The 71526-nt window shown below is 43.6% G+C and overlaps 4 protein-coding genes and 3 pseudogenes across 6 annotated transcripts; 6 read left to right on the top strand and 1 right to left on the bottom strand.

Moving 5' to 3' along the window:
• The first annotated feature begins 14528 nt into the window (after nucleotides 1-14528).
• LOC125525537 (T-complex protein 1 subunit delta-like) lies at nucleotides 14529-18365 on the top strand (annotated as a pseudogene). Its single transcript, XR_015610996.1, has 2 exons — nucleotides 14529-15777; nucleotides 17802-18365. The product of XR_015610996.1 is annotated as a T-complex protein 1 subunit delta-like (transcript).
• A 1858-nt stretch (nucleotides 18366-20223) lies between these two features.
• On the top strand, nucleotides 20224-22345 carry LOC125525538 (polygalacturonase-like). The gene is made up of 6 exons (XM_087535748.1): nucleotides 20224-20412; nucleotides 20500-20631; nucleotides 20721-20891; nucleotides 21047-21067; nucleotides 21168-21683; nucleotides 21770-22345. Exons 1-6 carry the CDS (start codon nucleotides 20224-20226, stop codon nucleotides 22001-22003), a joined length of 1263 nt encoding a protein of 420 aa, XP_087391874.1. The 3' UTR covers nucleotides 22004-22345.
• A 201-nt stretch (nucleotides 22346-22546) lies between these two features.
• Nucleotides 22547-32417, bottom strand: GCR1 (G-protein-coupled receptor 1). Of its 2 annotated transcripts, XM_048690541.2 has the most exons (9): nucleotides 32096-32416; nucleotides 31051-31082; nucleotides 30564-30733; nucleotides 29887-29981; nucleotides 24302-24403; nucleotides 24101-24157; nucleotides 23729-23872; nucleotides 23192-23262; nucleotides 22547-23074 (listed from the first exon to the last, which is right to left on the bottom strand). In XM_048690541.2, the coding sequence occupies exons 1-9, from the start codon at nucleotides 32285-32287 to the stop codon at nucleotides 22921-22923; spliced, it is 1017 nt and encodes a 338-aa protein (XP_048546498.2). In that variant the 5' UTR covers nucleotides 32288-32416; the 3' UTR covers nucleotides 22547-22920. The 2 variants fall into 2 exon arrangements, with proteins under 2 accessions (XP_048546498.2, XP_087391875.1); XM_087535749.1 differs by lacking the exon at nucleotides 24302-24403 and having other exon boundaries at nucleotides 32096-32417.
• Nucleotides 32418-33967: 1550 nt separating this feature from the next.
• Nucleotides 33968-34807, top strand: LOC125520566 (uncharacterized). The gene has a single exon (XM_048685521.2). The coding sequence runs from the start codon at nucleotides 34061-34063 to the stop codon at nucleotides 34442-34444; it is 384 nt and encodes a 127-aa protein (XP_048541478.1). The 5' UTR covers nucleotides 33968-34060; the 3' UTR covers nucleotides 34445-34807.
• Nucleotides 34808-35680: 873 nt separating this feature from the next.
• LOC125520565 (phosphopantothenoylcysteine decarboxylase) lies at nucleotides 35681-39091 on the top strand. The gene is made up of 3 exons (XM_048685520.2): nucleotides 35681-35899; nucleotides 38044-38395; nucleotides 38512-39091. Exons 2-3 carry the CDS (start codon nucleotides 38066-38068, stop codon nucleotides 38827-38829), a joined length of 648 nt encoding a protein of 215 aa, XP_048541477.1. The 5' UTR covers nucleotides 35681-35899; nucleotides 38044-38065; the 3' UTR covers nucleotides 38830-39091.
• A 10770-nt stretch (nucleotides 39092-49861) lies between these two features.
• LOC147958587 (protein FAR1-RELATED SEQUENCE 5-like) lies at nucleotides 49862-50979 on the top strand (annotated as a pseudogene).
• Nucleotides 50980-56083: 5104 nt separating this feature from the next.
• On the top strand, nucleotides 56084-63160 carry LOC147958586 (uncharacterized; annotated as a pseudogene).
• Nucleotides 63161-71526: the final 8366 nt, after the last annotated feature.

Genomic DNA, 71526 nt, shown 5'->3' with positions numbered 1-71526 from the left:
AACAACATTCTTAGTGCAATCTATGGTAGCATTGACAGTATTTAAGAAGGGTCTACCAAATATAATGGGACAAAAGCTATCTTGCGGAGAAGTAAGAACAAGAAAATCAGCAGGATATTTAGTTTTCCCACACAAGACTTCAACATCTCTAACAATTCCAATTGGTGAAATAGTATCTCTATTGGCAAGTTTAATAGTAACATCAATATCTTCTAACTCAACAGGTGCAATATCATGCATAATTTCTTTGTATAAGTCATGAGGTATAAAACTAGCACTAGCACCCATATCACATAAGCCATGATAACAATGATCTCCTATTTTAATAGAAATAACAGGCACGCCTACCACGGGTCTATGTTTATCTTTATCACAAGGCTTAGCAATTCTAGCAGTTTCACCATCGAACTGAATAACATGCCCATCAATATTATCAGACAAGAGATCTTTAACAATAGCAATATTAGGTTCTACTTTAACTTGCTCAGGAGGTGTATAAGTTCTAATATTGCTTTTACGAACAACAGTTGAAGCTTTAGCATGATCCTTTATTCTAACAGGGAAAGGTGGTTTCTCAATATAAGAAGTAGGAACAATAGGATCATTATAAGTGACAGTCTTTTCTTCAACTTTAATAGGTGCAGCTACTTTTACTTCTATGGGAGGGTGATATTTCAACCACTTCTCCTTAGGGAGATCAACATAAGTAGCGAAAGATTCACAGAAAGAAGCTACTATCTCAGAGTCAAGTCCATATTTAGTGCTAAACTTACGAAAAATATCGGTATCCATAAAAGATTTAACACAATCAAACTTAGGTGTCATACCTGACTCCTTACCTTCGTCGAGGTCCCAATCTTCAGAGTTGCGTTTAATTCTATCCAATAAATTCCATCTGAATTCAATAGTCGTCATCATAAAAGAGCCAGCACAAGAAGTATCAAGCATGGTTTGATTATTATGAGAAAGCCAAGCATAAAAACTTTGCATAATTATTTCTCTCGGGAGCTCATGATTGGGGCATGAATATAACATTGATTTAAGCCTCCCCCAAGCTTGAGCGATGCTTTCTCCTTCGCGAGGCCAGAAATTATATATATAATTGCGATCACGATGAACAAGATGCATAGGGTAATACTTTCGATGAAATTCCAGCTTCAATCTTTTATAGGTTGAGGAGCAACTCTTTGCTCTACTGGACGGGGTGAAGATACCCCGAACAAGCCCCTCAGAGAATTACTTTTCATAGTAACAAGTGACAGTAAATTTCAGCACACTATATAAATTTTTCCTTACCAAATTCCACCTACCAAAGGCGCTACACTCCCCGGCAACAGCGCCAGAAAAGAGTCTTGATGACCCACAAGTGTAGGGGATCTATCGTAGTCCTTTCGTTAAGTAAGAGTGTTGAACCCAACGAGGAGCAGAAGGAAATGATAAGCGGTTTTCAGCAAGGTATTCTCTACAAGTACTGAAATAAGTGGTAATAGATAGTTTTGTGATAAGATAGGTTGTAACGAGCAACAAGTAACAAAAGTAAATAAAGTGCAGCAAGGTGGCCCAATCCTTTTGTAGCAAAGGACAAGCCGGAACAAACTCTTATAATAGGAAAAGCGCTCCCGACGACACATGGGAATATCGTCAAGCTAGTTTTCATCACGTTCATATAATCCGCGTTCGATACTTTGATAATTTGATATGTGGGTGGACCGGTGCTTGGGTGTTGTTCTTACTTGAACAAGCATCCCACTTATTATTAACCTCTATTGCAAGCATCCGCAACTACAACAAAAGTATTAAGGTAAACCTAACCATAGCATGAAACATATGGATCCAATTCAGCCCCTTACGAAGCAACGCGTAAACTAGGGTTTAAGCTTCTGTCACTCTAGCAACCCATCATCTACTTATTACTTCCCAATGCCTTCCTCTAGGCCCAAATAATGGTGAAGTGTTATGTAGTCGACGTTCACATAACACCACTAGAGTCTAGACAACATACATCTTATCAAAATATCAAATGAATACCAAATTTACATGACTACTCATAGCAAGACTTCTCCCTTGTCCTCAGGAACGAACATAATTACTCACAAAGCATATTCATGTTCATAATCAGAGGGGTAATAATATGCATATAGGATCTGAACATATAATCTTCCACCAATTAAACCAACTAGCATCAACTACAAGGAGTAATCAACACTACTAGCAACCTACTAGCACCAATCCCGGACTTTGAGACAAGAATTGGATACAAGAGATGAACTAGGGTTTGGAGATGAGACGATGCTGGTGAAGATGTTGATGGAGATTGCCCTCTCCCGATGAGAGGAGCGCTGGTGATGACGATGGTGATGATTTCCCCCTCCGGGAGGGAAGTTTCCCCGGCAGAACAACTCTGTCGGAGCTCTAGATTGGATCCTCCAAGGTTCCGCCTCGTGGCGGCGGAGTCTCGTCCCGAAAAGTTCCTCTCTATTTTTTCTCATCGATAGACCTCATATAGGAGAAGATGGGCGTCAGAGAGCCACCAGGGGGGCCACGAGGTAGGGGGCGCGCCCTAGGGGGGCGCGCCCCCCACCCTCGTGAGCAGGGTGTGGGCCCCTGGCCTTCATCTTTGGCGTGGATTTTTCTTTATTTCTTTTAAGACGTTCCGTGGAGTTTCAGGACTTTTGGAGTTGCGCAGGATAGGTCTCTAATATTTGCTCCTTTTCCAGACCAGAATTCCAGCTGCCGGCATTCTCCCTCCTTATGTAAACCTTATAAAATAAGAGAGAATAGCCATAAGTATTGTGATATAAAGTGAAATAACAGTCCATAATGCAATAAATATTGATATAAAAGCATGATGCAAAATGGACGTATCAATAGTCTTCATATATTTGTTAAAAAAATCTCCGTGAAGTTTCAGCTTGTTTGGAGTTGTGCAGAATAGATGGCCTGACATAGCTTTTCCAGGTCCAGATTTCCAGCTGGCGGAATTCTCTCTCTTTGTGTGTACCTTGCATATTATGAGAGAAAAGGCATTAGAATTACTCCAAAAAGTATTATTATGGATGAAAACATCATAAATAACAGTAGGAAAACATGATGCAAAATGGATGTATCACTTCTGCACCAGCACATGTGCGGATCAGTTTGGAGCATTCCAGAAAGCTGGTGGAGTCGCTTTGGCGCCTGTCCGTACATAGCGAATCCACGAATTATCAACCGTTGGATTTTTTGAGCTGGGTATTGATAAACGGTGGATGTTTAGCTTCTGGAACAAATCTATGGCTTGTAACTGCTTCAGGGTCTTGCCGGATAGCTAATTCAAGTTTAAAAATTTGTGTACTATAGTAGTGGAGATATATGATGGGTCGTCCACCGTATACGCAGTACAGGGAATAGCTTCACATAAACCGGCACACACACACCCCTCCCCCTCTCCGTCCGAGCTTGGCCCATTTAATTTTTTCTTTCTTTTCCTAACCTTCAAAAAGTGGGTGCATGAGGTAGGATTCAAACTCCCACCCTCTTGGTTTACTTTCACCCGCTATAACCAACTGGGACAACTCACTTGTTGTGCCTACTTTCTTTTATTCTTCTTGTTGGCATTTTCTCAATATGGTTTTTTTTTCTTTTTAGGTTTTGTTTGGACTTTTTTCTTTGATTTTATTTGTTTTTTATTTTTCTTTATTTCTTCTTCTTTTTCTCTTTTCTTTTTCATCTATATCTATCTATCTATCTATCTATACCTATACTAATTATAGACTCCCAAGAAATTACCATGTTAATTAAATTTTACGAGCCGTTAATTTGGTGGGGTCGAATTATTACGGTGTAGATTGACTCATGAAATCCTCCATAAAAAAACGCAGCCATCACCACACAGCCTTTCTTCATGCAGCAGATCAACCCATATAATCATTGCTTAGTTTAAAAAAAAGAATTACATCTCCACGCAGCCAAACAAAATAAGTTAGTTACATCTCCATGCAGTCTTTCTTCATGGGCATGGACTCCTCAACCCTCCTCTATAGCTCCACGCAGCCATTCTTCTTGGACTCCTCAGCCCTCCCCTTGCTATATTTTCCCCATGATTTATAGCCACCCCTTTTGACCTAGCGCCATGCAGTTAGATGGCATCAACTCAAAGCTGAAAAGACACTGTGTTGTCCCATCAGCGCCGTCGTCATCAACCGTCAAAGTTGATGTTGTTGACGACCACTTGCCTTTCCCCCAAAGGAGATATGATGGTTTCTCATGTATCGTTCTGCTCAGTTTTCTTTATATGCGGTTTTTAATTATCCAATCAGCATAGCCTCTGTATTAGGTTTGATACAAGATGCAGTTATCTCTGTTGCATTGTTTATGATCATCTTACAGTTTTTGTCAAAAATTGATCGAAGGTCCACAATTTTCACTGCTAATACATGGGTTGTTGTCACAGTCCTTCCCCGTACAAGCCAAGGACACTCATCAAAATTGTTTTTCTCATCTGGATCAAGTTATTTTTCTCACAATATATTGTCCTGAATTGGTTTTCTTATTGGTTTATACGTGATTCGCCATAACTTTGGATCCGAGTTCAATTTGTTTTCTATCGTGTCCTATCATTGTGTTGTTCACTCCAAGGATTAATTCCCGAATATACTCACCTGCAATCTTAGATGCCATATATCATGTATCCGGTTACAGTTTTTTACATCTTTGGACAGCAGAATAAATTAGTCCCATTATTAATGAACTGGCGAACACTTGATGCAAAGGAGCATGTCATCTATTAGTTTTTCACTGATCGAACTACCACTGTATAGGTCATTATGTTCACATAACAAAGGAATTGGAAGTTGAGCATGCTCTCATGTGCTCTTTGTTTCTGAATCTCCTAGACTGAGCAGAGGCAGGCACGTGGAGATGGTCATGAACCAACACGTTATGGATTCTGATGTCAACGGTCGAGAGTATTTTAGAAAACGTTTTATCGTGCAAAAGGTGTGCTCAAGTTTAGATGCAGAGAGGTCTGCACCACTGTATTCATAACCATCCGTACATTATGGTGGAGTTGAGGAAAGGAGCATTACCAGGGATATGATTTTAGCAGCATCTATAGATAAATGACTGCTACAAAGGGCAGAAGATGCATGCAGTCACCAGCAACAACTTTTGGAGTATGCGCTACTGTGACCCAATACCAATCTCTCCAGCTTCAGGTAAGCTATTCACTCAGCCACTCAGCTATTTATGTCAGATCTAGAAGTATTTTCTATAGCACACCATGTGCTAGTTTGATCTGATAAGGTTGAAATACTATGAAGCTCATGGCAATCAATGGACTGATTTTGGGGAGTATAGTTTATGTAATTACTGTGACAGTATGAAACATATATTGCTATATAATCAAGATTTAATGTACACTATTCAGTATACCTGATATGACTATGATAGAGAGAACATAATATACTGTATTGTATTTGTAATTTTGTATACATCTATCTAGCTATCTATCTATATGTATCTATCTATAGCTATACTAATTATATAGACTCCCAAAAAATTACACATTAATCAGAAAATAAGAGCCGTTCTAATCCATGTAAACCTTGGCTGAAATCTTGACCAAGAAAAATTCGGCCAGAAAAAACTTCTTGAACGGCCCACAAATAACAAACTATCTTTTTTAGAAGACTCACAGTTTTCACGACTGTAGAAGAAATAGAAGCTGAGTGAGATATTCCCAATCAACAACCGTGAAGATAAGTTAGAAAAAAACATGAAAGGATATACAAAATTACTTAAAAGGAGAAGAAGCCAAAAGAGATAAGGGTCGTAGTCCTTTCACGTACAAGCCAAGGACACCCCAAAACTATCTACCTTCTCCACGTCTCTTTCTCTCTCCTTTAAGAAAACAACCTGAAGCAACAACGGGGCATGTAATCTCCATGGTCTCTCCTTAGCCCCAGGAACAATTCATGTCGCTCTCAAATTGTGCAAGCAAGTTCGGGCGTCGATCCGATGTGCTCAAGGAGTGTGTTGCATCACAATTGTTTTGTTAAGGTTTGTTTTCTCATCTAGATGAGGTTCGTTTTCTCACAATCTTTTTGTTCTGAATTTATTTCTTCCCTTGAATCCACCACGACTTTGGATCGGGTTCAATTTGTTTTCTATACTATCATGTGATAGTGTTCTGCTTTCCAAGGATTAAATCCTGAATATTTTCACCTACAACATATGGATATCTAATCGAGATCATCAGGTCAGATCTGGTGAGCTTGTAAATTAAACCTGGTGTCTAGACAAGCAACATCACAAGAAGGAGCATCCTTTCAGTTGTCAACATCGAGCTGGTCAAGCTACTCCAAATTCAATTTTTGCACCGACAAAATATGTCCAGTAACTTTTATGGGAGCATTAACATCATCAATGGCCTGCCCCAGCCTCCAGTTATGGCTGATGCTGTTGTTTGGTTTTATTCATTGCTGGTCTGCTACAATCTCCTGGCCAGGGAAGTTCCTTGCCAAGTTGTCATGTCCTTACTGTTGTTGGTTAGAGAACTAATTTCTCATGAACTTTTCTTCCAACCCTTTTTTAGTCAGAAAGTTGGATTCTAAAATACTTGAGCGTTGATGTGTCTGTTTGTAAATCAATATCATTTTTCTGGGAAATTGGTTTGTAAAAGCAATGGCATGTGATTACTATAAAGCATTGAGTGTTGTTGCTGATGCGGTTTCCTAAGTACGGGTCTTGATTTTCTGTGAATCGCATGTGACAACAACTTTTTTTTTCTGACAACTACAGGTTAAATAGAGCATGACCAGCTGCATCGACTGCTCTTCCAATTCTTCCGCATCAGCCGCTGCTCATCTTGGCGTCCACACCAAGCCCCATATAGATGGTAGGATATCTTCTGTACATAATAGTTCTTTTGTAACCTGATTGTAATATCATTAACGATGTATCTGTGTAGTCCATATATATGTGAATATGAGACGGGCGAGGTGTGCAATTAGCAGCCCGTTCTTTCTGAGCTATACGAGTTTTTCTTGGTTATCCTATTTCGGCGGTTTCATATTGACAGAAGCTTATGAAACTACACATCATATGCCTATGTAATAAGGATGTGTTTCACTGTTTCCTGTTTTGGCTGATTGAGGTTAATAAGCAACAATATATTGTAAATAAAAATATTGAGCTTTTCCCAATTTGTGGCGCCTAAGTTTTATTTCTGCAGTTTCATATTACAAAACGTTATGAAACTACATAGCATAGAATTCCTGCACAAAAAAAGATACCGTGCTTTTGATAAATAATAAGATGTCTGCAAATGGTTTCGCATCTTGCAGTGATGCTATGAGAAATTTGGAATATATGATAAATTTTTACTAACAACATCAATGATAAATATATGGTTGTTTTTGTAAGTTGCATTGCTTAAAGATTTTTCAAAAGCAATACCTGAATCTGGCTTTTGTATAGTTCTTTTTGTTTTACCTTTTTTATGGATTAACTTAGCACATGTACTGTAATTATTTTAGTTCTGAAGGGGACTATAGGAGGAAAGGTAATACGAGATGATCATCGCACTTCTCCAAATCTGCTCTATCCATGTTCTACCACTTTGTTGTCTCTCTCTTTTCTTTCATACTACTATTTGTATGAGGTTTGTACGTTCAGATTATCTATAGTATGTTACGAGATTTTTTGTTGATCGGAATGCTTACTACCTGGCCCTGTACTACGTAATGCATGCAGAAAATATCCAGATTGATCTGAATTGTATATTTTTAAATTAAACCAAATATAATGCATGTGACAAACCATTTTCAGTATTCATTTTTCACTCTCCCCGAGGCACATGCTCTAAAATATCATTTTTTTATATTCTTACGGTGAGAGAGACATAGGTCAAACTCTCAAAGAATTTGTTGAGGAAGATGACTCCTCTACATAGTCTATATATGTGCACTATGAACCCTTTGGTTATTTACACCGGCGTGAGTATATGATGCAGAGAATAAAGTGCTTTCCATTTGACCTATTGGTCAGTAGCGTACACGTTGCACTAGAAAATCATAATTTATAAAAGGTTCATTCTTAGGATCTGATGTCATCAGTTGCTGTAAGTTCGGTAAGCCAAGATATTTCAGTATCATAATTACCCGTCTATAATTTAAGGTATTTACAATCTAGAAAGTAGTTTGAAAATAAAAACTATATCAACAAATAGATCCATCGTGAAGTCCTTTGAAAAAAGTTGTTCAATTGAATTGGTACACTCCATCTCATAGTTAAGCATCCTTTCTGCAAATTAACGAATATTGATTTTAGCTAATTTCAAATTCATTTCTCTATATTGTAGTAGAATTTCTAATATTTATTGCTATAAACGGATTAAATGCCCAAAAAATCCAATTCTTATGGTAAAATATAGTAGAAAGACTAGCTCGTGCATCGCACGGGTTGACGACTAGTTTTCTTAAATTTGTGAAAATTTTCTTAAATTCATGAAATCTTTTCAAATTCATGAAATCTTTTCAAATCCATGAACTTATTTTTTGAACGCGTGAACTTTTTTTATCAAATTAATGAATGTTATTCAATCTTATAAAATTTTATCAAAATCATGAACTTTTTTATCAAATTCATGAACTTTTTAAATCGATGAACTTTTTCCAATTTTGCAAACTTTTATCAAATTCATGCATTTTTTCTTCAAATTCATGAACATTTTTCTCAAATCATGAACTTTTTCCCAATTTCGCGAACCTTTTTCCATATTCATGTACTTTTTTCAAATTGATAAACTTTTCTTAAAGTTGTGAACTTTTCTTTAATCTATGGATATTTTTTTGAATTTTTAAAACCGCCGATCATATAACCAGATTGCTCTATTATATAGGCAAGCTTCCTGCCTCCTTTTGTGTAACCACGAACCACACAGTGTGCTGCCTATAGATACGTACATGCAGGCTGCCATAAAAAGCTGAAAACAAGTTTAAGCCTTGCGTGCAAGTGATCAGCTTGGCCCGTGGAATAGACGTCTCCGCTGCACGCGCGCTGGTCGCTACATGTGGCAGAAATTTTCCAACACCAACACAAAAAATCAAAAAAATGTTTTTCTCGGTTTCAATATCGGTGTTTTTTGCCCGCCCCTATCTCCAAGGAGGAAAAAAAGTTTTCAAAATTGAGAAACATTCATCGATTTGAAAAAAGTTCATGAATTTGACAAAAAAAAGTTTGTGAAACTAAAAAAAGTTCATCGTTTTGAAAACATGTTCTTCAATTTGAAAAAAAAAATCACGGATTAAATAGTCTATACACATGAGACAGGGTCGGTCCATTGTCGCTTGTGGAAATAGGGAAAAATAAAAAACAATTTCAAGTGTCTGTTTAAATTATGATTTTAAATATATATTTTTCCTATCATGCGAATGTCCATCTGCTGGCAACAAGTTGAGATCATTTCATGAATGTCCAAAAAAGCACCATGTTCAATGGAGGGTGTTCAGATAGGTCAGAAGTCTTCATGTGAGAGCATGATGTTTCCCGACATCCTTGAAATGCCCTTAATTTTTGCATGACCTTGTATGAGCAATTCAAGGCACCATACCAAGTTATTTTGGTTTTCGACTAATTTTACATTTTTCAGAGTTTTCTTGGTTAAAAAAAGGCCGATAAATGGTCGGCCGCGTAGCAAATTGCATAAGTTGTCGGAAATCATTCAAACCCGGTATGAATGACTACCATTAGCATACCCACCTGCTTGAAAAATTTGGGATCATTTTAAGAATGTCCAAAACTAGGCCATGTTCAATGGAGGGTGTTCAGGTAGATGAGAGGGGTCTATTTGAGAGCTCGTTTTTCCGGCATCCGTCAAATGACCCAATTTTTTTCATGAGCTTATATGACCAATTAAAGGCACCGTGTCAATTTGTTTTGGCTTTGGACAAATTTGGCATTTTTTTTATTTTTCTTGCCGATAAATGGCCGGATGTGCCGCAACTTGCATACAGTGTCAAGAATCATTCAGGCCTGGCATGGATGCCTACCATGGGTATGCCCACCTGTCTACAAAAGTTGTGGTCATTTAAAGGTTGTCCAAAACTAGACAATGTTCAATGGAGGGTGTCTAGGTAGACCACAAGACTCCGTCTGAGAACATGTTGCTTCTCGCCATCCTTGAAATGACCCTAAAAAATTTCATGGCCTTGCATGACCAATTCAAGGCACTATGCTAAATTGTTTTGGTTTTGACAATTTTTGCATTTTTGGAGTTTTCTTGAGCAAAAAGGTCGATAAATGGCCCGACATGTCGTAAGTTGCATATGGTGTTGAAAATCGTTCAAACCCAGCATGGATGCCTACCATGTGCATGCCCACGTGCCTGCAAAAGTTAGGTTCATTTCAAAGATGTCCTAAATTAGACCATGTTCAACGAAGGGTGTCCAGAAGGCTTCGTCTGAGAGCACGCTGTTTCTCGACATCCTTGAAATAAACCCAATTTTTTCATGGCCTTGTATGACCAATTCAAGGCACCATGCAAAGTTTTTTAAATTTTCAACAAGTTTTACATTTTCTGGAGTTTTCTTAGTAAAAAAAGGCAGATAAATGGTCAAACATGTCGCAACTTGCATAAGTTGTCGAAAGTCGTTCAAACCAGTCACGGATGCCTGTCATTTGCATGCCCACCTGCTTGCAAAAGTTAGATTCATTTAGAGGATGTAAAAAAAGAGATCATGTTCAACGAAGAGTGCTCGGGTCCGTTTGAAAGCATGTTCTTTTTTGGCATCCCGTCAAATGACCCTAATTTTTGTAATAACTTTTATGACCAATTCAATGGATTATGCCAAGTTGTTTGAATTTTTTACAAGTTTTGTATTTTCTAAAGGTTTTTCGGTGAAAAGGGTAATTAAATGGCCGGACGTGTCGCAATATGCAAACGGTGTCAAAAATCATCAAACCTGGCATGGATGCCTCATATGTCCGTGCCAGGCTGCTGCAAGAAGTTGGGTCATTTATCAATAGTCCAAAAAATTACCAGCTGAGGGGAGTGTGCTAGACTAGGCTAGGCGGATGCATTCATGAGCATATAGTTTTTTTTCTAATTTTAATGCAATGGTTATTTACAATTCCGTCATTGTCAATCAACACGTACATTTTCTTATATTGTAACCATTTCATGAAATTTGCCAACAATTTTGGAATTTCAAATTGTGTATGAAAAATTTATAAACCTGAACACTTTTTCCAAAATTGTTAACAAATCTCAACAATTTATGAACCACACATGTTTTTCTAAATTTATCAACTTTTTTAAATAGAAATATTTCTTAAATTTGTGAACAAAAAGTTCGAAAATGGGAACATATTTTGAAATTTCAAATCATTTTCTTAAATTTTAAACAATATTTTAAAACAAGAACATTTTTTGGTATTTCAAACAATATTTCAATTTTTTAAACAGGTTTCAAAAAGAATAATAAAGTTCAAAAAGAGATAAGTGAATAACCAAAAAAGATGAAATTGTCGCTGTTTCGCATAGGCATTGCACGCAGCGAGTCAAATGGGCCAGCCCATTTTACGAATAGCTAACTTCTAGAATGTTTCTGAGCCGGTTTTTTTTTTGTTGCTCAAAAAAAAAGGTTACTGTTTTTTATTTGTATTTTCTATTTTTTTAAATACGTTTCCAAAATTCAAAATAATTGTTTGTGGCTTTAAAATATTTTTTGGAATTTATAAAATTGTTCCTATTTTTAAAATTTTGTTCACAAATAAAAAAATTATGTATATAAACTAAAAAAATTTCCTGTTTTTAAAAATTTGTTCGCAAGTTTAAAAAATGTTCATGATTTTTTTTAAAAAAAATATTTTTTTGAAAATTCAGAATTTTTTAATTTATTCAACTTCTTAAAAATGTTCCAAAATTTAAATATTTTTTTCAAGTTTGTTCTTTCTTTTTCTAAAAATGTTCACGTTTAAAAATATTCAATTTAAAAAAATACTACTGTAATCATTCTGGTTCGCTATAGTATCCAGTTAGTACCCGGTTCGATCGCTGCAGTACCTTCTTTCATGTCCTTATACAATTCGTGCTTTTTGTTACCACCAGCGGTAGGTAGTCGAGTGGCAAGCACTGTAATCACGAGGACGAAGTTATAAGTTTGATTCCTCGTGCAAACTCACTCCTTTTGTCAGGACTGTTAGGTCGCGCTTTGAAAATAGCCAGTGGCCTCGCGCCCGGTGGCTCGGCCCAGTCATGCATGTTGCCCGTGCATCGTGTCAGCGCACTCGGCCATACACAGATCGCGTATCAGAGGTCTCGGCGTGGGCGGTGTACTTTAAAAAAAGACAATCATGCCCTGTATTATGAAGGAGTATGGGGTAATCTCAGATGTCGATGTGTTTAGGGGGTGTACCGAAGCAGAAGTAAACAGTTATTAGCATGCATAGCTCTAGCATAGCAGATGAACCAAACATCATCATCCCACATGTAACAACAAACATATAATCACATTGTAGATCGGAATACGTCGCATGGACTGATGTTTGTAGATGAAGTAGTCATAGTTGACGCAGAGGCGATGTTGTTGATGACGATGTAAGCGAAGAAAAATTGGAGCGGACGTTTGTGATGACGGCATGCAGCAGCGCCAAACCTTGGAGGTAGACGACTGTGATGAAAATTGCAATAAGTCACGTGAAGCGCTTCCAAAAATCATAACTCTCTCTCTCTCTCTCTCTCTCTCTTAGTTCAAGATCACAAGCGTGGGAGTTTTCAGAGACCTGCTCCCACTTGCAGGTGCACACCAATGTTCGAGATCAAGTACTACGATAGCGACACAAACAATGAGAGGACAAAAAAATTCCAAATCGATTCTTGGTGTGTATTTGCCTGTGGCCGATAAGTCATATATACAGGAGAACACACATGGTCTTGTGTCGCGACCATGATGCAAATCCAAAACGACTAGGCTTCCAACTCAAAAACTTATTGGTCAAGGTTCCAACTCAAAAACTTACTAGTCAGGAAACCAAAAACAGGCAAAAGAAAACCGTGCTTCTGCAAAGCCATAGACCAAATTTCTGCGGACTATTCATATCGCATGTCGCATGCTCACGTCCAATGAGACGAGCGTGCACGTATCGTGTTCTTTTTCTTTTCTCATACCCATCGCTCAGTGGAGTAGAGAGACTCCACATATAACTTGGCCTCGCACCACCTTCATTTCTGGGATAGGACTAAAATCGTACCTCTAATCTTGTCATTTATTCATGAGCCTTTATGATTTATTTGAATTTATCTATTGGACCAAGTCCAAACATTCTACCATGTTAGCTTTTCTAACGAATAAAACATTGTATAACACGCTCCATCATCTTTGTCTAGAGTTTTTCTATAAGAGATGGTTAGATGGGTTTGTATTTGAGTTGTGGGTTGGCTCTTTGGTGTTTTGTTTACATGTCTGTTACAAAGGAGGAAAAGAGTTTGATGTCCCCTCGAACAAAAATAGAGTTTACCACTAAAGGTCGAGTGTGAAGAAAACCAGCGACTCCTATCATGCTAGTCCTCCAGTTTATGTAGAAGTAACGAAAATAAGTCTCACCTTTCAGATAAAGAAGTATGATATGATATAAATAACATGCATATGCAAGCATCCAACAAATAAAAGCTTGTGTGTGTGAGAGAGAAAGAGAGCACCTCAAAGCATGGTTGGGTAGAGGGTGTATTCACTATTCGGGTGTGTGGGAATTTGACATATTATAGTAAAAAAATTAATCCATGATCTCAAGCCGATACCAGTGCACTTGCGCTTGATTAATCAAAGATGTATGTATAGATAATATATGCGTTTCGGTAATATTATGCAGAAGAGAAGAATGTGAACAAACTATTTGACAAAAAAAAAACTCAAGACCCACTTTATAGGTAAAGCACAATCGCCAAGCATCCAAAATACAAGCAGTTCAATACCGAAACGAGGAGAAACACGTGAAAAGAAGAAAGTAAACATGTTGTGGGCAGCTGCACTTCAAGCCGCAAACCCAAAAGCAACAGAACTACAATGAGGAGCAGCTTCCACTACTGCATAAAACCACAGAGTCTGTAAATCGCATTATAACCATAATCTTACATTTCTTATATTGCATACATTGGTGTCCAAATTAACATATTCGGCCCCACAGCTATTGTCATCTACTTCCTCCGTTCCGAATTACTTGTCGCAGGTATAGATGTATCTAGATGTATTTTAGTTCTAGATACATCAATTTCTGCGACGAATAATTTGGAACGGAGGAAGTACCAAAGATCGTACAAAACCAGAAAAAGACAAAAAAAACAAGTTTTTTTTAGGATTGACACTTTTTTTTAGATATGGCGATATGTAGATGGCCCTTACCGCCTTACCCATTTTTTTAGCGTATACCGCCTTACCGGGTATGACGGTGACAGTTGCATCATTCTAGGCCCTGGGCCGGAAGTTCCGGCCCGCTCCCCTGCGGTATATACCGAAACCGCGATCGCACTCTCCCTCCCTCCCTCCTCCCACCAAAGCGAAATCTGAAAAGCCTTAGCCAGCGCCTCCTCCCCCCCGATCCGCCGCCGCCATGGCCGCCCCCGCCGTCGCCGCCGCGCCGTCGGCCCGCAAGGGCGAGACCTACGCCGACACCAAGCGCCGCGACGACGTGCGCGGCGCCAACATCGCGTCCGCGCGCTCGGTCGCCGACGCGGTGCGCACCTCCCTCGGGCCCCGCGGCGTGGACAAGATGATCTCCTCGGGCGACCAGGAGATGATCATCACCAACGACGGCGACACCATCCTCTCGCGCATGTCCCTCCTCCAGCCCGCATGCTCGCCGAGCTCTCCCGCTCCCAGGACGCGGCGGCCGGCGACGGCACCGCCACCGTCGTCGTCATCGCCGGGGCCCTGCTCCGCCGCGCGCAGTCCCTCCTCGCGGCCGGCGCCCACCCCACCGCCGCCGCCGACTCCCTCCACCGCCTCGCGGCCCGCGCCGTCCAGGTCCTCGAGGGCATGGCCATCCCCATCGAGCTCACCGACCGGGACTCCCTCGTCAAGTCTGCCTCCACCGCGCTCAACTCCAAGGTCGTCTCCCAGTACTCCGGCCTCCTCGCCCCGCTCGCTGTTGACGCCGCCCTCTCCGTGGTCGATCCCGCCCACCCGGAGCTTCTTGATCTCCGTGACATCCACATCATAAAGAAGCTCGGCGGCACCATGGATGACACCGAGCTCGTCCGCGGCCTTATCTTTGACAAGAAGGCCAGCCATGCTGCCGGGGGGCCATCTAGGATCGAGAATGCCAAGATTGCTGTCATCCAGTTTCAGATCTCACCGCCCAAGACTGATATTGAGCAGAGCGTCATCGTGTCAGACTATGCGCAGATGTACCGCATCCTCCGCGAGGAGCGCAATTACATCCTAGGGATGGTAGATCAAGGCTTCTGGGTGCGATGTGCTCCTCATCCAGAAGAGCATCTTGTGTGATGCCGTGACTGAGTTGTCGCTGCACTATCTCGCAAAGGCCAAGATTCTGGTGGGATGTAGAGAGGGACGAGATTGAGTTCATCACCAAGACTCTCAACTGCCTCCCAATTGCCAACATTGAGCATTTCCGGGAGGATAAACTTGGTTATGCTGATGCCGGAGATGGCAAGATTGTCAAGATCACTGGCATCAGGGACATGGGGAGGACTGCAACTGTGCTTGTCCGTGGGTCCAACCAGTTGGTTATTGATGAAGCTGATCGCAGTCTCCATGATGCCCTATGTGTCATCAGGTAATGTTACATCCACTGAAACAATCTTCTGTGTTCTCAATTGTAGGCCTGCTTTTCTAGGTCAATTTGAGTATGGTGACTTTTGTGAAGTCTTATTGGTAAACGATGTGAAGTAACTTAAATATGCACAACATTGTTGAACAATTATTAATTATAGTCAATTAAGATGATAGGATCATACTCCTAACTTTCTATTGGATCTGTTAATTTCAGTAAATTGTTATGCCGTGTAAATGAACATCTGTTCTGCTATAATAAATGTTTATTTACATGTTGAAAGCAACATTGTTTTAATTAGTTTAACGCACAAAAATTGATTTAATTAGTTTAACGCACAAAAATTGATTTAATTAGTTTAAGGCACAAAATTTATAGGATCCTTGTGTTCCTCATGCAAGTAAATCTCAATTTCCTGTCACATTGCTTGCACATATACTGTCATGTTCTCTTTCTTCCATTATCAACAAGGTCTTCTTCTGTTATGTTGCTTCCACATACACCGTTGGAGCAACTTCCGGAAAAAATAGCTATGTTCCCTTTGACCACTATATATATGCTGTGGTACACACACAGGGAACCACGGGGAGCATAGGTTCACTAGGTGATTATGTCTGACACCGAGCCAAGTTTGATCGAGCTCAATTAACTTTCTTATGCTATTTGTGTGACTTTCAGTGATCCATTGATCACCAGGCTGGCATATGGCACATGGTGCTTTGTGAGGGCCATAGGCTTTATCATTTGCTAAGTTGCATGTCATGTCTGTTCATGGTACTTTATGATGACCCTTTGTCATCTATACTTTTGACTATGGACATTTGGTGCTTTATGTCAATAACGCATTTGCTGTGTGAACACAGTGAAGGCGACTCTCCCTCGCTCTTCACCTCACCCCTCTGCATCGCAGTCCTTGAATCTGATGGGTAGACCACCTCTTATAGGCTAAGTGCTGCAGTAGAGCACCATGGCGTGGCTAGGCAGCAACTTTTATTAGTTCTAATCTTGTTACAAGTAGTAGTTGTTAGTATCTGTGCATGCATGCTGGCAGGTTATGATGTTTCTAGTTCTAGCAAGATGGCAAGAAGTAGAATGTAAGTTGGCTAGTAATATTAGCTTGCGCTTAGTCAGCTAGTTGTACAATCTTGAGTTGCATGTAAGTTACAATATATCAGTGTCAATTTGGCTAGTCATACGAAGCAATAGTTAGCTGTTTGAGATTTAGCTGTAAAATGTCAGCTTGGTAAATTTTGTAGTGGTTTAGGTCTCTCTGCAAGTCATAATAAAAGGACCTTATGTCCTCCTTGTAATACAAGCTTGTTGTAGTGTATAAGCTTCAGACCTCTAGTTGTGTGCATGTTTATGTGAGAAACCAGGTAGTGTGTGCATCATGTCCTTTAAAAAGGAAATTGTAGTGAGAGCTGGTAGCTAGCTCCAACTTTTTTACTGCCTTTTGTAACATTGGTGTGGTGTATCAAATATGGTTGTTTTGGATATAACATTGACTGCCTCATCTTATGCCTGTGAATTTCAACACTTCCACAGTAGTAGGCCTCGGTTTGATCAATGCATCACAATTTGTGGGTTCACGCGTCAGTTCATGTTAAGTCTAGATGTGAGAACGTGTATGTTGGGCAGGCGGGTTTACCTTACAACTTCTGTTGATTCATAATTAGATGGTTGCTTCTGAATTTACTGAAGTAACAACTGCTTCTAGTATATGGTTTTCCATATCTTTTTTACCCAAATAGGGGGGACCTGGCCTCATGGTCTTCATGGCCTTGTGGGCATATTAGTATGAAGATAAGTTCCATACCATGTATAGGCCTTGAGCGTAATTTGACATGTATCCTCATGAAATGATTATTCTTGCTCATGGTGTATTTCAAGCTTGTGCATCATTTTGTGGTATTTATGGCGTTGCATATAAGCATATTATATGAAGCAACTTAGTACAGCACTACTTTTAGCTTGCAATGTATTATTTCTTCAGTGTTCAGATCCTGTTCATGCTTACTTTTATGAAGGTGCTTGGTGAACAAGAGGTTTTTAATTGCCGGTGGCGGTGCTCCAGAAATAGAAATGTCAATGCAACTGGCTGCTTGGTCAAAGGAGCTCCACGGGATGGAGAGTTACTGCATCAAGGAGTTTGCTGATGCACTTGAGGTCATCCCTTACACATTGGCTGAGAATGCAGGGCTCAACCCAGGCCAATCGCCATTGTTACCGAACTAAGGAATCGCCATGCCAAGGGTGAGAAGAACACGGGCATCAACGTGAGGAAAGGCCAGATCACAAACATCCTGGAGGAGAATGTCGTGCAGCCGTTGCTTGTGAGCACGAGCGCCATCTCGCTTGCGTGCGAGTGCGTCAGAGTGATCTTAAAGATTGATGATATAGTCACTGTAAGGTAAAGCCTGTAGGGCGGATGATCCTTTTTAGGGCTGTATTTTTCTGTGTGGGGGTGATGACCACTTTGGCCTGCCTGGTGCTATCTGGCTTGTTGTGTTACGTAGGTGCACTGAGTTACTTTTATTTGTGAACGTGGCTCTTTGATGTGTTATGATTTTGTGGCTTTGGCTTCTGCTGAAGATATTGGTATCTTGTATACTACCAGTTTATCCAGCAACAATATGCACAATTAACTCTAAAATATAGATCTAAAGTAGTAGTTGGAAGTGAAATCCTTCAATGATTGTTCACTGAAATTATTCTCATCTCATCTCAGTTCATGCCCTGCCGTGTCCCGAACCTGCTCTCTTCTCTTCCACGAGACAGACAACGGCCATCAGTACATCATTTGAAGTGGCAGCCATCATTGGTTCACAACCAAAAGCTACAGCCATCCAGTTCCACAGTTCAACCACAAGCTTACATTACATCACAGAGCAGTTCACAGCAAACTAGAACACGGGAATTGCAAATAAATACTCCCTCTAGTATTAACAACGCTCTTATATTATGGGACGAAGAGAGTAGTTCATTGTGATACATATTTTAGTAGCGCCAAAACAGCCGGTGTCGCTTCTGTGTCCAGTGTCGTCCACCCTGCCACGCCAAGTCTTGAAGCCATGAAGTCGAGCAACTCCTTAACATGGACCAGAACCTTGTGCGCGAGTATGTGCCTCGCCCGCAGCGATGTATACTGGTTACCATGCTGCATGCATATTAAAATTAAATGAAGCAATCTATTCTCACAACAACTGCATACCGCAAAACACAATGCTTGTATTTTGTAAGAAACATGAGTGGTTTAGCTAAAAAGGTTCAATTTTTTTTCTGTACTATTTTGGACAACTTCAACTTTTTGGAGCGGAATTGATCAAAGGGACATAATGGACAGAAGTACACACAGTATTTTAACAGCATGGTAATATAATATATATCCAAGTTTTTCCTTTATCATTATCAGATCACAGCAGCTGTTGCGCCACCCTCATAGAACCAATCAAGCTCCCTTTTCCTAACCAAGAAAATGCCTCTTAAAACAATGCCAGTGATCTATAGACTATGAGAGAGTACTAACAGAGACTACAAAGTTGCATCAGGCAGTAAATTAGTCACCTTGTCAGGGTGAGCCTGGCTGTACACAAGGGCTAGGGTGCTTCCCCATGAACCGCCAAACACCTACATCATCCTCATAACCAGTGTATTTATTTACTGAAAGTCATAGTAAAGCAAACAATTTTCTGAGGAAATTATAGTTGCTCCATTTCGAGAATATAACCAGACATGGGATTTGAGACTTCATACCGGCAACAAGATAGCGACCTCGCTGAAACTGTTAGCGCAAGAAATCTCCATCAAATCGCCAACCTTGAATCGAGCCCCACGCCTTTCCTTTCTCGGCTAGAATCCTATAACTGAAAGCTCTGTTCATGAATGTCAAGATACCTACCTTAGAAGGTCCAAATGCATTCACATGCCTTCTTTCCCTGATGATTTGTCATTAGCACTGATAAGGTGCATGATGATTCATTACTTCCACCAGCCAGTGGGTTATACTTATACAGCTGCAAGGGTTCAAACGTCCGTGCGAGGCTAGTGGATCTGAAGAGTGCAGCACCCAAGAAATGCATGCAATTTTCAGATGATCTGTCTCCACAGGTGGGCGGCTGGGTGCTCCAGGTGTCTATAATTTTTGCTGTCAGGATCTTAGTGTTGAAATAACCTCACAAGCCAAACTGGGTCAGTTGGATGTAACGGCAGACATAATGTTTCAAGCACATTTATCTTGACTCCCATGCCAAGAGAATCTTCTGCTGCCACCCTCCAAACATCTGTGCCAACTTACCTAATCAACCAGAAGCAACCTGAGCTAAGAAGATCCAAGGATCCCCAACCCAACTTGGCGCCTATAAATAATCCTCACGGTGCACTACTTGATCCCATCAGTTTCTGCACCAACAGCACATCACATACTAAGAAGGCATTCTCCTTCTTGCACAAATGGCCTCCATTGTGCCCCTCTTCTCTCTGCTGTCATTGTTCTTGTGTTGTGTTCTTGCCAAGGGAGGCATGAAAGTGGCCCCTTCGGCGAATGGGGCTCACCATAGAGGCCGGTCTCTACAGTCAAATCATGTTTTCAGTGTGCTCGGATATGGGGCTTACGGCGATGGACGCCATGACGACACAAAGGTATGTATAGTATAGTGCAAAACCACCTCTTCCAAAATACATAGCATAATTCATTTCACTAGAAATGGAAGTGGATATTTTTTGTAGGCATTGTCAAAGGCGTGGGCTGCAGCTTGCTCCTCTTTGAATCCTAGCATCGTGCTCATCCCCGGGGGCAAGAAATACCTAACCAAGCATTTAACCTTCTCCGGCCCATGCAAATCCAGTATCACGTTAATGGTGAGATAGATGAATGACAAGAACATGCATGCATTATTTTCTTTCATAAAATTTTGCAAACAAAGATGACGAGTTGTACCAAATTCCAGATTGAAGGTACTTTGGTAGCCCCTCCGAAGAGATCATACTGGATAGAGGATACCATTAGGCACTGGATTTTGTTCAGATCTGTGAGAGGTCTTACCGTCACTGGTGGCGGGACCATTGATGGAAATGGAAAGATTTGGTGGCAGGATTCCTGCAAAATAAACTCAAAACTCGTAAGTATATTGAGCTTCTAAGTTGGGCAGTAATAAAAACCACTAGAAAATTGCAATGTTTCACTGTCAACTTTAAAGTTTAACTATTACAGCTTTGATTTCCTTTTTCCTGAAAGCTTTCTAATATGAATTGTTCCTTTTCTTTTCCTTGGCAGCCATGCAGGCAAGCTCCAACGGTGAGTGCACCTTCCAATCATCTTAATTCGCATATTCCGATCTAGTAACCTTGTTTTCTTGATTACATATTGGCTATCTTAATTTCTTTTCACATTCCAGGCTTTGACGTTCTATTCTTGCACAAATCTGAGAGTGGATAATTTAGAACTGTTGAACAGCCAACAAATCCACATATCAGTGGAACATTGCAGTGATGTAAGGATGTCCCACTTGTCAATCACAGCACCCGGCACTAGCCCCAACACCGACGGCATCCATATCGCCCATAGCAAGGATGTCAAAGTCATGGACTGCGCAATCAAGACCGGGGACGACTGCATGTCAATCGAGGATGGAACCGAGAACCTACATGTCAACAACATCGTGTGTGGACCGGGGCATGGGATAAGCATCGGGAGCTTAGGCGACCGCAACTCTCAAGCCCAAGTTGCAAACATCACCATCGACGGGGCGCGACTGCGCGGCACGACGAATGGGGCTCGTATCAAGACATGGCAGGGCGGGCGGGGCTACGCAAAGAACATCGTGTTCCAGAACATGATGATGGATAATGTGCAGAACCCAATCATCATCGACCAGAACTACTGCGACTCGGCTACACCATGTAATGAACAGGTAAATTAAAGAACATGACGACTGCGTTGGTTTTATTCTTGTTTGTGCGCATAGATATAATCTAGCGTGTTTTTTTGTGTGTGTAGAAATCGGCCGTGGAGGTGAGCAATGTGTTGTTTAACAACATTAGGGGGACAAGTGCCTCAAGAGAGGCTATCAAGCTCAGTTGCAGTAGAGTTGTGCCTTGCCATGGGATAGCCTTGCACAACGTCAGGCTTACTCTGAAGCGAGGAGGTGGTGATGCAGAGAGCAGCTGTGAGAATGCAAAATGGAGGAAATTGGGGACAGTTATGCCACAGCCATGTAGTCTCAACGACTGAAAATATATGGCAAGGATTTGAGAATTTTTAGTTGTATATGATGAGCAGGAAGGGTTGCATGTTTTGATAGTACGCTTCCTCTGATTTTCCGAGTGAAGTCTTCCAATGGAAGGATTTTGAGTAGATAAGTGCAATAGAAGGATACATGCCAACACTGAAGTGTACTAGTGATCGCCGCCGCGCTCTACTCATTGTTGAAGAGTTGTTCTTTTTGTATTTTTGATGAGTATCCGCTGTGTGGTCTGTTTGTTTTTTTAGTACTGTACGTATAACGGAGCGGAAGATAGTAGTGCATTAATTACTTTAGTGATTTTTTTTTGTGGAGAGCATAAACCCTTTCGAGCATTTAGCAAATTTGGGCAGCATTTCTACTCGAGCTGAAACTGGGAAATTATATGCTTTTTTCAAAAGAAGAAGCAGTACTATGAGAACCCAAATCTACAAGTTAAAATCTTGGCTATCAAAGATATTTGTCATGACTTCACAATTGTTGGACTGAAAATGCAGTCAAGTGGCCAAAAAGTAAATTATTCATATCCAAAGTACAAACAAGGGACAGTTTTCTTGTTATAAGCAAAGATCGAAGGGTACATTCTGGGCAGAAACCATACCCTAGTATACAAGAGCAATCAGTACGTAGTCAGTTTCGCCGAACCGATGAGATGAGTTCTCAAGAAGTACAACACGAGGGCGGGCAAGAATAACGGCAACCTCACCAACTTACCTACAGGCTACAGATGAACATCAGAGTATCTACCCAATGTTGGCTATCTCCTAACCACCTCTTATGTACCGCGGACAACCCCGATTTGCCAAATGGTCAGTGTAAGTGCTAAGCATCTGCTCCTACAGTGATGTAAATGGTACACACTAATACACCCTCCTCTGAACAAAGAGCCCGAAAGATATGAACAAACTCAGCCAGCTAGAGAACTCCTAGGTGTTACTCGCATTGTTGTTTCTGTTATAGTGTTATTACTCTCAACAATAAGAGAGGTCAGCTCATTTTCTTGTTGACTTCTCAATCTTGACAAAGTAGGGAGGCTCCTTTTGATTCTCTCGGGTAGATACCTGGAAATTTTTGGAAACAGATCCTTTATGACTACCAACTACAACCAGAATAGCGCAAGGTACATGACCGGAAAAAACATATGGTTGCGGAAAGTTGGTCTATGGAACACAACTTACATGTCAATTCTTTCTGCAATTGCTCTGCGCACTGAAGAGTTGAGACCATAAGCAATCGAATTAAAAAGGCCCTAAAAATGTTGGGGAACATTAGTCTGGAGAATTGATGAAAAATAGGAGAACTATGTAATAAATCTATCAACGAAATTATTTTGTACATAATGCAGGCACAGATGAACAGTATGATTCCAGCAAATACAGCAACAAGAGGGAGTCATAACTCATAAATACCCTAAGGCCTGTTTTGAATTTTGATGGTGGATTTTATCCTAATCTATTAAACTAACTTAGTTCTATAATGAAGGCTACCAAATACAAGCCAATTGCATGGGCTCGTTCCAAGAAATAAAGAAATAAACATGTTGGAACGCAAGCATGCCCATCTTTTGGAGTAGAACTATCAATAGAATGACAAAACGTTAACATGGATTCATTCAGTATCTCCAGGAAGTACGAACCCCAGTTAGCAACTTGGAATCATATGAATCCAGAAGCATCTAGTCTAAGAATGGAAGACAAAAGCATCCAAGGACTCACCATAAGTCCAGCAAATCCAATATCAAGGATGGACAGCCAAAATATCTTGTGACCAGGATTAGCAAAGTCATGCAGGCGATTGATTGTCGCGAAAGCCCATGAACCGATTAAAATCAGAGGGTAATAACCCCACCGGTTAAATGCCTACAAAGGGAAGCAAATAATGGTAAGAAGCTGATCAAGGACACACCAAAGTAGCATGATGATGAGTGTACTACACAGTGACATATTCCTCACAATAAAAGCAGCTGTAATTTTTTATCATTAAATCTTATAGAGAAGTAGTACAAAAACATAAAAGGAGCTTATGGACTAACAATGTTGAACAGTCTGTTTTCGGTTAAAAACTGATGATGCACACCATGCATATACCTTCTTGTCCGCCCTCACGTCAGATTGACTTGATCGATCACTCATACCAACAGCCATCTACAAATTAACATAAACTTCTCAGACGATACAGCCAGAAAGAGCAGAACATATCAAGTGCTACAATACAAGCCTCAGTCAGCCTACCCTCAATAGTCAATATACAAGAGAAAACAGTAAACAGAACGCGTGTTGTATGCATACCCGTGTCGCATTGTTCAGCATGCGGTTTACTTGATAGTACGTAAACCCATTGTAGAGAATGGCACCCCAAAGTGGAAGGTAAAAGGTAATCAAGTGTAAAATCTGCAAGTAAAGGGCATTCTAGTGAAGGAAGCTAAGAAGATGATACAGTGAAAACATTTCTACATCTCAGGGACTGAGTGAAGACCATATAAATGGATTGTCAATATATTGCAATGTCTTTGAAAATCTGAAGGTAGTCCAAGCAAGCTAAGTCACAAATGGAACATATAAAGGACGCTACGCAACCCGCCGTTCTGGAGGGTCTTCTCGCGCAGTGAATGTGGATCGAACGATCTACCGCAGTCATACGTTTTTACGCTGCTTTCAACAATCTGGTCGTTGGTTGCTCTGTACATTTCGCTTTCAGGCTCCATTGGATGACGGGTGGGGTTCCTTTCCTTGCGGGCCCAACATTGCAGACTGTGCGTCGCATGTGACAGGTGAAAAAGGGCCTAACTACAGCGATCGTGGGCGATGTGGGGTTGGTCGATTCCCAGGGCGTGCAGTAAAAACCCTAGCCAATCCTCTGCTTCCTCGAGCCTCACGTCCCCTCTACTTCCCATTCGCATCTCTGCTCCTCCCATGCGCTCCCCTGTCCCATCCACGCCCAGCGGGACGGCCGCAGCGGCGGCGAGCGGCAGCAGGAGCAGTGGCCGGGTCAAGGCAGGTGTTGACGGCCTGGATGCAGACGACAGGGGCTTGGCTGCGGCCGGAAAGGCAGTAGCGGCCTGTGGGCATCAACCAGAACCACAGCGACCTCCATGGATGATAAGGGCCCGGCGGGCTCGTGCAGGCGGGAGAAGGGGCGCTCGCCGATTGGGCAGATGGTGGCCATCCAAGTTTCTTCAAGCCATAGCAAGGTACGTGAGGGGTGGAGGCGAGCGACCCTCTGGAGCCGCGCACGTTGAGAGGTAGCAGCCGTGCCCCTCCTCCTTCCCTTCTCTTCTCCCCCCTCCTCTCCAATCTAGGATGCCCATTTGCGTCCTCGGCATCTTCCTCTTCGAGTTTATTACTCCTTGATTTTTTGATTCTCTGATAATCTAATTTGTTTTCTCAATACAAGTAATTAGATTATCAAGTGCTACAGTTGTCACAATTCTAATTTGTTTCCTCGGCATCTTCAATATCAAGTGCTACAATACAAGGCATAAATTCAAATGATTAGTATATGCATGGTAATCTCTGTGCTTTTGACAACCACTAGAAGACCGTGTGACAACTAATTTATGATTGATTATCTGCTCCTTTTTATTCCTGACATTTAGCTCTTGCCCTTGATCAGTACTTTTGAAAGGAGCTCTTCCTCGGCCTCCGCCTGGGCGTGACCTGCACTGTCAGTACATATGTTGTGGCTATGCCAAAAGTAACCACTTAATTAGATTTCTATTTTTAACTAATCCCTCTTCCGTTTCAGCAATGTTCAAGTCTGAATACAATTTCTCCTATATATATTACATCAGGTGATGACATAATTTAGTTAATGGCATTATGGCAGGACTCATGTGGTCTTGGTTACAATGGCGGCTCATGAAGTTCAAAAAATGTGTTCTTTACAGATTTGAGATGATAGAAATTCAGAATAGGTAAGACAATAAGCCATGTTTCTTCTTTGCTGGTTTAGCTGTCATGTGCCGCATAGTTTTTTCCGCCCCACATACTACTGGGTGCCTCTTTGTTGTTTTACTAGATCCATCTCCATGAGCTATGGTACTTATAGTGGATCTGTTTATTATTTCCGGTCCAGCTGCTTAGGCTAAGCATTATGAATGACACACTGTTTTCATCCTTCTGTTGTTAAGAATCGATGCGGGTATGCTTTAGTTTTCTCTCTGCAACCAACTTAATGCAGTTAGCGAAGAACAAGATAAATGAAGTACGTGCTATACTACTATGTTGACTAGATAAAAATATTATGGACGGAGTGTTTTAGTTGTGTTGAAACGTCAGGGGAGGAGTACAGCCAGCCAGGTTAGTGTGTACATTGCTTTTCTATTTTTGACGGGCATTGTTTGTGCTTCGCTAAAATGAGCTAATTAATTCACTTAATTTTCCGTGTGATTTGCAGCTCTGCAATAGAAGAAAATGCAGAAAGAATGAACAAGAAGCTATAGATGGATATGTCGAGGTTGCAATTTTTCTACCTCCACCCCATGTTTCCACTTATGATTTAGTTGATAGTATGATTCCTGGCTTGGGAGGATGCCATAAACAAGATATGCATTAAGTTTCTAATGCATTTTCATTGCAGTTGCTTTTTGCTAGAGCAGATCATTTTAGATGGATATATATGTACGCATGTTGGTGGAAGTCAGAGAGATTAAGAGGGAGAAGAGTGAGAGAAAAAACGCCAGGGAGCAAGATAGCTAGACAACTGATTAGTATATGCTGTCAACTGTATATTTTGATTATCCATTATTTCAATAGGGTGGCATGTGAATGACCTGTACAACACCATCGCAAGAGTGACTGATGGTGCTTATGAAGGTACCTTGTTTGTGAATAAACAAAAATGTCACATTTACAGATTCACATGCATGAATAGTGCTCCCACATGCTATCATTTTCTTAACCTATTCAGAAATTGCAATTGGTGGGAATGTTTTCCCTGGCTCAACTCTTTCAAATCACAATCTGCTTTTAATAAAATACCCCAGGTCTGACACTTAACATATCTATGTTAAGGATGAGAAAATCAAGAAATTGACATAACATTTTTATTAAAAACAATTCAGGCTTTAACAGCTGGTCCTTCATAAATAGTAGTTCTATTTCCCATTATGCTAATCTGAAGCAGAAAATTTGATTCTCGCATCTAACCCTGATCGTGAAGGTGAAGCAATTGTTTGGACCATTAAAGAAATGCTTGAACAACAGGGTGGCGTTGGGTTGCCATGTTTTACTGTCATTTGTATGTAGTACTCTGTTGACTCAGGTGCTTTGCTATTATAATGTTAACATTTACGGGTAGTAATCTGTTGACTCACTTGGCTCACTATGTGACTGCAAGTAGCCCAGAAGCTTTATGAAGGGCTCAGTCTTTTGTCGGAACAAGCAACGGGGTTAATAACATACCTCAAGTTAGAACAGATTGGTTTCATGCAGGTGCCATTCTACTTTTAGTTGATTTCTAGAGTAGTTTTGCTGTTTATAGATGTATCATGTGTGTAGGCTAAAAGATCCTCTTGGTCTCTTTTCTGTGATCTGGGGTTGTAGATTAAAATTGGTGCATTCATGCGAAAAAGATCAAATTGGTCCCCTCTATATACAAGTGAACTGTAGAGAAAGATTTCACATGGCGCCGGCTTTAGGGGAGTAACACACAAATAAAGGAGAGAGATTACAGAGTAGGATGATGTAGTTTCTTGCTATATTCTCAACTGAACCGAGCATAGTAGGAAGATACCATATTCCAAAACTGATTGAGAACCAAAATGAGAGCTAATTTTTATATCCTTTGCTTTCCATGGTTTTCCTCTTTTGCCCATCGATACGAGAATAGACATTATTAAATTGTTACCACATCCATGTCGCACAACTACATCTACATATTACTCTAATTTCTTATCATCAGATAGAAATAATAATGTTTTATTCTGCTACCAAAGGTCCGAGGCTACAACCCAATCTTCTTCCTCCAGACTGGATCAGGACCACACCATGGAGGCCTGCAGAAACTCTTACTCAACCGTGTCGGTCAGGAATAAGATGGCAGAGGACCCAAGGTTGCTCAGTAGTGACTCTTCATTGCCGAGTTCTCAAGGCGCTCTGCCTGGTCATCAGAATGGAGCTGCCGAATGTGGGGAGCAGAAGTTGCACGACCAATCCAGTGGAATGTCTAGAAAGCCATCAGGGGAGTAGATCGCTGCTGAGGCTGGTGTGCACTCTCAGTTCTCTACCCTGTCGTCTCGCTCCCTCTCGCCAACTAGGTACCTCCACCACGTGTTAAGGCCACCTGAACGTTTTCTATCCTGTATGTATGCATCTTTTTGCCTGAAGAGCTGTGTGATACAGAAAAGAGCCTTTCCTTTCAGGCACGGCAAAGAAGAGTATGATACCGGGATCAACTTAGCTAGGCAAGGTATGGAGATGAGCTCAAACATCATCTGGAAGCAGGTATGTATAATTCACTTGCTCTGTACTCGCTGGCATATGGGATTTGATGTTCCTGATGAAGATATTTCCCTCCTTCCACAGGCTTTTTGCTAAGGTTAAAGAACATGAAGAAGAGATTGCACATTTAAGAATACATCTTGCTGACTATTCAGTGAAGGTACCATGTCCAAAATATTACATTGCCTCTTTTACCCCCTTCCACGTCCACAAAATCTAACTGGACTGTCTTTGGTCTGATGTCTTAGTGTTTCGAAGCCAAAATACTTAATGAGCTTTTTTTTGGAAAAGCGCATTGCATTTATGCGAACGGTAAGTATCTTTATCTTATCAGGTTAAAATACTATCTTGGTGTACACCAGACTAATTCTATAACTCATTGTTTTTGGGCATATCAGCAGCAACAAGATTTGGTTGATGCTGCATCGAAAGCTTTAGCCTATAGACAAAGACATCATCGAAGAGAACATCTGTCTGACATATGCGTTGCAGGTAAGTTTCTTCACTGTTATACTTTCTGTTAAAATTCAGAGGCGGTTAACATTTCAGTACTGAACTGATGTTGCACTGATGTGCTTGATTCGACCTTAAAGTTGCTTAGATGACGAGGTAATATTCGATACCAATGGAACATGCAGTGATGACTCCCATAACCTATGTTAAGGTAATCTAATTACCATTTTTTACCAACTTTCCAACACATTGTATCCATATACTCCCTCCGTTCCAACGAATAAGGTCTATATTATTTTTGAAAAATCAAAGTATGTGAAATTGGCAAAGTTAACACTGTGTATTCTTACACAGATTTGTTCATCGCATGAAGCAAGGAATCGAGATGGCTATCCACTTCATATAGTTAACTGCATGTGTCGCACTATGCTTTATGAAAGCAACCTAAATAAATTATTGTAAATAACCCTAAGGATTTTCTTGGATTTGAACTATCTTTAAACCTTTTTTCTTGCTTCTTGATGCTTTTAGACTATCATGCTGCCCTGGACTGGAATACAACCATTATGTTTAAGAATGCATGCTATCTATGAAATATCTTACATGGTACTAATTCTTGGACTGCTTCGGTTTTTTGCGCCAAGGGCGTGGTGGGTCATCGATTTCCTTATGCATCAAGGATTTTATTATCAATCTTTAAACTATTCTTACTTGATTGGCTCACTCTCGCTTTTTGCGCCATGGGCGCAACGGGTCATCTAGTCCATATAAATGGTGAATGGCAGTTTGAACTGTTTGATAACAGCTATGGATGATGTACAAATGCTACATGGAAACAGTGGAATTCAGGAAGATAACTATTTGAGCTGTTCTTGCAATCACTGATAATATAAGAAAATAGGATCAAATGTATCTTAGTTTAAGCAACAGGAGTGTGTATAACCAAATTAACAAGCTCTTAATAAAAGAGAAAGATGTACCTTTCCCGTGCTTCCCTGCTGGATCCAACACCAGGTCCCTGGCCTTCCATAATCACTTCCTATTGAACGTAATACAGTTGTAACTAGTGAAGTTCCTGAGGAATCAAAAAAAGGAGGCTCTATGTTTAATGCAACTCATATACACATAATATGAACTAGTCCGAAAATATAATAAAGGGCACCCAGGGCGGTACACTCAGATGATACATAGACAAAATCTGCAGCACAAGTTACTAACATGGCTAATTACCAGTTACAACTATCTGAGGCCAGCAAATGAAATCACTCGTGCTCATTTTCGAGATACATAGGCATGAGCATCTGATTGGACAAACAACAGAAATTGGCACTGGCATAGGCAGGGTTGAAAATAGCTACACAAAAAATGGGTTACATACGTACGCCATACATAAATGTTGCCATGAGATATAGCAACCTGAATATTAAGACAGACATAGCATGATGCATCCAACACAACTGACAGCTATGTTGTCTGAAAAATTCCATATTCATCGGCAAATTAGCTACACATAGATGACACAGCTATGAATTTGTGAAGTTTTAAAAAATGTAACCTATTCAAAGCATGTTTTTTAACTGGTTGGACAGGTCGCTGCAAGTAATTTGGAAACATGAAGAAATCAGAGAAGTGCCAAAGTGGTGAACAACATACATACCCCATACATACAAGTGGAAAATGAATCCAAACTCCTCAACATCAGTTTTGTGCTTGACCACTGTGCGATGAAGAGTGAATGCTATAGTGGTTGTCCATAGAAAAGAAGCCACACAGAAGAAATGTGCACTGTAGTCATGCGCAAAGCAATAGAATGCATTTGCTGGGCCCCTACAACATCACATGACAAACTCACTAAATTAATCTGCCACAAAACCCAGCAATCAAGCTGCATGGCAAATATCATTGTAAAATACGGAAGAGAACAAAGAACAGTCTGTTTTGTTCTAGCAGAAAAAAGTGCTATACATTCTGTTTACATCCCTCCTATTGATAATTGTAGGGAAATATCAAATATATACTACCCATGATAAAACGTTGATGTGGCTTTTTGTCATTGTTATTAGCAAAGGTGGATATAATCAGAAAGACAGGAAGCAACTCCGTCCAGCAGAGAGTATATTAAAATTATACAGACAGCAACATACCCCATTATAGTGAATAAGCTGCAAAGCATATCCTGCAATTGAAGTGAACATTGTCAGAAAAACTGAAGCATACAGTAGTTAAAGCAACGAAGAAAGCTTGCTTCAAATAATGCTTTCACTAGTATGCAGAGCACCTTGACTAGACATGTACTTCATTTTTCTAAGAAAGAATTCCGCATTCTATCGCCAAAACAAAAGTAGGTGTATGCTCATCATCCCACTCTATGTTTTTAAAGCGTCCCTAAGGCGACGCCTAGGCGTCGAAGCGCTCCCCCTCCGCTTTGGAAAATCGACCGCTTTGGGCGCCTAGGCGTCCAAAGCGCCCGCCTAGGCGTCGCCTAGGCGCCAAAGCGCCCCCCCTCCCTAAGGCGGTAAGGCGTCGCCTTAAAAACATAGATCCCACTGGTTGCAAATTCAACAACAAAATAGAGCTAGGGGCAATGTGATCTCTTGCAAATGAACAATCTAAGAAATGCCTATTGGATGCCAGTTTTTCCGCATTCAAGGATATATGTGGAAGACATCCTACCGCTTAGCTTCATTAAGCTGGAGCGGCCCATGTGGGAATGGCAACAGGTCACATGATCTCAACCATTCTCCGGTTATCTTATGAAACAAGTGTTAAGTTGATCAATAATTGAAGCTAACCATAGTGTAAGACATGCTTAGTGTCGTGCTAAAGCTACTGCAGCTACGAAACTATCGGGGAAATGACTCTATGATGGCCCCAACTGGCAGAAATAAGCATCACGGGTCAAAATTCGACGCACATTTCTGAAGATCCCGGTCCTTACTACCTCCTGCACCAAATTCTCCACATCTACTTCAGCTCGTACGTCCAAAAAGTAAACCATTATGAGCTATAATGTGCTAAATTAGCGTTATGGGCCATACAAATTGCTCAATTACAGACCGAACTTCCAAACCACTGCTCGCAGATCGCGCCACAAGCCCCAAATTCCAAGCCGCGGCCACGCCAGATCACGCAATCAGCATCCCAAACCGATAAAACAGCAAGCAAAGCTCCCAGATCCGATGCTCTCACCGCGACGGCGAGGAAGTAGACGAGCTTGAACGAGAACTTGCGGAGCTCGCGGAAGAGGAGGTAGCAGAGCACGATGAAGGAGGAGCCGGCGAGCGAGAGCGCCGCCGCGGTGGTGCCCACGGCGTCGAGGATCTCGCGGTTCCTCATGGACTGGCTCGCCGCCGCCGACGCCGCCAGGGCCGACGCTGCCATCGCGTCGCCGTCGCCGGCGATCTCTGCGGTGGTGGGAGGTGGGGGAGGACAATTATTTATTTAGTATTTTATTTTATTTTGAGGGAAGGGGGAGGACAGAAGTGGCGCAGAGGAGAACGGCTGGTGAAAGTTGTTGGCTGTTGGGTTGGGTTGGGTTGGGACCGAGTGCCTTCGTAGCGAAGGTTCTGGCTTCATTGGGCCTTTCGATGGGTGTTCTGGGCTGGGATTGTGTGTACTTTTAGGCCTAAATTCGTGGGGAGACGGAGTTAAAAAAAAGCCCAAACTAAGCCCTAGTTTGTCTTGGACAAATTTAGACTGTAAAATAAATTCCCTTAAAAAAAGACTGTAGAAAAAGTTGTTTTTTTCAGGGAAAAGGAGTAAAGACCAAAATTTAGGAAGAAATTGTACTGGATTTTTTATTTTCTATGATTTTTATTTATTATTATGTCGAAATGAAACATTTGTTCTTTTAAATTATATGTAATTATTTAATGTGAAAACGAACATGTACATTTTGAGTTTTCTTCTCTCAGAGAAGATACGCCTTATGTACCTGAGGAGAAAACACACTATAATTCTAGAATTGCTTTACTTGTCAATCGATCTAGTTCATTTAGGTTCACAAACTTTGATAAATTTTTAGTGGTTCACTAGAATATGCTTTGTTTGTCGCAAAGTAAAAATGCTTTGTCGGCGTTTTGACTAATTGCGTGGTGTGTTAACAATAACTGCATACCCACATGGCATTACAATCGTAGATGAAGAAAGGTAAGGCGATTTGAGCAAACCGCAAAATACTTTTCAACATATTATCTTGTTTTAAAATTGTATTCGGAGTTATTTGACTTTTTATAAGTCTTAGCTCTGTTCTTTTTTCCAGGAAAGTCTTAGTGATATTCTACGAGGGAGTTTTTCTGCTAGCATTATTTGCATGGCCGATTCCACCCTAGCTGTCCTTCCCAGACCTACATCTTTTCTAATCAATTTTGTCAACTCCATCTAGCTCACAATGAACTCCATTTAGCTCTTAATCTGGGTCTGGGCAATTTCAATGGCTCGACAGGCTCCAGCAGCCCATGGAAATGGGTTCAATCAGCAGCCTCCATACATTTGTTAACAAATGAACAGGTCATCTCGTCAAGTCAATGACGATCAGTTCGCCCGCCCATGATTAAGCTAGCTCGGAATCTTAATTTAGCTCAGGCTGTCGCTCGTACATAACCAAGATTTGTTTACCCTGACGCATTGTCGAGCTTATCTTGCAGTTGCAGCAAGCCACAGGCGAGCTCGGAATAGCATATTCACAAGTTCCTCAGCACTTTTGTCTCGCAGTACCATGAACACACACGCACACGTATGAGTCAGTGGCTTGCTATATTGGCGCATCCTGATTATGGGGGCGTTTGTGCTTTGTACTTGGCATCCTGCTCTGTTGATTATTGGTGACTGTGTGGTGGCCAAGGCCAACTGACTAAACCACCTGCTCGAACGTTGATGGATGGACGTCACAGCGGTCAATGCCGGCCCTTAAGCGCTCCGTGGGACGCACTACCCCTCCACCAAAAGAAAAGACGCCATCTAAAGCTGTGTAGGCCATAGATTTCGTTATCTTAGTACAAAAATTCAACTGCCGCACGCAGATGACGGCAGAGCACTACGGCTTGCGCCTCACTTATATAGCTTCTTCACGTAGCATAGCAAGAAACATGAACAAACGAGAGGGAGGGAGCGAGCTGATCTCCAACCCTGAGCATACATTTTGATTTGATCGACATGGTGGACAAGGGGGCGGCGAGGAGGGCCATGCAGTTCCGCATGCCGCGGCGCCGGAGGGCGGACGCGGCGTCGGCAGCGGCAGCGGCGAGCGGGGGCGGCGGGCGGAGGAAGAGGGTGGCGGTGGCGAGGCTGGGCGGCGATGGAGGCGGCCGCGGCGGGTCGGCTGAGCGGAGAAGGCTCTTCGGGGCGCTGCGGCGGGTGCGGGTGCGGTGGCTGGCGGCGCTGTACAGGCGGACGCTGCGGCGGCTGCGCGCCAGCTACGCCAGGGCCCTCCGCGAGCTCGTCGAGGGCAGGGCGCTCCTGGGCGCCCTCAACGCGCCCGCCGGCGTCGAGTGCTCCCGCGCCGCGTCGTTCGGGCCGATGGCCACCGTCGGGTTCTGAAATTCCGACCGACCTGACGGTGGGTGGGTCGGCCGTGAAAGGGTTTACTTATTATCGTGTTGGCATTATGAGGCAGAGGCACCACCTTCGGTCTTTGTACATACTACTCCCTTCGTCCCAAAATAAGTGTCTTAACTTTATAACTATATTAGCTCTAGTACAAATTTATACTAAGCTTAAGACACTTATTGTGGGATGGAGGGAGTATTACGAAGGTGTGCTTCGCGCGTAACAAGGCCGCAAACATTTTTGCTCTTTTATAGTGTGTTTTGATGATTTGTAGTTCTGCCTTTGCTTGGATCTCCATCCATGTATGTAAAAATCCGACTCTACTCAATAAATTCTAGTGAGTATTACAATCCATGCGACACAACTATTCTCATTACATGCAAACTTTTTTCCGTAACAATATCAGGGAACGTTTGCTGCGAGTGAGATCCCAACGAACGCCCCAACCCCAAAGCCGCATGGTCCAAATCCAAAGGATGGCTCTTATTGATGAAAATTGCACTAAAAATAAGAAATTTTCATGCTTTTTCCTGAAAACTGCCACCCCCCAGCACTAAAAATGCCATCCCGCGTGTTCGCCAATGCGTGGCAACGAACATTCTTCGGGGATTAGTGTCTTTTTTTTACATAGGCATGTAACTGCTACAAGTGTTCAGGCTTGTGCTAACACGAGTAATGCAAAAATCTTTTTCAGCATTGAGATGCAAAATCTTACTCCATTTTTGTTGCCTATCATCTTTACCAATACAAGGCAATCTGATTCAACAATCACAAGGGAGTTGCACCATTGTAAAGAGAGTGCCATTTCTTTCACGCAATTGCTCCTTCTGCTTCAAAGGGCTGATGCACATATCTGAATATACCCAAAATATTATTTATTTCTTTGGCTCGGTCGTGCAAAAACTCTCTAAATTCACGAATTGATGATTTGGTTTCACATTGTATACTTTCTTGGGAAATTTTTTTCTACAAAATGTTTTTTTGGTGTATTCTACTCCATTTTATCTCTTTTTTTCGAGGTTCTCAAAAAAAGAAAAAAAAAAGGTCTACTCCATTTTATACTTTTTTGAGAAGTCTCTGCTCAATATTTTTGCACTCATATGATCGACCAGGCCTGGTAAAAGAGGGCCGAAGCACCAATCTGCAGGGGAGAAGGATTTCGGCCTGGAAGGCCCAACAGCGGACCAGCGACGACCCTGCCCAGTCCAGTCCGAGTCTGACCAAGTGAGAAGTGACCAGTCGAAGCCCCGACGCTCCACAGCGGCCAGCGCCTCCAGTCGCTCCCAGTTCCCCTCCGCCCGCGGCGCGCCGCTCCCGGCAGCCTCGGTCGCTGCCGCCGCCTCCGCCTCCGCCTACCGCCGGCCGACGACGCCCTCCGACCCCTCCCGCCGCCGCCGCCGTCTTCAACCGCTTATTTGCCCACGCTCCTACCAAATCGCCTCTCAGGTGAGTAGATCCTGGACTCTGAATCTCTGCCGCCGCTGCGGTCGCCGTAATTTGTGAGAAATGGGCCCATAAGTTGCTGCAGTAATATATTTGCCTTTTGGATTTGTTTCCTGTAGCCTCCATGCTTATACAGAATCACAGAGTAGTTATTGCCAATACCGGTGGCTTTTCGTCCCCAAATACAGGGCTAGTGGATTTCATACAAAATGTCAGGATATATGTTGATTCTCTTCATGTGATTCCAAAATGCAAGTTACATTCGTGGGCAGCCATTTGGATCTGCTTCATGTGTCCTCCAGCCTTACAAAGAATCATAGGGTAGTTATGCCCAGACTAGTGGCTTTTCTGATGCAGTTTTCATACAAAATGTAAGTTATATGTTGATATGCTTCATGGGTTTGCAAAATGCAAGTTACATTAGATGGCAGCAGTTTCGTGTGTGTGATTTGAGACAAATGGCAGCAATTGCTGTTGTTGTGCAACAGAAATGGGTCGGCCACCAAAGGGTCTCCAGGGAAGGGAATTAGGGAAGGAACCGGAGTGGGTAGGTCCAGCGCCCTAGTTCTTCCTTTGATGTATTTGGTTGGGAGTCGATCTGTCAACCCTTACATAGCCGTGCCAGACATATATGTACCTTTGCTATCATATGTATTATATTTTGATTACAATCTAGGGAGACTTCTACTCCCTCTGTCCTATAATATAAGAGCATATTATGGGACGGAGGGAGTAATATGTTAGGTTAGCACTTGGCTGCTAAACTTTTACACTACACATAGTAAGTTTGACATAGTTCAGACATAAGCATAGTCCTGTACATCTGAAGTAGTGCCAAAAAATTGAAGCATTTGAACTATTAGACCAGTTTTATTTTCTACGATTTAAAAGATTTTAATTGAGCAAGTAAATTTGGATCAAGCAGTTAAACAATAATTATTATTTTAGTACAAAATACGTAAGCGTGAATACCTGGTTTTGCTTGAATTTATTAGATTGTTTTGCTGTTTCCAAAGGAAAAGCAAGTTATAGTTGGATATCCGAATGTTTCCATAGATCAGGTGGAAATCACCTTCCCCGAATGTGCATTATTATCCAAAATGCACTATGCAGAAACAACCCGGTCCCAATCTGATCTGTCGGGAGATATCGACCATGTTTTTGGTGGGCTGACTTCTGTGGTAACTTGCCACGATGATCGTGGATGTGCAATCACAGCCACCACAACTTTGATAGTCTTGGTTAGCTTTGCTAAGTTCTGGTTACCAGAATTCCTTGTTAATTTTAGAAACTTGAATCATACCAACAATATCTTTGATGGTTTCATGCCATGCATCCATCATTGACTTGATGAGAGTACGAAAGTCCCAGCATCTCCAGCAACCATCAAGAGTCAACCACACTCAGCCAAATACTGCAAACTGTAGAAAATGCCAAATTGTTAATTATGACGACTAGCATTGGAGCCCAAATGTCAATATGGTAAAATTGTAGAAAGGAAACAACAAGTTCCATCCGCATGGTGTTCTTGTGTGTGTGAAAAATAACCCAGGAAATGCTAGATGCAACTTCCTTATTTGGACATGAGCTTCTGAAGTAGCTGAAACATGGTAGCGTTGGATTTATTTCGTAACATAAACCTGGGAAATCCGACAATTATCATACAGGAACTTGTGAATGTATGTACACATTTGGTCTTCAGATACAGAATGTATGCTATATTGATAGTAACATCAGGTGTCAGATTATTAGTTTGATTATCTCGTGTTACCTTGCCGTTCCAGTGTCTACTTCTCTCAAATGTACATTTGACCCTATTAGAAGATGTAAATGATGAATTCGAGCTATTAATTATGTTTTTATGGATGTGAATGTGTTCCCGCATGCAGTGCAACCAAACTGCACCAGTCAGACCGACAATACTTAATTTCTGTGTTGATGATAAAACAGATGAAGACGTATCATTCTCTGAGCGATACTAGATATATTTCAGGGCCGCTTGAATTTTGGGACAACACAAATATTGTTTGCTTCTTCGGAACGATTTTTCCTCTTGATTTTCTTTATTTTGATTCCAGAGTATGCACTGTGGATCATGTTTTCCTGTACCAGCATAAATCCTCTGAATACCTGTAATTCAAATGCAGTTGAGCAATCCAAGTGAAGCAGATGGCTACATCAGAACCGGTACAGGAAAGCTGGGAGCTGGAACCCAGTAGGCCTCGGGTCCTCCTTGCTGCTTCAGGGAGTGTAGCTGCTATAAAATTCGAGAGCCTCTGTCGTGTCTTCTCCGAGTGGGCGGAAGTCCGAGCTGTGGCGACCAAGTCATCATTGCACTTTATTGAGAGATCATCTCTGCCTAGCGACGTCATTCTTTACACTGATGATGATGAGTGGTCTACCTGGACGAAGATAGGAGACGAGGTTCTGCACATAGAGCTGCGGAAGTGGGCAGACATCATGGTGATCGCCCCCTTATCAGCAAACACTCTGGCCAAGGTCTGTAATCTCTTCTTCCATGAACCGTTAGATTCGATGTCGCATCCCTGAATCAGTTAAGAGAACAGCAAGCTGCTCTTGCCCCAGCACAAGCTGACATTTCATTAGTTTCACAGATCGCCGGTGGGTTATGCGACAACCTCCTGACATGCATAGTGCGGGCGTGGGACTACAAGAAGCCGATCTTCGCCGCTCCAGCCATGAACACCTTCATGTGGAACAACCCGTTCACGGCGCGCCACATCGAGACGATCAACCAACTCGGGATTTCCTTGGTCCCACCCACCACGAAGAGGCTGGCCTGCGGCGACTACGGGAACGGCGCGATGGCTGAGCCTTCGCAGATCCATACGACCGTGAGGCTCGCGTGCAAGTCACATACGTTCGGCACGGGCAATTCACCCGCGATCCCTTCCAGCAGCCACCCTGTCTAGCCGATGCAGTGGTCGATATGTTCATTTCAGGTGTTCAAGAGCTTAGTGTTTCGCGTTTTCTGTGCCGGCCCATGTCTGGGTGTAAGGAGTGGAGAGTATCATCAGGTGTTTGTTTGTCGGTGATGTCTGTGTTAACCAACGTGTCGTACCTATGGAACATGGATCAATATATTTGTTACTGTACTAGAGATGTTAGGGCGTAGAGATTCAGTAAATGTTGTTCCAGCCATAATGTTATGTTATCTGTGGATGAATCTGCTTCCGTCGTTGTTCTGAATTTTACTGTGATGGTTTGCAAATGACCCCAGCTGGGACTCGTCAGCAAGAGGCAAAATTCTCTTTCCCCATTTTGGTGCTGGACACTGCACGTCTGCACTGTCAGGATCGGAACAATGTGAGAATGTGACGTGGCGCAAGAAAGTGCTCTGGTGAATCAGAAGCTGTGACTGGGCAACAAGATAAGATAAGTCCAAATACAGATAAGCATCAGGTGGAGGTTGCGGGTTCAGTTCAGTCACCGTCGTGGCCTTCTTGCTACTCCTTAGTTGCTACCACCAGTAACAGGAACGTTTTGGTTTCGTAGCCCACAAGACCACACGGGTTGTGGTAGAGAGATGAATGGTTGGTGCAGTGTTGACACGTCTGGATAAACGGATAATCGTGTCCGCTCCAGCGCGTCAGAATTTCGTATTTTGCGAGTAAATGAAACTCCAAGAAAATGCAGTGAAGTGGCGGCCATGGAATTATAGTTGGAACATTTCAACCAAAATCCGTGAGAGAGAGAGAGAGGCCTTTTGAGGTGTTTTGCGGCGTAGAAAATTCCGAATCACAACTAAATGGTGAACCTGATAAACCCTCAAATAATAATAAAAAAACCAACTCAAGGGCTAATCCTCGTTGACATTTTTATAGAAGAAACTCCACAAGCATCATATGTCCGAGCCGGGATTCGTACTCAGATGGGCTGGCAGCAATCTCAGCTGCCCAGCCAATGGGTCGACACCCCATCCTCAAATAATAAAAACAAAATGAGCCGTTGCCTTTTCATCTTTACACGGCGAAAGCGAATTACGTGGGGACCTTCAATGCCTCAAACCAATTAGGCTGGACGGTTAGTGTTTAGTAACAATCCTCACAAAAAACGTGTAGATTTTTTAAAATACAAAGTGTCATGTCATAGTTTCTTTGTCTCGCGACTACTTCAGAAAATAAATCAACATATCTCTGTTTCGCGTGGCGGAAGTGACATGATTTACGACACTATACATGTGCTATGTTTCATCAAGAATGATTTTATTGAGATCAATGTAATGTTTGAGGGAGAACCAATTAGTGATTGGGTGGTTAGGAGGGAGATGGTATCTCAGCTCACTAAGGATCAAATCCTAGGTTTAACGTTTTGGTGTCTTATTAATACATATTATTTTCTAAACGGGAGCCGATGTTCGTTGATAGCGAGACGTCTACAGTAACTTTGTTAATCTTGAATCTCCATAACTCCAATCCGGTCCTCAGTAGACGACATGTGGGTTCATCTATGTGACGGTGTGAGTGTTTGCATATTGCATGCATGTCCGCGTTGTAATAACTGTTTCTAAAAAAATACAATGTATGAGAAACTCAGAGAAAAAACTAGAAATCTAGATATTTTGAACAAGAGACAAGATTAGAAGTTTAAGCAATTTGGAACGGAGAGAGTATGATAAGATCTATAAAAGTAATCGTATTTACTGGGGAAAGTGCATTATGTGGGCGCTTTCATTGCTTCAAACCAGTTATGTTGGCCGGTTAGTACAACTCTTGCTAAATTTTTAAAGAGTGGATTCCAGTTTTTACCCCTTACTTCCATATTTTTGACACTAATTACCTCATTTAACATTTTTTCATCCTAATTACCCCATTTAGCAAAAGTCTTGCCAGTTTTTACCCAGTAAGGTTTTTGAGAGTGATCTGCTTGCTAACTCCCTGCCATCAGATTTTTGGGCATTTTTTCCAATGCCCGACCAGGTCACTTGGTTTAGCCGCACCCAGTTTTTTTCTCATGGCTGTCAGGTAGGTGCGCACCACATCGAGGGAAAGAGGAATAGTTATCTTCAGCGGTCAAGTACGTTCAATTTTGCATTGTGGGTTGTGGTTTGTAGGTTACCGAAAAAAGCTTTCGTCCCACATGCACACACCAAGGCATGATACATAGGCGTTGAGCACAACAACACCATCCCTAACACTACAAGAGCAACCAGGGTCCTCAACTGTGAACACGCCATCGCGAAGAGATGAAGCCGCATATGACAAACCGTGGGCTCCAAGATGGCACCTTCAGGAAGGTTACGATACCAGAGGGCCACCACCACCCGACCTGAGGATCAGAGTTTCCCCTGGGGCAACACGATGGGCAATGAGAGCCGCAACGATGCCTTCAGGAAGGGAACGAGTTTCGCCGCCGTCAGTCCGTCTGAAGATCGAACAGGTTTTCACCCCGATCAACACTCACCGCCACCGTACGCCACACCCCGGCGACCACGCCGCCCACCCGGCCATGGCACCGGGCAACACCAAGCCACGTGCTCTACCCATGTGCACCATGCTACCACCACCAGGGCCACCGCCCTGGCATCCAAGACATTGACACCACCTCACCCGAGACCCACTGGTACCCCAACAAAAGAGACGAGTGGAAAGGCCCCGCCTTTCACACCCCTGGGTAGCCCCCAACGCCGAGACCCAATAGGCCAGCCAAAACTAGCCTCCATCGACCCGTCTTGTTGCATCGGGTGCGAGACGAGCTCGGTCGTGTTGTAGGGCATGAGACGAGGTCGGTCGTGTTGCCGGGCGTGAGACGAGGTCGCTCCTGCTATCGGGCGCGAGACGAGCGATGGACTGCAGCTTGGAGAGGTCCAATCCTTCGACCAAAGTAGTGCCCGAACGACAAGGAGAGGAATCGAAGGCCGACACGAGCCGCCTACGCACCGGCGGGGCGTCGCTCCGCCGCGGACTCTAGCGGCAGCAAGGGAGGGAGGAGGGGGCCTGGCGGCGGCGGTAGGGTTTGCCTCCCCTGCCGCTCGCGGGAGCGCCAGATGAGGTCGTGCCCGGCGCGTAACACTTTCGTACTCGGTTCCTAGGTTTAATGTGATGATATTTTAGTTTTCTTCTTTGATGCAAAACATCGGAGGAACCACTTATTTTAAGCTTTGGGAGATCATCAAACAAAAACACCAGTCTATTTTACATGTCTGCAGTCCTATTGTCGTACATGTGTTTTTTAGTGGGCTCCAATGATGTGTGTCCATTGAAAATTAGTACTACCAGTTTTACATGATTCTTGCAAAAAAAAATTATTGGCATAATAGGATTGGATTTTTTGTTTTTATAAAAATGTACATTTGGGCACTTAGTCTCAAGTAAAATTAACATGATCTTTGCAAGAAGGCTCTTAAAATTTAAAAGGGGTAAGAACAGACAAGATTGTTACTAAATGGGGTAATCTGGATGAAAATTTGTTAAATGAGGCAAATAATGTCAAAAATGGTTAATTAGGGGGTAAAAGCCGGAATTCACTCATTTTTAAAATATAAGGCGTCATGTCACCATTTCTCTCATGGTATTTCTTCGCCTCTTGCAACGATTTTTTTTTTACGAATTGCCTCTTGCAACGAAAATGACATGATGTATTGCACTATACATGTGCTATATTTCGCCAAGGCAAATACAGTGACTTGATGGATACAGGTTCCAGCCTTCCAGGGTAGAGTAGCCGTTTGGCTGAGGAATTACTCGCAAAAGAAAAGAAAAGAAAAACTCGCACGGGATTGATGTGGTAGTAAATCATCCACCGGTCAGTATTCCTATCTGATGAAATATATTTTCCCTGCAAAAAAGATGAATGCAATGTCTAAGAAACTCGAGCAATGTGTAAGATGAACGCAATGTTTAAGAGCTCGAGACATCAGGCAGATGAATTAGTACGCTTGTCCAGATTGAATCACGCAAGTTTTTATCAGAGCGCAGGAGAGAGTTCGCGTTCTAATTCTCTTGCCACACCGGGCTGTGACTGAAAGCGGGGTGCATCCGCGTGCAGACTAGCTAGTGAACCATGTGGCGGCGGCGCTGCGCCGTCGTCATCATGCATCCATGTTGTGCGGCGATGATGCAACGGATAAAACCGGAGCGGGAAAGGCGGAGAGGAAGGGAAGAGTCTGTGTCCAAGTTGGCGAGCAGAACCGCAGAAGCCACCGACGCGGACCTGCGCGGCGCAGGAACGTACCCGCGGTGGGCCGGGACAGATGATTACGGGAATCTCTCGGGGGTTAAATCATGGACTGTAATATCTGGCATTTGTGAGTGTTTTCTCTGACAGTTATACCTATACAGGGACATCGTTTTTTTTCTTTTTTTTTTGTGCGGGTGAGGGACATCATTTTTCAGAAAAGGACGTCAATTTTTATATACCAGTACACACGGGAGAGTATCAGGTGATACCAGGGCTTAAATGCTTTCATGATACGAGCTCTTCAACATTCTGCAAAAAATATCTTTTGAAGCCAACAAATTGCAAACAAGTACGACAGCCTTTCAGATTCTCTAGGAGCCGTTGGATCTAAAATCCAAGGGACCAGAAACTCGTATCATGGTATCACCTAAGGCATGATATCACCTGATATTTTCCCCAATACACACTATAAGCTCCGCCACTGGGTGGGCCCATGTTGACTCGTGGGTAAATGGATAATCATGTCCATTTTAGCACGTCACAATTTCATATTGTTACCAATACATGAAACTCCAAGAAAATGTACATCCTCTGATCCATATTGACTATCGCAACTTTAGTATTTTACTCAGTATATGCCAAAGGCACGACAATTGGATTGAAGGAAGTGGCGATTTTCAGGCATTAATAGGAGAGATGCTTGAACGAAAATTCCATACGAGGGCTTTGAGGTGTCCTTGCTGTGTGGATAATTACAAGTCGGGGCTAAAGATTTTGAATATCTGATAATCCCGTGAAAAACAAAAGGTTTGCCTGATGAAATACACAAAAGTTGTCAGTGACATCCTTTACACATAGCGAAAGCGCATTACGTGGGCACTTTCATCCCCTCAAACTAATTAAGTTGGCACGTTAGTGCATCTATTGCTGAAAACGTGTAGATCATTTTTCAATATAAGACGTCGTGTCACCGTTTATTTATCTCATGATGAATACAAAACACATCACCATTTCTGTATCTCGCGGAGTGAAAACGACTTGATTTACGACACCATACATGTGCTTTTATTTTAAAAAACAAGACGTCAACTCAAATAAAAAAGATTAAGGAGTCATGTCATCCTTTCTTTGTCCCATAGTTAATTGAGAAAATGTCACAATTTCTTTGTCTTCCACGGTGAAAATGACATGATCTATTGCACTAGACATGTGCGTTATTTCATTGAGGGTAAATTTTGTTAAAGCTACAATTTCTAAGGAACATATACATCTTTGTTCTCATTTCTGACAATTTAAAATGTGAAATCTTAATTAGCAAACTTGGAACTTGGAGCAAATTCTCCCACCACAGTAGAGCTGGATTCTCGTTGTCGTGCAAATGATTCAGGTGCCAGAATTGGACAGATCAATTTACTCCTCTATCATCAAGAAAATTAAGTTTTTCTCTTTGTGAAACTTGTCTTACTGCATACTTAGAATAATGTTAGTGATTGCTTAGCAAATTTTGCTAGACCAGAGGGTGGAACCATGACTTGGATTGGGTCCGGTCCCCCTGTTGCATTAGAAGAAGCACTTGCAGATTGTAAGATATTACTATTAAGTACTACAATAGTATTCCGCCCACACACAAAAAAAGTGTGCATTTTCAACTTTGTACCCCATTTGACTGTTATAATGAAACTAGGGAGGCGAGTCAAGTTGCTCACGGTATAGCTAAGCCATAGTCATACTTGTAACACTCCATTCTCATAGCTTTATTTTGTGCAAACTCATCCACCATGTAACTATTATTTAATTAAATAAAGCATGCCATGCTGACATTCCCTATAAATAACGGGAAAGCATTAAAAATCCGCTGTCAGATTTTAGACATGGAAAATCTGATGCTTTCTCATGGCAATTTATATTGACGCGATGATGATAAATTTAGTTTGCAAGCACCGCAAATTTCTGATAAAAGATTAAACTGAGACAAATCTGCCATGCTCGTCAGCTAAACTTGCCATCCTTGACAAACATAATTTGCCATAAAAAATGTTTGATTTGCATGATAAAAAAATAATCCAATGTCATATTTGTGGCAGAATTCTAAACCTAAATAAAAATGACTGTAATACCGACCTGTTCGATGGGAGCCGCTTGTTGGACATATCACAGATGTGGCTGTGATTTATGTGACAGTTGGCATCTATATACGCCGCACCTCCTCTTGAGCGCTTCCGCTACACCCCCTCGCATTTCCGGTCCAGTAAAGGTGCAGTGTGGGCGTGGAGTCGCCAGCAGAGTTTCTAGTTGTCACCTGTCGAATCGGTCGCTAGCTAGCGTCCTACATCAACCTAACAAGCTGGATCCACTATTTAGACTAGTAGAATGCCCGTGCATTGCTACGGGTTACACAATGCGTATATAAATGAATTAAATAAATAATTAAGATCGCCTCCAATGTTGAAGTTTATTTCTCCCTTGTACGTTCGTGCATGTTCGGACATCAAACGGGTGCCTAGCAGGCTCCTCAAATCCAATCATCTAGATGGTCCGGGCTCCCCCAAATCCAGCACATATGTGGGGGAGAAATGTAGTTGTTCAAACTATCCGTCATGCTATTTCCAACACACGGTTTGTAGGGAGACATTTCTCGCTCGAGCCAAAGCCACCTCTAATGAAATGTAATTTTCTACATCTTCAAAGTAGAAAAATTATTCCGCTCAGACCGCCATAACTGAATGGGCCAATTCTGAACCCCCATCCCGCTCACTCTCAACCCTCACTCCTATCACAAATCCACCAACTCGTGTTCTAAGTTAGCCAATGATTGCATCAAGGGACAAGGGCCATAACTACCTTCCTATCTTAGAGCATCTTCACTCGCGCCCCCAACAGCCCCCCCCAAGGCCCTTTTTTATCGTCGACGCTAAAAAAAACGGTCCAGCCGCGCCCCAGAAGCCCAATTTTCGCCAGTTAGGCCCAAATTTGGCGCTGGGAGGCGCCCGGGGGCGCCGGTGAAAGCGTTTTTGGCGCGAAAGCTTGGTGGGGCCGCTGAGTCATCGACCAGCCTCGTCTCGTCTTCCTCATCGCCTCGTTTTCCCATGGGGAATCAATGCCAAGGCTGCCGCCGGTCGGCCTTCCATTGATTTTTCACGGGCGGCGCAGTACGGTGACGCGCCCCCCTCCCGCAAAAACCCTAGACACGTTTGCCACCCCAGCCGCTATAAAAGTCGCCCCCTCCCTCGCCGGTGGACGCACTCGCCCGTAGCCCCTCTCTCGCCGCCGACGCCCCCATCTCGTCTCCCTCTCTCCCCGTCTATAGCCATTTATGTAATTATGTTAGATACTAATGTATAAAACATTTCCATGGACATACAACATGGACAAAATATAAATTGTGGAATATCATGCATCATGTAATTTGAGTCTCATGGTCATACGCAATTCATGAACTCTTTGAAACATAGGGTAGCTCATAGCTTAATACCATTAAAGAACATAGGACAGTTCATGGTGATAGACGCCTCAATTACGACATCAATCAAAAGAATTGAGCGGCCATAGGAAAACATTTTCATGTAAATCTTGCAGGTGCCCGTAAGAAAATATCACTAATCTAGACACACTCATTTTAGCTTTATCTAGATAAAACATTTAAAAGAAGGCCGCGATCACCTTTAACGTTAAAAAATCATTTAAGACATGCACAAAATCTGAACATGGATGATATCGTTGATACAGCTGAGGTAATTTTTTAGTTGTATTAGCTCATCTGGACAACGAGTTAATAGTCTTTGTGACACAATTCTCTCTGCTCTCTCTGCTCTTTCCCTCAATTTCTGACAATCAGGAGTGCCATAAGCAAGAAGCAAGCGGCAAAATCAGCACTTCTCTAGCAACAGAAAAACCATCCCCTAATCTCAACCTCAACATTTTTCTCTCACCAATAGTAGCGGGCTAGTAGCACCCGCCATCTCTTCCTCCTCTCTCATTTCTAGCAACAACAGAACCATTCCCAATCAACCAATGATCTCTCTCTTACCCACACAACAAAGCTAGCACATGAACAACATGTCGAATGACTGGGCCACATTCCGTCATCTCATCTCCCTGTGAGTGTGTTGCTTTCGCATCACCATGGAGCCTGCTGTAAGGGCTTGACCAGTGCGGAATCACGCGAGAAGTAAAAAGTTCCAAGAGAAGGTAACCCCACCTCCGAGCCTCCATGTCCATCCTACACGCCGAACAGGTGCGCTGGAAGCCGGAGTTCGGTGGTGTCAAAGTCAACCCCAACCCTGCCCAGCTCCCGACTACTCCGGCAGGGAAAGCATGACACGGCGGCCACTCCATCTCAACAGCCTGGCCGCACGCATAGTCGCACAGTGGCAAGCACTCCATCAAGGGGCTTCTCGTCTTTCGAAATCGGGGCCCCATGGGCTTAATCCACTAATTAAGAAGTAGGAAATTGCATGATTAATTAGTACTGCAAAGCCGGGCTAAAACTATCCGTGTGGTTCACAATCAATATACCCATCGTAAATGAGACGTATACACCTGAATTTATGAGTAACAATGGAACATTTTTTTTGGAGATAAGGCCAGAAGCAAAAAACGCCAAAGAACTGTCACCAATATGTTCTCGATACGGAATCCAATAAAGCTTTAAAAAATTGAATGCAATAAGAAGCCAACTGATGGTACCTAACCTTAAACCATTGAGTGTCGAATGCACCTAACTTTAGAGAAAGGAATCATACTAAATAATATGCACCTGTAATTTGCTCCCCCTCTTCCCATCACCAAACATCAAACCTAGGTGCACAGAAGTCTCAAGATTGACCTGAGAAAAAACATACATCAAAGACATCTTGCTGGGTTGTTCTAATGCAAAACGATATGCATGTGTGAGTTCAAGAAAGGGGGGGTTGTTCTTCGACATAGGCATCCGATCAATGCAAACAAGGAATAAGTAGAAACGAAAAACCAGACAACTGATAGAGTTAAGGTGAATTAGAAAGGGGGTTGAACCTCCTCAACCGTATAGAAAATGCACGCGGCCTCCAACTTCACAGTGAATTGGAGTCATATATATGACGCAAGCAATTTTTATGTCAACCACACAAACAACAGATATGACTTGGATTAAGGATATTGACAACATTTCTGGCATAATTGGAAAAAGACAGGGTATGTTATATGAAAATTTCAGTAAAAAGGCATACTCTGTACCTCAAACAACATGAAATAAGACTGGTATCTAAAGGAAAAAAATACAAAATGGTCAAGCAGTAGAACAAACAAAATATCACTAAATGTTGAAACGAAAATTCTAAGCCAAACCTGCAGAAAGTCAACAACAAGGAATGAGGTTATGGCTAGTCCCTCGTGAGATGAGTAGTATGTTGTGCCTTGACCATTTATAACGGAGGTGGTCTTCGGTACACCCCCCCCCCCCAAGACGTATAAAGGGTAGAGGCGGTCATTTTCACACGCCGTATAATAATACCCGCCCGCCGTAGGCGCGCCTGTGTCGCCGTACGGCGCTGTCGCGTACGCCCGCCCGTACGCGCCCACGTCCGCATGCACGCCCGCCCGCGCCCGCTGCGTACGCCCGAGTGATTAAAAAAAAGATCGGCGAACCCTATCTTCAAGACACCTCACCCGCCTCCTCTCGCGCCGCCGCCGCCGCCATCTCCGGCAGTACCTGGCCGGCGAAAAAAAAACATACGCGTTGTGCGCTACACCGACAACCCCCTCAGTCGGGCAGACGCCTCCGCCGCCAGCAGCTCGTATCCGGCGACAACCGCCTCATGTCTGACGAAGGCAACGAGGTACGCGAGGCGCTGGCATAGTAATTTAAGAACGGATTTTAATTGAGAAGATGTTACGTGATGTTTGAATGTATATTTGATTATATATGAACGTGTATAGATTGAGGCTGAAATAGGATATGACGGTGATGATGGTGGTAGCGACGACAGATCATTGTCATTGGATGAAGACGAACATGACGGCGAAAATTATATGAGTTTGGATGAGTCTTACAGTGGCAATGTAAGTGGTCTGCATGTTCTCAACCATATTAAATACAAGTATCCGCGATGACAATAACATGTTTGACTGTGCACAGATAGGAGGGGATGATGACAATGAGGATATGGATGTAGATGATTCATATGCTGAAATCGGAAGCCATGTAGGTTTAGATTTATGTAGGTTATTTTAAAGTGAAATTAAATACGCATCAAGTCTTACATATCATATTTACAATTTGCGGAGATGGAAGTGGAAGGGTACTATCAGTGGAATTTTTTCGATGATGCCAATGACGAAAACGATATCGATGCATCTTATAATGACAGCTCGAGCAAAGTAAGTAGTGGAAAGTGAATACATATGATAGTCCTTATACAACTATTTACTGACATATGCGGTTGTTTGTATTTTTTCAGGAAGAGGATGGTGACGCGTGCGAAAACGATGATGATGCCAATGGTGATGAGTGCAATTTTGATACCGGGTACGATGAATACCAGCAAGAATCACTGGACAGGCATTGGACGGTGATGTCCACGACGTTCAGGACAAAAGAGGAGGCATATGATTTCTATAACGACTATGCGAAAAAGCGTGGCTTCAGCATTAGGAAGGACAACTTGAAATATAGTAAGGGTATCGATGCACGTAGGCGGTTGAGGAGGTTTCTCTGTTCAAGGTCTGGGAAACGACAGGCCAAGTTTTGTACCATGGAAGGGAAGAAGCGCAGGCTGAGAGCGGAGACTCGATGCTATTGCGAGGCCCATCTAACTGTGAAGGTTGACAGAGAGCGCTCCATTTGGTATGTCAGCAGTTTCAGCGATGATCATAGTCACACTCTTGCTAGACCAGATGAAGTTATATATCTTCGATCTCATAATCAGATAAAGGAATACCAGAAGCTCGAGATCATAGCAATGGCAGGTGCTGGGCTCAAAAAACATTGGATTTATGACAACTTCGTTAGTAGGTATGGTTCATATGCACTGGCTGGTTTCGGGAGGAGGAAGCTTTATAACATGTGTTATAGGGAGAAAATGAAGTTGCTAGCAAAGGGTGATGCGGACACTGCGATTGGTATCATGATGACGAGAAAGGCAAGGGATCCAGACTTTTTCTTTGAGCACACTGTTGACGCAGAAGGAAAGCTGAAGAACATGTTCTGGTGTGATTCTCAGTCACGTCGGGATTACCTTGACTTTGGTGATGTAATCGTCTTCGACAGCACTTACAAGATGAATAGGTACGGAATGCCATTCATACCTTTTGTTGGTCTAAACAATCATCGTTGCACCACTGTGTTCGGTTGTGCAGTTGTGTCAGATGAGACGGAGGATACATACGTTTGGGTGTTGGATACCTTCTTAAGAGCTCATTGTCAGAAGAAGCCGAGGTATGTAATTACTGACGGAGACGCAGCCATGATAAGGGCCGTTAGGAAGGTCCTTACTGACGTGTGGCATCGACTTTGTTCGTGGCATATTGAGAAAAACATGCAGAAACACCTCCACCACAAGTCCCTTAAGGAGTTCAGGTCTCTTATTTATTATGTCACTACACATGATGAGTTTGAGGCGAGATGGGCAGCTTTTAGAGCTAAATGAGAGTCGGAGAAAACTGAAACATGGTTGCGTAGGATGTACCGGAAGAAAAGGCTTTGGGCTGCATCATATCTCACCGGTGGGTTCTTCCTTGGTATGCGGAGTAACCAGAGGAGCGAGAGTCTGAACTCTTGCCTTCATATGCATCTTGACTCTGGCATCACAATTGTTGATATGGTTGTGCATTATGAGAACTGCATTGTTCGGCTCCGTGAGGACGAGTCACACGACAACTGCATGTCCACACAGACACTCCCTATACCAGTACTCGACGAGTTCAAATGCATTGAAAAGCCACTGCCCGTGACTTCAGTGCGGTGAATTTTTACCTCTTGCAGAAAGAAATGAAGAAGGCAGCGGATCTTGAGATCATAGATAGACTGAGTGGAGCTGTCAGTAGGAGATTCATAGTGGCATGGAAAAATAACAGACAACTGAGATTCAAAGTGGACTATACACCTAGTAATTCAGAAGAAACAGTGAAGTGCAGTTGTGATAGTATGAAACGTAAAGGTCTTCCATGCAAGCATGTTCTTTATGTTTTAGCCAGATTGAACGTGCAGGACTTACCTAGGTGCTTAGTGCTGCAAAGATTCAGCAAAAATGCTAGAGGTGGACTGCCCGTGAAACGCACTAGCGATCTCTTCGCATGGGGATGGGCAGGTACTGAGGAGAGAACTAAGTAAATCATGCGGCATGTCATAAACCATTTCTATTTGATAAACTGAAGGCTGCTCTGGAGGATGTGATAGCAAATAAGGATGTTGAGGAGGAAGATTATGTGAGACAACATAGAGTTGCACATGATGATGCTTTTGTTCCGAATCAAAATCATGTTTTTGTTGGTGATCCAGAAAAAATCAATATGAAAGGAGCACCGAAAGGGCAGAATAACAAAGGCCGTGGTAAGGAATCTGGAGTGACTACAAACGGTAAACCCAAAGGTTTTGATGAGAAACCTCCTGTCCGTCTATGCGGTTTATGCAGAGAAAAAGATCATTTCAAAAACAATTGTCCTCAGAATCCAAAGTATGTGCACACCATTTCATTAACGTTCTTTTCTTGTTTAGTTAATACTTTACAAAATTTTGACATATATTACAATTTTTCTATGCAGGAACATGGCATGATGATCATAGCAAAGAAATGTTTGAATAAAAAAGACAACTTCTGATTACAGTTGACGATTTATTTGGTAGTCTTAAAGAATAGTACTTACATATTTGTTTCGTTACATCGATACGGAAGACTTGTAATCGGTGTTTACTTATGTCATATTTGTTGGCACTATACTCGTTGTTCTTAATATGATATGGGACATATAAATTTTACATTATAATATGATATGCGTTATACAAATTTAACATGATATGTAATATATACATTTTTTCGTACAAATATATGATTCTGTGTATAAATAATGAATGTTGGGCGATCAGAGGCGCTGCACAGCCGCCAGTTGCTTTAATTTAAAAAAATAACATTAACAGGCGCGACTGGCCCGCGAGTTGCGCCAGCGGCCGCAAAGAGGCGGTACGTACGAGGAGGATTCAGGAGCCGACGCAGAGGGCGATCTCGAGGCTGACGCCGCCCTCGGCCGCAGAGGGGCACACGTACGAGGAGGATCCAGTAGGCGCCGCGGAGGGCGATCCCGAGGCTGACGCCACCCTCGGGCACTGAGGGGCGCACGCGGGCCGATGTAGAATCAACCTCGGGGCTGGCAACGGCCAACCCTGGGACGACGCGTGGCGCGGGCCCGCTAGCCAGATGACGCGGCCCACGTGCGCCATGTAGCGGCGAACGTGCGGCGCGGGCGGCGCTCGCCTCTGAGATCGTCATCATATTCATCTGAGTATTTTAAAACCCCAAATCGTATATTCGCGAGAACACTCATTGAACATAAATTAAAAATTAAATAAGAAAATAAGAAATGATTAAAATGTATTTTTAATAAATTTGTCAGGGTACATAAACTTGACATGCTAAAAATATTTGAAACTCACATAAAAAAATTAAGCATCCACACACAATCCTCAGTCATGACCAAATAATATTTCGACAATCACGTAGAATTGTCCTATAATATTTTTATTTTTGTTTCCTCTTCGCAAGTCGAATTATTTTGTTCTTCACTTCTGTAAGCTTCTTTTCGGGGGACATAATAATTCCAGCTATCATTCTTTCTCTCGAACTATCAATAGATTCATGAAATGTAATAAAAATAATATTATTTTCATCATTTATATATGATATAATGTACTAATTTTTCATACTTAAAATGTACCCACCTGAGAAAATAGCAGTAATAAATTTTTCTCCGTCCCGGTATTGGAAACAGCGAAGGACGAACAATTCACATGAGTTCCTGTGTTAAAAAAACATAAGTGCAATTTTGAAAGCACATTAAGTAAGACAGCACTTGATCAATTAATGTATTTCAGAAGCACATGCTACATGTAACTCGCCCATCTTCTTGTTGAGGCATGTCGTAGGGGACTATAGGCCATGCGGACACATCCGGGAACGACATAATAGCACTATCATTTGCATCTTGAATATCCCCTGCAAGTTGCTCTCTTTGAAAAAAATAATATGAACACGTTGACTACATACGGTAAACAAATTATATGGTTAATTGTACACACATGAATGCGAAACTTACAAAAATTTCAACGAATTTCCTGGTAGCTTCAGAGATATTTTCTTCCCCCCTCAAAAAATCAAGAATTTGAAACGCTTTCTTTCTAGTGTGCAAAACACATGTAATCCAATGGTTTTTATCCTTACTTAAAGCAAAATAAGCCTATTTCATAACTTAAATATTGTTAGTAAGCTCAGCTTTTACATAAGATAGTAATGAAAATATAATTCTGCAATACAAACGGTACCTTCGGTTTTGCAAAATATTCTGTCATGCATCTGTTGAGAGGTTCATTTGCATGTGCTAAACCTTCTGGATCGCCTCCCTCGTCTTACTGAGTTTGACCGAGTGTTCAATAACCAGTAAGATCTATGTGTGGGTACAAGATACCTGTCTTTGACGATACTTGAATCTGATATGTACGTCGCATAAGCGTTAATTACCTGAAATAAATGATTAAATTTAACATGGTTGCAACATACTTAACGCATGACATAAGCATGACAATAAAAATACATACATCACCGGATATCCATGCATGGTTAAGTATCTGTCAAACTCTTGCCGCAGAAAGTCCATCATCTTTACCGTTGTTGAATATTTCATGGTTCTTATGTTTTGGTGAGTGCTCGTACGCTTTCACGTACTGCACAGCGGCACGCACAATATCATCCACAGAATGATCAAATTGAGGGGTTGTTTCATTAAACAATTCTACAACACAAGTCAATAAAGTTAAAGTACAAATTTGTACTACATAATTTCCAAAAATATATTCATAGCATGTTTAACTTACTTGTTTTCGCGGAACGTTTCGCATGTTTTCTCGGAGTCTTTTTAACATAAGGAGATTTCGTGTACTTTGACACACACCGCTTTCGCTTCTCTGGAATCACCTCCTTCTTTTCTTCTACCTCGCTATTACCATCTGACAAGGCCTGTGACACTTCTTGTTCATTTTGAGAGACTTGCCATCTTGTAGCTTCTATTTCATCGGTTTTTAGAGATGATGCTTCTTTTCTTTCTGACTGCTCTGGGACATCTATAGGATCCTCCTTCTCATCTTTAAAGCTACTCAAGTGACCAGTACTGAATTTGAACGAATCCCCTTCTTCAGAATCCAAATAATAATGCCCACTGCCATTTCGGCCATTAGGTGTGTGTTTGTCATCATACTGAAATTCTTTTTTAGGATACTTGTTTTCATACCTGGACTCACTATTCTGTCCATACAGATTTTCTTCCTCCTCTGCCATTGTGCCCGGTTTGTACCGTACACCTGTTTTATTCATTTTCTCTAACAGTCTCTGCAAAAGTAAGCTCAGTCACATGTTATATCTTTTCATTAATTTATCGAGTTTAATAAAGTGCATATCAGAGTTGTTACATTTTTACCTGTGCGCATAACTCCGGCATACGAAACAATTCCTTACGAATTTCCTTCATATCATTCATAACCCGGTCCATAAAAGGCTTTAGATTAGCAGGGACCTCGGACACATTGTCCACTTTTTTCTTTCCCATAACGGATGACTTTTGGCTACTATGTTTCTTACTATTTTCAGCTTGTTCATCTGCAAGTTTTTTCATTCTATACTCCTTCATAATGCAGTCATCAATCTGCAAAGTGAGTATGCAATGACAACATGAGTACATAACATTCTCAATGCATAATCAATGTACTAGTAAATAAGCATTATAATATTACCAATCTATGGCCACGACCATTTTCCAGGTCGTACTTGTCTCGTTTCTCCGCTTTAGATTCAGTCCAGTTTTTCATTAGGGAACTTGCAACGACAACGGGTCATTTTTCGGGCTGGTGGTTGGCTGCGCCTTCTCCCAATATAAGTACTACAAAACAAATGACAAAATAAGTACGAACGCATAAATTAAAGGAATATGAAATAGCATTAATTAATAGCATGCCTGGAGTAGGGCTAGGTTGCCACATGGCCATTGCCTCACACGGCCGTCCTGCTTGAGTTTACCAATCTCCGTCAAACAAGTTCGCAAAGTGAACACGTTAAAATTCAACGTGCTTATTCGCTTCATGTCATGCACCAACGCGTAGTACTCCTTTGGTATGGAGACAACCGACATGGGTGCAATAATAGTCCCCAGCAAAACAAGAACAGCCATCCGAAGAAATTCATCATCGGCGGATTTATTCCTCACAATTTTTTGAATCAAGTCATCTATCATTATGTGACCATTTTTTTGTGAACGTACTGAATAGGAATTTTCTTTATTAACTCCTTTCCTTCCATCGCAAGAATGCCAAAAACATCCTCACCTTCATTCTTAAACCCAAATATTGAAAACACATCGTCCGGGTCTAAGTGAAATAAAGCCTTTACTGCCACTATGTTCTTGTATCATGAATTTTTTGCTGTTTGGGTTATAACCTAACATCATAAAATGCAACAAAAAATCTCTCATTTGTACTGACAGAATGATCAACATCTCTTCCAAGCCTGTTTCGTAGAACCTAAACCGCTGAGCGGTGGTAAATTTTTCAACGAGACTTATCCACTTCTCTATGGAACATGGAATCACACCATCGATGTCCATACTGCATGTTAATTTTTTCCTATTAATACATATTATTACGCAATAGTATCGACAGAAATTGTTCGAGGCGGGAAACGTGACCTTAATCCAGGCGACATCCGCCGAACAACGGCTGTGGCGGAGCCGAAAGCAGACAGCCTAGCATCGGCGATCTGCGCCTGCGGGCGTGGGGCAGTCTGTGCCAACGAGCGCCGTTGACTATGGACGGCAATGGACGGTGCTGCACATGCGGCGAGGTCGTTGCGCGCCTGAGGGCGATCGTGGTAGGGCGACTGGGGGCACAGGGCGGCGTACGGGCGCGAGTGGTGTGGATAGGGTTCCGCCGTGCGTGGCGGTATACGGCGATGGAAAAGGAAAAAGTAATTCGTTCACCGACTGGGCCCAGGCCCGATACCGCCGAACCTATAGCGACGGCGGCCACCGCCGAACATGCTAATATTTAGACCCACATTGCTTCTCGTCATGCTAATTCACTTGTTTAAATACCGTAGTCTGTTTGCAATGTCAAGTCTTCTAGTGTGGCGGTATCACTTAAAGAGGTTAACGTAAATTATGCTTTAGCACTCCATAATCATGGAGTGTCACAGCAATAATTCACATTAATCTTCATAAGTGAGTCCGTCCGCAATATTGGACTTTTTATATTTTTGTTTTTTTTTTTTTATTTTCCATGAAACGCCGCCATGTTTTTTTCACATGCTACAGTATGGCACACAAGCACGCATACAAAATTTGGGTGCGTTTCGACACTCGATGCATTTACTACGATTTTCTCCGTGAAAATACCCAGAAAATGTCTCCCGACGTGACGCAACTTCCGTTCGTACTCCGATTCCATCGTAATCCGACGTGCGAGACCGTGGGGGTAACTCACACGCGCATGCAAAAATTGGGGTGTGACATGCATTCAGTATGTGTTCCCTTTCGCAAAGCCATGAAACGTCGGGATTTTTTTTTCACACGCTACAGTGTGGCACACAAGCACGCCTGTAAAATTTGGGTGTGTTTCGACACTCGATGCATTTACTATGATTTTCTCCGTAAAAATACCCAGAAAACGTCTCCCGACGTGACGCAGCTTCTGTTCGTACTCCGATTCCATCGTAATCTGACGTGCGAGATCGTGGGGGTAACTCACACGTGTATGCAAAAGTTGGGTGCGTTCCGTCCATGTTGACATGTACTCACAGTACAAACCTGAGGTGTCGGTCTGGGGTGTGACATGCATTCAGTATGTGTTCCCTTTCGCAAAGCCATGAAACGTCGGGATTTTTTTTCACATGCTACAGTGTGGCACACAAGCACGCCTGCAAAATTTAGGTGTGTTTCGACACTCGATGCATTTACTACGATTTTCTCCGTGAAAATACCCAGAAAACGTCTCCCGACGTGACGCAACTTCCGTTCGTACTCCGATTCCGTCGTAATCTGACGTGCGAGACCGTGAGGTCACTCACACGCGCATGCAAAAGTTGGGTGCGTTTCGTCCATGTTGACATGTACTCACAGTACAAACCTGAGGTGTCGGTCTGGGGTGTGACATGCATTCAGTATGTGTTCCCTTTCGCAAAGCTATGAAACATCGGGATTTTTTTTCACACGCTACAGTGTGGCACACAAGCACGACTGCAAAATTTGGGTGTGTTTCGACACTCGATGCATTACTACGATTTTCTCCGTGAAAATACCCAGAAAACGTCTCCCGACGTGACGCAACTTCCGTTCGTACTCCGATTTCATTGTAATCTGACGTGCGAGACCGTGTGGGTCACTCACACGCGCATGCAAAGTTGGATGCGTTTCGTCCATGTTGACATGTACTCACAGTACAAACCTGAGGTGTCGGTCTGGGGTGTGACATGCATTCAGTATGTGTTCCCTTTCGCAAAGCCATGAAACGTCGGGATTTTTTTCCCCACGCTACAGTGTGGCACAGAAGCACGTCTTCAAAATTTGAGTGTGTTTCGACACTCGATGCATTTACTAGGATTTTCTCCGTAAAAATACCCAGAAAACGTCTCCCGACGTGACGCAACTTCCGTTCATACTCCGATTCCGTTGTAATCTGACGTGTGAGACCGTGGGGGTCACTCACACACGCATGCAAAAGTTGGGTGCGTTTCGTCCATGTTGACATGTACTCACAGTACAAACCTGAGGTGTCGGTCTGGGGTGTGACATGCATTCAGTATGTGTTCCGTTTTGCAAAGCCATGAAACATCGGAATTTTTTTTCACACGCTACAGTGTGGCACACAAGCACGCCTGCAAAATTTGGGTGTGTTTCGACACTCGATGCATTTACTACAATTTTCTCCGTGAAAATACCAAAAAAACGTCTCCCGACGTGACGCAACTTACGTTCGTACTCCGATTCCGTCGTAATCTGACGTGCGAGACCGTGGGGGTCACTCACACGCGAATGCAAAAATTGAGTGCGTTTCGTCCATGTTGACATGTACTCACAGTACAAACCTAAGATGTCGGTCTGGGGTTACAATACGTTTTACCTTAAGTACTGCTTTTAATATAGCAACTAGCTCATTATAATTTTTTAATAAACTCAAAAATGTTAGGCAGTAACTAAAAAGTCATAATCAATTATTTTCAAATAATTGATTATTACTACTTATAATTTATAATAAACAACTTATTATTCTTACTTATAAAGTAAATAATAAAATTGAGGTGGCGTTTTCTATATTAACTAGTTCTATATTAAGTAGTTTTTTTAATATAATTACATAATAAATTCTATATTAAGTATTGTTTTTAACATAACTACTTAATAAATTCCATATCAAGTACTTTTTTAAGAAGTGTATTTTCCAAATTATTATTAATTATATATTATAACAAAAAACACTTTACTATTATGAAAACAACTGTAGCCATTAATGCAAAACAAATAACAAATAAATAATGAACATTACATAAATTATAAAACATTTATAACAAATAAATAATGAACATTTTTTAAACAATAAATAAATAACAAAACTAATCCCACCTCGCCCGCCGAACGACGCCGCGCGATGGCCGGCCCAGTGACTGTGCGCGACGGGGCGCGTGGGCCGGCCCATTGAGTGTGCACCCGGTGCGGGGGCAGGGTCGGCAGTGGTGAGGACTAAAGTTTAGTCCCACCTCGCCCGCCGAACGATGCCGCGACCGCCTTATATGCCCAGCTCGCACAGCCCTTTCAGAACTCCTCTGATCCCCGCCCCGTCCCGCCGCTGCCCAATTGGCCTGTGCTGCCAGCCATAGCTGGGCCGAAAGGCCGGCCCTTTCGCCACCCGGCTTGATCGGGTCGGACCGATTAGGCGCACTTGCGGCCTGCCAGCACAGGCGGGCTTATTTTTTTAATCATTATTTTTTTTGGCTTCTACGATTCACGGCGCGGGGAAGGTGGAAGGGGCACTTTTTTAGTCCCACCTCGCGCGCCGAGAGACGCCATGACTGGCTTATATAGCCGTCTTTGAGCGATTTACTAAATAAGATAGTAATAATGTCATATGACTTCAACTAAAGTCAACTGACATTATTACTATCTTATTTTTTAATATCAGCTCATCATTTCGCGCAGAAATAACAATAGTAAAGTTTTCTTATGTATAATTTAAATACAAAATAAATTTTGTATTAAGTACTCTTTTTGATATAATTATTTAATCTTATGTGGTAAATCCGTCAACACTACAGGAATTTTTATTCTCTTTTTTAATATTTAGAAATACAGTACTTTTTAGACACATTTTTTTATATTTGTACGTTCCGACGGAGAATTTTGTTACATCCTTCAAATTGCGTATGGTTATTATGTGTGGGAGTGCTCTTCGTATGTGAGTGGGCATACTAACTCACATGCAAAATTTCAGGCCATTCTGAAGATGTCAAAAAATTAACCTCCTTCGTAGACCGTTCGGGTAGGAGCAAAGGCCCTGTACGAAAACGAGGTATTTTCCGACATGTCTCAAATGAACCCATTTTTTTCCATAGTCTTGTACCATCATGAATAGGATGCATGACAAGTTTCATGGCTTTTTTTTGCCATTTTATGAATTTTCTATAATTTTTTCGGTCGAAACACTTTAAATGCTGACCGGACGTGACGCAACGTGCTCTTTGTATCGAAATACCATAAATTTTTGGATTCTGTGTGGGAGTGGGCATACTAACTCACATGCAAAATTTCAGGTCATTCTGAAGATGTCAAAAAATTGACCTTCTTCTCCATAGACCGTTCGGGTAGGAGCAAAGGCCCTGTCCGAAAACGAGGTATTTTTCGACATCCTTCAAATGAACCCAATTTTTTTCCACAGTCTTGTACCATCATGAATAGGATGCATGACAAGTTTCGTGGCTTTTTGCCATTTTATGAATTTTCTATAATTTTTTCGGTCGAAACACTTTAAATGCTGACCGGACGTGACGCAACGTGCTCTTCGTATAGAAATACCATAAGTTTTTGGAATCTGTGTGGGAGTGGGCATACTAACTCACATGCAAAATTCCAGGCCATTCTGAAGATGTCAAAAAATTGACCTTCTTCTCCGTAGACTGTTCGGGTAGGAGCAAAGGCCCTGTCCGAAAACGAGGTATTTTTTGACATCCTACAAATGAACCCAATTTTTTTCCACAGTCTTGTACCATAATGAATAGGATGCATGACAAGTTTTGTGGCCTTTTGCCATTTTATTAATTTTCTATAATTCTTTCGGTCGAAACACTTTAAATGCTGACCGGACGTGACGCAACGTGCTCTTCGTATCGAAATACCATAAATTTTTGGATTCTGTGTGGGAGTGGGCATACTAACTCACATGCAAAATTTCAGGCCATTCTGAAGATGTCAAAAAATTGACCTCCTTCTCCGTAGACCGTTCGGGGTAGGAGCAAAGGCCCTGTCCAAAAACGAGGTATTTTTCGACATTCTTTAAATGAATATGATGCATGAATTTGAAACAAGTAAAACGCTGACCGGACAAAACTTTTACAAAACTTTATGTATTAATAAAACAAACTTTGCGTAAAGTGCTAAACTATCAAAAATAAGATACATAATAATGATGTGATCTGAATTTACAATGCACTAGCAGCACTACCGCAGCCGCCCGGACAGTGTAACACTATCCGGGCAGCTGCGGCAGAGCTGCCCGGACAGTGCAAAGTCAAATCACATTATTATTATCTATCTGATCTGCTAGGGTGCATGAATCCGCCTATATAAGCCGGTCTAGGCGTCCTTCGGCGGGCGAGATGGGACTAAACGAAACCATCCATCGTACCAACCCCGCCCCTGCGCCCTCGACCGCTCGCAGGCGCGCCTTCCAGCAGCCCACTAGGCCTACTGAAATCGGCCCACCTTGCCAGTCAACGCGCAACGCTGCGACAGGCCGCTCGCACGCGCGCCTTACAGCGGCCCACAGAAAATCGGCCCACCTAGGCGGCCCACGCGCAGCGCCGTGACAGGTGAGCTCTATCTTTAGTCCCACCTCGCCTGCCGGAGCTCGCCCGCACCAGTTTAAATAGCGCGCCCCGCCCTACACCGACGTGATCCGAAGAAATAGACCGCCTACTTTCACAACGCCGCCTGGTTGGGCCCGTGGGCCTTGCGGGGCCGAAAAGCGTTCCCTTTCGCCGATCGGCTTGATCGGGAGCGACTTACTAAGCCTCGCTCGGCTCCGTGGCGGTGTTCTTTAAAAAAATCTTCTAACTTGTTTTGCGAATATTATATCAATTTTTTATTGTTTGGTTTTATATTTACTTTTCTAGTTTTCATAGGTTTTTTCAATTCAAGTTTACTTCTTTTCTGATTTTTATTTTTTACAATACAATAGATTTTTTTAAATCTTCTAACTTGTTTTGCGAATATTATGTCAATTTTTTATTGTTTGGTTTTATATTTACTTTTCTAGTTTTCATAGGGTTTTTTCAATTCAAGTTTAATTCTTTTCTCATTTTTTACAATACAACTCTTTTTAAAACTAAAAATAATAGTATCGATTCAAACACTTGATTGTTCAACAACATTTAAAAACCACCCATTCAAACACTCGATATTTCATTATAATTTTCATAGATATTTTACATAGTACTAGAAATAAAACTTAACTAAAGAACATTACGAAAATAATTAAACATTACTAAACGACATTTCAAAATAAACCCTAAACTACTCGTCCTCCACGCCGCCGAAGTTTGCCTCGTCATAGAGGCCGTCGCCGTTGTCGCTGTCGTTGTTGCTGCTGCTGCTGTCGTCGAGGGGCACCACGGGCACGGCCGGCGCAACCATTGAGTCCTCGAGCGCGGCGTGATACCCGGGAAAGTCCTCCGGGTCCTTCGGGTGGACGGCGCCCGGGGTGACCTGAATGTACTCCTGAAGGAGCGGCGGCGGCTGCGGCATGTTCTCCGACTCCTGGAGCGTCGTCAGGTAGCCCGGCATGTCGTCCGGGTCGCCGGCCTCCGCCGCCAGCCGCCTGTACTCCGCCACCAATGCCGGCTCTGGCGGCTGCTGCGGCTCGGGCGGAGGGGCGCGGCTGGACCCTGCGTCGTTCCTGCCCGCGGTACGGCTGGACCCGGCACCGTTCCTGCCCGCCGTACAGCGATCGCTGGGGCCGAGGCAGACAGTGCCGCGGTCACCGCCTGGGCCTCCGCGGGGCGTGGGCGGGTGCATGGCGCCGAAGTCGAGGCGGGCGCGGGTTGAGCGCGCCTCGCCGCGGCGGTACAGCTCAAAGCCGTGCCCCGGCGGAGCTGGCACGGCGCCGGCAACCGCCTGCGCGCGGTACGGCGCGACCACCTCCTCGAAGGTGCGCCCGTCCCAGAGCTGATGCCGCTGCGCGCGGTTGTGCTTTGTGGGCGGGCGCGGGCCAGCGTAGGTGTGGAGGCGGCGCAGGTGATCGTCGGCGAGGCGGTCCGCCCAGCCGGGGTTGTTGGGGGCGTACTAGGGGTCGGCGAGCTCCTCCGGCGACAGGCGAGCCCTGTACAGGCCGACGGCGCGAGCGAAGAGGTGGGTGCCGACCTCGGGCACCGGCGCCACAGGAACGCCGTCGACGCTCAGGCGCCACCTCGCCGGCAGGCGCACGTCGGGCGCGGCGGGGATGACGAAGTGGGCGAGCTCCTCCGCCTCCTCGAGCGTCAAGTTGGGGCGTGCCATCGCCGGCGAGAGGGAGATGTACGGCGCGCGAGGTGGTGAAGGGCGCAAGAGGGCGACGCCGGCGACAGGGGGAGAAGGAGAGGCGAGGCGAGGGTGGTGTGCGAGCCGACGGAGGGCGCGAGGCGCTCTTTATAGGGCGTAGTGGTGGGTGGGGTGGGGTGCCGACGATCGATGCCGGTGGGCAGCCGAGCGGTCAAGGGCGCAGAAGGGCAGGCGGCGGCGTGTGAATCGGCGCCGGCGATTAATGCCTGGTACGCGAGGGCGGCGTGCACGGGCGGTCAAGCGGTGGCGTGCGCAGGCGCGCGGCAGGCGGTGGCGTGTGAATCCGCGCCGCCCGCGGACCGACGCCGGCGACGGACGTCTCACTGCGCCGGCGTTAATGGATTCGCCTAATCCGCGCCGAATTAATGGATTAGGTTTAGTACGCGTGGGCCCGCCCTTCTCCTCACGCGGCGTACACCGCCCACGTACGGGCGTACAGCGGGCCGTACAGACACGCGCCTCGCTACGCCGCGATACGCCTCCCCCACCTTAATTTTCCATCCTACCCCTACTCATTTATTCTCACGAAAGAGTATCTTTTAATCTGGACCGTTGATGTGTCAGGGGGTTGTACCGAAGAAGAAGTGTTTATAACGCAATGTCATGCTTATCAACATCCGTGACTACCATTATGCCTCTGGCTACTACCATCTTGTCACCCGGAACTGAGAAGGGTATATCTTGAATTCTTGATTGGATAAAAGCTTGCAACTGAACCAGACAAGGCTGCGGAGGAAATAATAAGTATGCTGATCTAAAGTATGCATGGCACAGTAATTCGTGAAAAAACAGAAGCAAATATCATGTGATTTGGGTGTAAAAGAGTTTAATTTGCACCTTCCAGTTTGTTGACCAAACATGTGGCTTCGATTCCTGATCTCCCCTTGGCTGAAAGCATTAGCCCAAAACATCAAATCTAGTGCATATACCAACACAACTAAAGCTGGGATAATCCACGGGTGCACAACGAGATACATAGAGCAAGCGATTTACCTCGGGACGTGGAGTTTCTACACCTGAGCTCATATGCTCCTGCCGTGAATAGTAAAATAAATAAAATAGAAAAACATTTCAAAAAATTCTGAAAAAAAATTGTGGCATACTTTAAGAAATGTTTGTTGTTCATACAAAATTTCATCACGAAATGACATTGTGAAAGGCATGGTAAAAAAACAAAATCGATACTCTGTAAATGTTACTTTCAAACACATTTTGGAGCTTTTATTTTGTTTTTTTGTCACGACTTCCACGAATGCGATTTCATGATGAAATTTTGCATGCACAACAAACATTTCTTAAAGTATGCCATAAAAAATTTCAGAATTTTTTGAAATCTTTTTATATTTTATTCAGTTTACTGTTCATGGCAGGAGCATATGAGCTCAGGTGTAGAATGGTACTTTCGTTTACCTCGTCTTTCCTTTCCCTTTGATAATATCTTTTCCTGTTTGTCGCCAAAATATAAATTGCAGCGGAAGCACATGACCAAGCTGTAGGTACCAGAGAAGCCATGGATGCGAGTTGAAAGCCTCCGATGCGCAGATCAACAAAGATAGACGACGCCCTGTCCATCTTCATCAAAAGCTTGCTTGAGAAATAAGAACAAGCACGCTAGTGCTCTACACTTCGCCGCCCGCGCTTACCTCCGGTCATGGCGTGTCTGATCCTGGATCCGATCCACACCGATGCGGCCGAGAGGCGAGGATGGCAAAAAGGAGGAGGATGAGTTGGAGGACCGACGCGACGACGATGACTGGCCTACTGGGATGTTGAGTATCGAGGGAGAGGGAGGCACCATCGGTGACGGCCATCTATGGTTACACACGGTGGGAGGCCGGTTTGCTCGTGTGAGGGGAGAGGTGACAGATAGAGAGGCTCCCAACTATGTAAACAAGAAATAAGAAAAAAAAGTCGCGGGGGAGAGAAAACCGGTGGGATAGGAGAAAAATCGGTGGGACGGATCAAGGGGATCCTATCGATCGATGGGAGGGGAGCGACGAACGAACGAATGATGTACGGACTGCTCCATTAAGAGTAGAGATTTGTCGCCAAAATATAAATTGCAGCGGAAGCACATGACCGAGCTGTAGGTACCAGAGAAGCCATGGATGCGAGTTGAAAGCCTCCTATGCGCAGATCAGCAAAGATAGACGACGCCCTGTCCATCTTCATCAAAAGCTTGCTTGAGAAATAAGAACAAGCACGCTAGTGCTCTACACATCGCCGCCCGCGCTTACCTCCGGTCATGGCATGTCTGATCCTGGATCCGATCCACACCGATGCGGCCGAGAGGCGAGGATGGCAGAAAGGAGGAGGATGTGTTGGAGGACCGACGCGACGACGATGACTGGCCTGCTGGAAGGTTGAGGATCGAGGGAGAGGGAGGCACCATCGGTGGCGGCCATCTAGGGTTACACACGGTGGGAGGCCGGTTTGCTCGTGTGAGGGGAGAGGTGACATATAGAGAGGCTCCCGACTATGTAAAAAAGAAATAAGAAAAAAAGTCGCGGGAGAGAGAAAACCGATGGGATAGGAGAAAAATCGGTGCGACGGATCGAGGGGATCCTATCGATCGATGGGAGGGGGCGACGTACGAACGAACAAATGATGTATGGACTGCTCCATTAGGAATAGAGATTAGGCACAAATGTTAGTAGGAGAACAAACTAGAGAAACAAAACTAAATAGTGTACGAAGTGATCAAAGCAATGATACTGTACTTGGGGTGTAATGAGGTGGAGTTTATGCATGCATTTTTTTAGAAGAAGACTTTGGTTGAGCCATGCATGCCGCAGATCTATTTTCCAGCACCGTTAGAGCATCTACAGCCGGGTCTCTTATACTCGTCTCGAACGTCCGGGCATGCCGTCCGGTCAGTGACCAGTCATAAAAATTCGGCCCAACAGAACCTCTTAAACAAGTTTCAAACACCTGGACAGACCGATACCCCTCATATCCAACTTAAATATAGGGCGGTCCGGACACGTCAGGGCGCGTCCGCCTACCATGTCCGGCCCACCACAGACCCCACAAAAAACCTCAATCCGGGCGGCGAGCTCAAACCCTAGCTCACTCTCTCCCTCTCTCGCCCCGCCCGTCCACTCCTATACTTCTCCGGTTCCGATCCCATCCACCACCATGAGCAGCTCCGGCAATGACTCTGGCTCGGAGCTTGACTACAAGGAGGAGATGGCCCTCCGCATTGCGCTGGAGCGGTCCAAGGTCGAGATTGGAGGCAGCTTCAGATCTGGAGTGTCGCCGCACCTCCCGCGCCGGCGCAGCGCGGACGCCGGAGCTGGACCCTCCTAGCCCGCGCACAACGATGCCCGGTCAGCACAGTCAGTGCCAGCCTCGCGTTGTCTCCTACCCCTGTCGTCCGCTCCTGCACGTGGCCAGTGCTGGGTGTTTGTGCTGGCGCCTCCGGCTCGCACGCGCACTCTGGAGTCAGAGGCGCGCGCCGCGAGAGGCAGCGTGCACGGGAGAGGGAGGCGGCGGAGCAGTCCGCGCGTTGCCGTCGCGGATGGAGGCGGACGTCGATAAGGACGCGCGTCTCCTCGCCTAGGTGTACCATTGCTCCGTCACGACGGCGGAGACGGACGCTCGCCGCCTCCGACGGAAGAATGCCAAGGCGCTCCGGCTAGCCAGAGCTGTCAGGGCGCGAAGAGAAGGAGGCAGAGGCAGAGAAGGCTCGGGTGGCAAGGCTGAAGCGGGAGTAGGACACTACTAGGGAAAACCCTAGCAGTAGCGCTGGTTTTGTGCTCACTAGTAGCGCGGGTAGGCGCGCTACTAATAAGGCGCTACAGCTATTGCTTAGCAGTAACGCGTGCCGCACGCGCTACTGCTAGGACAAATAGCTGCAGCGCTTGTTCACTCCCACGCTGCTGCTAATGTAACTACTGGCAGCATGTTTTCTTTCCATCGCTACTAGTATTGTTTTATTTTTTTTTTTATTTTTAGTGTATTTATGCGCCATCGTACAAATATTGGTACAATACCAGTTATGAGGTTTATATCATTATGTTCATAACAGTGTGTCAAATGAAGGTGGATTAGGTTCAAGTGGAGGCAATATGTGGTGCATGTCAAAAGTACACTACTAATCCAAACTTGATCTAGTTTGGACTAGTAGTACTTTCGATGTGCACCACATGTTGCCTCCACTTGAATCTAATCCGCCAGCACAAGCTATTTAATCATCATCATAATCATTAGCACCAATAATATTTATTTAATCACCACTAACACTAGCTAATAATAATCATCAGTCATTACCACCAACACTAGCTATTTTATCATCATAGTAATAGTGTAGCACATCATCATCCTCAAACTCATTTCTAGCTAATCACTCCTGCTACTCTCTCTTAGGTAAAACAACATAAAACATGTGTAGCTCTCCTCCTTGATCAAGTTGGAGCATGCAGATGAACCTGTCTCCTAATTTTGGGTAGCACATCTGTTTGCTGCCCCCTAGTACTTGTCTGCGCTCCCCCATCACATATCTGGTCCAGTCTTGCACTATTAAGCATTCATCGCTGATCTTGAATGCACTAAAGTAACATGTAGGATATCTTGGCCGTAAGCTAATAATACTCATGGTACCTTTAGTCTCGATCCCATAAGGCACAACATTCGGGAGTCCCTGTTGAAGAACATCGTATGGTCACATACTTAGCAATGAAGTTTAGCTTCACAAATAATGTATGGAAAATATGCACTGAGGACAAATAGTAAAAATCTTACCATCCTTCCTAAATAGATGTGACCATAGTTCATGACGAACACTATTGGTCGCACGTTTTCAGTACTAAGATTTCTAAGTCCAGGAAGAAAATTTGTCTTGACGGTATCAAGATCCTCAAGCCATGAAATATAATGACTTAGCTCCTCGCAGTTTAGTTCAGCCCCGGGACAGTAGTAGGTCCTGTCTACCAAGCGCTGGACATGTTTGCTTGCACCGAAATAAGCTGACAATACAAATTAGTTGTCAACTATTTTTGAATAAACAATATCAAAAAGACATAAATATGGTTGAGAAACTTACATTTTGGTGTAACTGGAGGCGTTGGCACATCGACCCAGATGTCGGTATTACCTTCAATATCATTTTCTGGACGAATATCAAAGGTGATAACCATATCAGGCTGAAATGCATAAGTCTTGCATAGTGCTTGCCATGTTTTGCATCCAAAATAGGTGTAGTCGTCTGAATTGTATAATTTTGCGTGGAAAATATAACCATGCTCGGTCTTCAAATAAACTTTCTTTACCTCCATAGTATGACTGAAATCTATCTTATCCAATACAAAAACTCTTGCATGGCAGGGGATACACTAGTAGAATAGTAAAAAAAATAAGTTGAAGCAAATGAAGCAGATGTCATGCTTAATTACGAAAAAAGACTTGTCATTGTGACTTACTGTATCCACTTCAAAATTCTCGTCCGGCTTGATGCTGAAGCGCCTATCATCATCTAGGAAAATTCCGTCGCACAGGCCGCACTCGTATTCGTAGTATTTGCAAATACCGAAATCCTTTTTGTCGTCAGACATTTCCTATGTTCATAGTTAAAACATTAATTGAAAATCGATAAAAGACAACTACCAGGATACTCAACACACAAATCCGGGGCACTCGATTTTTCCTAGATATTCTGGCAAAAGTCATGCCAAAATTTACGGAAAAATCCGGCATGACCTTTGCTAAAATAGGATATATCGAGCGCTTGAAATTTGCCGGAACAGAAATGAATCAACACTCCGGCAAAACATAGGCCACTCGGAGGTGTAACCTGCAAACATGACCGGCCACTTGGATATTGAGCAACACAAGATATACATTTCAAAATATCTTATAAGACTCAAATTAGCATGCATTCAATAAGTAAAAGTAAATCATCTCATGCGTCCGTACATCATCGAATATTATCACTAATACATCCTGAATAGTGTCATACATATAACATCACTAGTACAACTAAAACCCTAGCACACGACGGGTATCGGCGCGGGCGGTAGACACCCACAGAGAAGGAACCATCACGGGATCATAGCTCCAGTGAGATCCCTGGAGAACCTGTCAGGTATTGGAGAACCTGTGCTCCAACGCAAACAAGTAGCGACGGACGTGCGCGTCCTCCTCACTGGCACGGTGACGCACCACCTCCGTGGAGTCCTCGAGCCTCTGGACCGTCACTGGCCCACGCGACCGGCACCAAAGAAGGTTCGGGTCAACGACAGGCTGGCTCCTCACCAACCTGCGCCTCCCAGTACCACCCCGGCGGAGCCCAGTCCCGAACATGGCCCATCTGGTCAAGCAGGTGTCGTCCTCCGCCGACTCGACGACGAGGATGCGGGATAGGCATCGTCCACGTCGATGCGGGAAAATTGCTTTAACTAAAAAAATAGCAACAAGTTCTTACTAACTAGTTCTATTAATTCAACTAGTTCTTGCTAAAAATAAACTTACTATAAATAAAAATATTCTAGTACCTAATTAGTACCTAGTTCTTACTAACTAATTAGTACCTAAGAACTACTGCCCTAATTACCATCTAATTTGATGAACCTATAGGGGTGGAAAGTGGTAGCGGATATTCCAATTATCCAACTATAAAGTAAAATAAGTGGTCAAATTTTACTCGTTTTATGATTTATCTTAGAAATTTGATTCGTTTCCACCCTAACTAATTTGATGGAGGTAGAAACCCTAGGCAGAGGTAGGGGAGAGGGAGGAGCAGGCGTGCTCACCTCGGGTGCCTGCGACGAGGGAGGGGCAGGCGGCGTCGAGGTCGTGGTCGGGGCTTCGAGGCGGCGTTGAGGTCGGGGGGGCGGGGGCGGCGTCCGGGGCGGCGTTGAGGTTGGGGTCGGGGGCGGCGTCCCGGGCGGTGTTGAGGTCGGGGGCGGGGCCGGCGTTGAATCTGGGGTCGGGGGCGCGTGGGAAGAGCGTGCGGCGGCCGAGGGGCGACGGCGGCGGCGAGAGTGGAGTTGATTTGGGGGATGAAGTGGCCGTGGGGAAGGACGAACCGCGTGGTTAAGTCAGAAGTACCAGTAGCGCGTTCCAGAAAGGGCGCTACTGTTATGTTAGCTACAGCGCGTTCTGGAATACACGCTGCAGCTAAGGAGATTAGCAGTAGCGCTGGGCCATTATACGCGCTACTGCTAGGTTGGGCTAGCCATGTGCGTCCAGTTCAAACGTAGTAGCAGCGCTTTTCGCTAGTACGCGCTACTGCTAAAGTCATAGCAGTAGCGCGGTTTATTTACGCGCGCTGCTACTAAGTAGCAGCAGCGCTTGATTTTGTACAGCGCTACTGGTAAAATTTTGTGTATAGGCTTTTCCCTAGTAGTGGGACCGGGCGGTCCGTCGGATGAAGGGGCTAATCGTCCTTCCCGATTCCGACTCGCCGGCGACCGGACGGTCAAAGGCCAGGCGAGAAAGTGGTGATCCCCCCCTCCCCCCCCCCCCCCGGCGTCCTCCTTAATATTTATACCGATTTAGTTGTAGATGTTTATGAACTTGTCCGTGGACGAACTATGATCTTTTTGATATGGTGAAGTATGTTTATCCATTTGCAGCCGATCTTGTATTCCTGTGTAGCTCAATTTTGTTGTTCGCCATCTGATCACGTTGATAGATCAACGTGTGCACGGGTTATATGGATATAAAACGCCTGATATGAGATACCTGGATACAGAATGACAAATATAAGGGGTATTCGGTCAATGTCCGCGGGCGTTTCAGTGACCGGATTTACCAGGCGGCTGGCACCAGCTACTTCTCTCGCAGTTGCCACACACAGTGTACTTGCAGACTAGGTAGCGATCCATGTTACTTGACGGCGGTGCTGCACTGCTGCCGGCGCCATCACGATGTAGCCATCGGCGGCACAAGTTGGGGAGCACGCGATGATGGGGCGGATAGAACCGGAGCACAACAGGCGCGCGGGTATAGGTAGATTACAGTCCGTGTCGAAGTTGACGAGCAGAACCCCGCGACGCGGACTTGCACGGCGCAGCGCCGTCGGCGGCGGCAGCCACTAGCACCACCTGCTTCTTCCGATCATCCGCCGTCGTGCAGGGCGCTGTCTCGACGTACGGGTCACATTGATTGCCCGTGCCCCGTGGTGGGCCGGCCGGCCCGAAGGAAGGAGGGCCACGCCGGCGCGATCAGGTTACAGCCACAGGTAAAATCGCCGTATCCTCTCAAAAAAAAAAGAGGTAAAATCGCCGTATGCGTGTTACTAAAAAAAAGAATCTGTATGTGTCGGCGTCGCGTCCTCCTCGGTAGCCGGTACGTTCGATCTGGATCGATCGGACGCCGGCTGTTGGCGCATCCGCCTCTGCTAGCCACAACACGAGGACGTACGCACGCACGCTCTGGCTACCCAACAGCGCCGGCGGCGCATCGTGCCATCGATCGATAGATCTCGCGCGATTCACGTGTGCGTGTGAACATGCACG

This window comes from Triticum urartu, chromosome 7A (genome assembly GCF_056163025.1).
Source record: "Triticum urartu cultivar PI428250 chromosome 7A, HENAU_Tu73, whole genome shotgun sequence".
Classification (NCBI taxonomy): Eukaryota; Viridiplantae; Streptophyta; class Magnoliopsida; order Poales; family Poaceae; genus Triticum; species Triticum urartu.
Note: the sequence above shows the minus strand (reverse complement) of the source record. Positions and strands in the feature narration are given on the sequence as shown.

Excerpts from the sequence above, each read along its gene's own strand:
- LOC125525538 (XM_087535748.1), top strand. The coding sequence starts at position 20,224 with ATGGCCTCCATTGTGCCCCTCTTCTCTCTGCTGTCATTGTTCTTGTGT. Across the intron at positions 20,632-20,720 it reads AATCCAGTATCACGTTAATG|ATTGAAGGTACTTTGGTAGC; the intron begins GTGAGATAGATG and ends ACCAAATTCCAG. Across the intron at positions 21,684-21,769 it reads CTACACCATGTAATGAACAG|AAATCGGCCGTGGAGGTGAG; the intron begins GTAAATTAAAGA and ends TTGTGTGTGTAG.
- GCR1 (XM_048690541.2), bottom strand. The coding sequence starts at position 32,287 with ATGGCAGCGTCGGCCCTGGCGGCGTCGGCGGCGGCGAGCCAGTCCATG. Across the intron at positions 24,404-29,886 it reads AGCAGGGAAGCACGGGAAAG|ATTTTACACTTGATTACCTT; the intron begins GTACATCTTTCT and ends CTTTACTTGCAG. Across the intron at positions 23,075-23,191 it reads ATTGCAGAAAGAATTGACAT|GTATCTACCCGAGAGAATCA; the intron begins GTAAGTTGTGTT and ends AAAAATTTCCAG.
- LOC125520566 (XM_048685521.2), top strand. The coding sequence starts at position 34,061 with ATGGTGGACAAGGGGGCGGCGAGGAGGGCCATGCAGTTCCGCATGCCG.
- LOC125520565 (XM_048685520.2), top strand. The coding sequence starts at position 38,066 with ATGGCTACATCAGAACCGGTACAGGAAAGCTGGGAGCTGGAACCCAGT. Across the intron at positions 38,396-38,511 it reads CAGCAAACACTCTGGCCAAG|ATCGCCGGTGGGTTATGCGA; the intron begins GTCTGTAATCTC and ends TTAGTTTCACAG.